The sequence below is a fragment of the Strongylocentrotus purpuratus genome, unplaced genomic scaffold, assembly GCF_000002235.5.
Source record: "Strongylocentrotus purpuratus isolate Spur 01 unplaced genomic scaffold, Spur_5.0 spur5_scaffold_14, whole genome shotgun sequence".
Classification (NCBI taxonomy): Eukaryota; Metazoa; Echinodermata; class Echinoidea; order Camarodonta; family Strongylocentrotidae; genus Strongylocentrotus; species Strongylocentrotus purpuratus.
Window position 1 is genome coordinate 35,130,480 of NW_022145599.1, and position 72,089 is coordinate 35,202,568.

Genomic DNA, 72,089 nt, shown 5'->3' on the forward strand with positions numbered 1-72,089 from the left:
AGGCTAAAGATTAAAGTACATTCAACAATTCTTCCAGCTTAGTATTATTTTCTTTGCTAACACATTCATATCTTAAAAATAATCTTAGCAACGACTTGAATTCAAAAAACAAAGTATTTGGGTAGTAAACCGAACCATTAACAATCTTCTTAACGTAACATTTATAAATTGCATATTGCGCATAATTTAAAATAATATTCAGAAGTGAATATTTCTTGTTTCCAATATCCGTTCCTACAACTTTTATCTTCTGGTCTATTTGTATTTCTATTTGGAATAGATTAAATATCAAATTACATATTATTTTCCAAAACATAGTCACATCCTTGCAATATAACATAAAATGAAAAGTTGAGTCAACTTGTCCACAAGAGTTGCATAAATTATTATTAACAATTTGCCATTTATATAAGTTTTCTTTGAGGCAATAAACCTATGAATCATCTTGAAATTAAGTTGTTTAACTTTATTATTACGAATTTGCTTTAATTTAAATAAAAATACATCGTTCCAAAAAAAGTCATTATCCAAATCTAAAAAGAAATTCCAAAAGTAAATGATATTTGGTTCTTTTGACTTATTACGTAATAACAAACGATAGTAGCCTTTCACTTTCATAACAAAAACATTCACTTTATCCCCTGTTTCTATTTCTATCATATTCGAAATATTACATTCTTGTTCAAATTCATAACTTAATCTATCCAACCAACACTGTGGAAATGCTTTCTTTAATTTTGTATATCTAAAATCAAATAAGAGCTGTTGGGCTTTCACTTTTGTATTTAGTATTGTAGAATCATTCCAAATACCATTTGTAATCAAATTATGAATTTTCATTAAAACCGGCCTCTTGCCATTCTCGATAAAACAGTATTTTGTTTTGAAAGGTAATGTTACTATTTTTCCAAATAATTTCATTTGGAATATTTCTTAGTTTAAACATATCAATGAATTTTAGTTCTGACCAAGTACAAAAGAGATCTACATAGAATTCTGGCAAATTATGTTTAGAGAATAATAAAGTAATATCCTTTATGTTACAATTGAAATGTAAACATAGTGGCAAACCCCCTATTTTGTCGGACCAGTATTTAAACATATTTTCCCAATAAGAGCCATTATCATAAAAAAAAACCCGAGATATCCATGCCAAACGAAGTGAAGATATTTTACTAGCAATATCAATCATATTCAATCCACCATTTTCAATATCAATTATAATTACATTACGTTAAATTTTATATTTTTGGCGTTCCATAAGAAACGAAATAATAGTCTGTTCAATGTCTGTGAAACATGTTTTGGTACTGGTACAACAGTTGCGGTATATACAATTTGTGACGCCGCTAACATTTTCAAAACAATTATTCTGCCATAAAACGTAAGATCCGGCTCATTTTCCACACATTTAATAGTTGTTATGTATATGAAAACGTATCTGTTCATTGTCTGTGCCATTTCTCTCCAAGATTTATTTCAATCTTTTGTCATTCTTTTCCTCTTATTATTCTGCTTTCATACAAATGACAAGGGTCGGATTGCCCGTAATAGGGCCTACTCATACAGCATTCTATGTATAACGAATGCATAAGGCATACAAGGCATATACTTGATACTTGATGAGGTAATCCCTGAAGCAGCTTTTCCAAGCTATACTGGGATGGGATGCGTTGTGACAGCAGGTGAAGGTGCAGACAACAAAAGGGTGTACAATTGCTTTATACAGTAAAATAGTGACGTGCAAGTAAAAAAAAATCATGCTGCTATATGGTTTACAGCATTCTGGAACCTACAGGAGGTTCCAACCCTCTGATGACAGGGAGGGCGGTCATCTGGAAAGCAGCAACTGTTGGGGCAGTAACTGCAGTGAATGGTAGTTGATTCCAGATGCGAATGGTGCGGGGGTAAAATGAGTACTTATAGGAATCAATTGTTGCCTCAGGAACAGAGAGCTTGAGTGTGTGGTCTCTTCTGCTGATGTATGTAGCTTTGGTTATGAGGTGAGGAAGATACATGTATTTATCGAAAGCCCCACTTTAATTGGCAAGACATTTCCTTGTCTTTCGAGCCATGCCGATAAGGCAGGGGCACAGCAAAAACAAACAATACTCCCTTTCAATGAATGCACTGTTTGTTCCATTTTCCAAAATACATGTTAAGCAATTACCAACATTTCCTCCTTTAATACTTCCGTTTTGTAGAATGGAGAAAGCTATCTTCTTAAGGTCCACTATGTGCTTGTGATATTTCAACAACAAACAGCTAAACAACTAATAGTATGACAACAGACACATGAACCAGATAACGCCTATTCCCTCTCTCTTTATCTCTTTCTATCTCCCCTTCAGTTACTATATTCTTTCCCATCTCTCTTTACCATTCATTCTCTCTCTAAAAAAAGCATATCATGATCCACTTAAACAGAATGATGAAAGATTTTAAATTACACAATCTTCTCATTTATCCATATCCAACATCAAATAAAACAATAACCCATTTTTTTTTACACAAATGTGTTCACACAAAAGTGACATATATTTATTATCCTTCAATCCTTTCCCTTCTTCATATTCATCATCTGTACGTTATAATTGCAGTTGAATAAAGTAGCTTTAATAATCAGAAAACAAGATGCGACTCATTCAAATACTTGTAAACTGAAGGTTAACATATCAAATGACATAATACAAGAGACTACAGGAAGATAAAGCTCACATTTCCCTACAAACAGTCATTTATTGATAAGAGTCTTTATTAAGTATCAAATAATAAGTTTCTCCCTCTCTTGAAAGGACCAGGATTTTTCAACTTTTAACAATATTTGCCCATCTTTTTATTGTCATTGCCCACTTTGCTTCTTGAATTGAATCAGAATAGTCTCTTCTTTCCCCTCACGTTTCAGAAATTCCCAACAAATACATCAAATGCATTGGTTTTGAAAGCTTACCAACTCTTCAACTCTTGTCGATAGTTATCAGTACCAAATGTCATGAAACTTGACTATGGAGCTGAAACTCAAAATAAATTTATTGAAAGATATATGTGCTGCACATTACCTGTTTAGAACCAGAAGAGTTTTAAAGCTTATCAACACTAGTGTGGCTAGGAGGGATTAGACCACACAGCAAGGTCACTAACAGGTGGCTATCTCATCGACTCAGCTCTCAAATAACATAAGAAATAGAGGATCATGGGGGACCAACAGGCACCGATGGGGGAAGTTTTCTATATAGAGGGAGCAAGTAGCTACAAGTAGGACAGTGGGGCTTTAACCCTACGTTAACTGGGGGGGGGGGGGTCAATTTGACCCCCCCCCCTGTAGAAATTTCGCGACTAATCCGAAACCGCGGCAGATATAAAATTTTCCTCTCATAACTTTTTACTTTCGAGTGTTACGCATCTTTTAAAACAATTTTTTTGAAAATCGGACCTACGGTTACAAGGTCGCGTGACCTTTTGTCTTTGTATGTCAGCCCGAAAATCGCTCATTTTCGTGATTTGTGTACAAAACATATGTAAAAGTCATTTTTCCTAAAAATAGATAAAACATTGGTTATTCAGTCTTGTTTAAAGTTTAGATGTTTGTTTTGGGGTCAAAATAGTTGAATTGTAGTTATAAATGAAATAAAACAACAAAAACAATAAAATACATAAGTTAAAAAAACAATAAAATACATAAGAAATTATAAAAACAAGAGATAACATAAGGAATAACCTGGCTCTTCCAATTTTTTGTGTTGTATTATTATTCCAAATGGTCTAATAAATATATGTAGTGAAAAAGAATACTTAAATATGAATAATCGATGATTTATGGGCCGAAATGTGAATTTTATGACCTTATTTGCATAAATTACCATAAATATGCAAATGAGTGAATTTTTCAAAAATTTGAAATTACCATAGTATTCTATACACTTCACTTGACATGCATGCAAATTTTCGCGGCGATCGGCGGTGAAACGGCCGAGATCTTAGGGGGGGGGGGTCAAATTGACCCCCCCCCCCCAGTAAAAACCTGGTCTGAAATAGCCCAGTTAAAATAGGGTTAACTCCCTTAAAATATATATAAGTCACTACCCTTCTGGCTCCAAACGTACAATATCATTCACAATGCACCATATCAGTAACACTCAAGAGCTTTAGAAATACATGTACATTTGTGTTCCAATAAGTTCTAGAATTGAATGACAAATCATGAACATTAAAATGACAATAAGATGTGCACTGTTTGATTCTCAGTGACGGAAATAGCGAATTGGCTCATGCTTTCTGACTTGTGGATTTCATCTCAATCACTTTCCATCTTGTACTTTCATGTGTATCCAGGCAGTAGGCTCGGCTTGAATGTTCCCTTTTTCAGGCTTTTTCTTGTTACCTTCAATACATGTCCAGTATGTGACAAGTACAAATAATAACAATTTCTGGACATGTGCAAGTATTTTTATTCAATAATTCGTAAAGAGCCATCAGTTTTTCATTCAGATACATTTTGTGAATTCTTATTCTCAGAAATCAACATAAGAGCTCATTTCTGATGATCAGCAGATGAAAATAAATCCTTATCCCCCCCAAAAAAAAAAACAAAAAACAACAACAACTCTGTAACAAACTGGTAGGACGAGCAAATAACATAGACCTTTTCAATTCGCACATGCATATACATGATTTCTCTCTAAAAACATGTTCGGCGAATCGTACCTTAATATGATATGCTGTAATTTTGTTGTTTTTAAAATTTACAGTGAATTGAAATACATGTACATGTACAGGTCTGCATGGAAAAAAAAGTCTGGCATATGTACCCATAGTACCACTGCTTTCAAAATGTATGGAGAGGAGAGGGAAGAAATAGAAGGAAGGATTTGGGGGAAGAATTAAAGAATAACAGTCAACAAAATTGCAAAGGATTCAGGTTACACTTTATGATACCTATTTCTGATATGCACCTTGAAGAAATACATCTTCATATGACATTTAAGCCTAAGTTTTGTCATGATACTCAAGAAGCTGTGTTTATAAACATGCCAAACCATTGGCAAGTCTCTAAGATTCTAAAATAAGCTCCATGTTACTGCAGTGAACAACTACAATACATGTGTATGTGGGTTTTTTCTTCAGGAATACACACTATACATTAAATTCATGAATGCAATTTTGTCTTCTCTGTACAGTAAAATGTTAAAGGACTTGTTACTTTTGGAAAAAAAGAAGATAACAATATCATGTAGGGTTGAATTTTGATAGTTTTGAAAAAGGGGACTGGAATATATAAATAGATGTTGTCTTCTTTTTTCCTGTTTCCTGCAGTCACAAATCAACCATGATTATGTACATTCAGCTATACAGTGTGTCCTATTTCCCTCCAAAGACTCCGCCCACTTCATCGTCTTCTCGTACTCCCATGCTCTGTAGAGGGCAGAAGAGACAAGGACATCAGACATTAATGGAAATGAAAATGGATGAGATAATTATAGCATGGTAATTTTGAGGAATGTAAAATATTGACCCTCTCATCAGTGTGGAGGCTAAGCCTTACGGTCAACCTCTAAAATGTAACTTGTTTATGAAAGACTCCATGGTTTCTCTGATTTGTGGAAATGCTTGTACGTGAAAAATTACAAGATATACAAGTGGAGTAAAAGACAAGAATGACCAGACAAATAGCCCCCAGGAGTATTATCGTTCAACTGTACCAGGGCTCGAATTTAGCGGTGGCCCGGTGCCAATGGCCACCTGAAACGCTGTCGGGCCACCTGAAATCACCGACTAGATGGCCCGGCTGGCCACCCAAATATTTGGACAGTAATATATAAATTATTTATCAACAACTTGTTTAACCTTTAGATCTACCCGAAACCGAGGCGACATCTATTTTTCCAAGCTTTTCCAAGCGACGCAATCCGATCTATCAAACAAGGAAATGTTTCGTTTCGCATACTAACTTTATAAAAACGATGCACGCCGTCGCGTACTGTACACACCGCCGCCGCCACCCCGGCCTGGCCGGTACATAGGCGTAGCGCTATCATAGTATGCTACCGCGTATAGGGCAGCTGTCGATATCCGCATTGCAGCACAGCTAGTACGCTTCTCAACTCTTTGTTGCGCAGTTACAAACTGCGCATGAGATTTCGGGCGGGTAAGTTAGGGTTTCCCAAATCCCAGCATTGTGATTGGTGTACTGACACTAAAAATCGTGTGCATGCAGCGGCGGGAGTTAGACTAAGTTGCTGTTCTAATAATGCGACGGAAAAGACAGTTACTGCTTTCAAAACAATAAAATAATCAATGGAATTAAATTAAGATGCTTTAACCCTATTTAGCCCGGGGGGGGGGGCTTGAGAAGCCCCCCCCTCGACATTTTTCGCGATAATTTTTTAACGCAAGAAAATCTTGCACTGAAATTTTGTGACTTTTTTCTTTCGAGTCTTGCGCAACTTTTGAAAGAAATTTTTTGAAAATCGGACCTACCATTACAAAGTCACGTGTCCTTTTGTCTTCGCATGTCAGCCCGAAAATCGCTCATTTTTGTGATTTGTGTACAAAACATATGGAAATCTCATTTTTCAAATAAAGAGGTAAAACATTGGTTATTTGGTCTTGTTTAGATTTTAGGCGTTTATTTTGGGGTCAAAATAGTTGAATTATAGTTGGAAATGAAATAAAACAACAAAAACAATAAAATACATAAGTTAAAAAAACAAAGAAATACATAAGAAATTATCAAAACAATAGATAACATAAGGAATAACCCTGGTTTTTCAAATTTTTGTGTTGTATTATTATTCCAAATGGTCTAACAAATATATGTAGTGAGAAAGAATGCTTAAATATGAATAATGTCTGATTTATGGGCAAAAATGTGAATTTAATGACCTTATTTGCATAAATTACCATAAATATGCAATTGAGTGAATTTTTCAAAAAAATTGAAATTACCATAGTATTCTATACACTTCACTTGACATGTATGCAAATTTTCACGGCGATCGGGCGTTTCACGGCCGAGATCACAGGGGGGGGGGGGGCCTGAGAAGCCCCCCCCCTGGGCTATGCAGTTTCAAAATAGCCCGGGCTAAATAGGGTTAAAAAATAAATGGATATCGTTTCAGTTGACGGTAGGTGTTTTTATCGCTCTAAAATTGAGGCTGCAAGAAAGGAATCACGCTTCGTGGTACCGATCGGGTGCGTTCAGAAACGGAAGTGGAAATAGATCTATGACCCACTGAAGACATAGCAAGAAAATGCCAAACACAAGACTAAAATGTTGATCAGACTATTGCAATTAAATCGTAATACTAAAGGCATTAATTTAATTGTCAAAATATATCCACAACATAATGGTTTACCCTTGATAGTTTGATGAAGGAAAATAAATTAAAGCTCTTGAAAGAACATCGAAGTGCCTTTCGTTCGTTCTAAAAATGCGTGTATAACGGCAAGCAGAAGTTACGAGTCAAGCTTGATATGCACGTTTACATCCCTACACCGTCATCCGACCTGATCGGAAAAATAAGCATTAAACCAATTAAAAAACATCACGTAAGACTTTAAGGGACTCCAATTCAACAAAATTACCGTAAAATAATTATTTGCTTTGACAAATAATACTATAGATATTCATAATATCTTACAGAAATAATGATATTTCATGAGCTACGTACTCGATATCGAGTTCAGCTAGCCATCATTTTGAAATGAGACGTAGTTGTCATGCAGTAGACTGTAGAGGGCAGTATGCAGAAGAGTGAGGAAAAAGCGCGGGCCTGAGATCACGTGATATTCACGTGACTATTACGTGATTTTTTTTTTCCCTCTCTAGCTAGCTGCGAGCTGCCGCATTCTGCGCTGCATACATGCATGACAACTACGTCTCATTTCAAAATGATGGCTAGCTGAACTCGATATCGAGTACGTAGCTCATGAAATATCATTATTTCTGTAAGATATTATGAATATCTATAGTATTATTTGTCAAAGCAAATAATTATTTTACGGTAATTTTGTTGAATTGGAGTCCCTTAAAGTCTTACGTGATGTTTTTTAATTGGTTTAATGCTTATTGTGCCGATCAGGTCGGATGACGGTGTAGGGATGTAAACGTGCATATCAAGCTTGACTCGTAACTTCTGCTTGCCGTTATACACGCATTTTTTAGAACGAACGAAAGGCACTTCGATGTTATTTCAAGAGCTCTAATTTATTTTCCTTCATCAAACTATCAAGGGTAAACCATTATGTTGTGGATATATTTTGACAATTAAATTAATGCCTTTAGTATTACGATTTAATTACAATAGTCTGATCAATATTAGTCATGTGTTTGGCATTTTCTTGCTCTGTCTTCAGTGGGTCATAGATCTATTTCCACTTCCGTTTCTGAACGCACTCGATCGTTACCACGAAGCGTGATTCCTTTCTTGCAGCCTCAATTTTAGAGCGATAAAAACACCTACCGTCAACTGAAACAATATCCATTTATTTCTAAAGCATATTTATTTGATTATATTGAAATATAAGTTTGTGAATTCCATATTTTTAATTCTATATTTCAAAATATCAGTGTGAAATTTAATTTTGAAAAACCTGAAACCCGAAAACAAAAACCGGGTTTCAGCTCGACGGTCGGGGCCCGGGCGGGGATCCGTTTCGACTCAGGCCTAAAGTAAATACACAATCAATTTTATATCTTCCAACAGAACTTGGAGCTCAAAGAAAAGCAGAAGTTTGGCGCCTTGTGTGCCCTGTACAATCCTAACTTAAGGGGGAGGGGGTCCTTGTGATGCATGATAGTCAAGGAGAAAGGGAGAAAAACATTGAAGTGAAGTTGAGACAGAAGTATAGAAACAAAGAGAGAGGATTTGGAATGAGAGTCTAAAGAGTCACTCACCTTTCATTATTAAATGCAGCTCATGCTGCTTTTAACACGTATAATTTATGCATTTTTTTTATTAAACATTTGCATTATTTAATAACGCATAAAAGTGGGGCCACCTGAAAATCCATTTGGCCACCCAGATCTCCTACCCAAGTGGCCCTGCTGGCCACCTCAAAAAAAAGTTAAGGGCAAGCCCTGTGTACCCTTTCAAGGATGGGCTATATCCCACTATCATACAGCCCATTAGACCGGCTCATCTTCCCTCTGAGAGTTGTCAGACGATTCACAAGACTGACACCCTATGAGACCACCCGCTCACCAGACCAACATCTTGCCAGCTGTCAGTCTCCTGGCCTTTTGGCTTACTAGGGTATCCCAACTGGGATCAGGAGTGCTTTGCCTATGGCCAGCAGCAACATCATCTTTCCTGTAGTCTATCCTTTCATTCATTTTTGAAAGATTCTGTTGTATTTTCCTCTGAGTAACCTTCTATTTTGTTGTTGTTGGTAGTGGAACTGAGTGTTGAATAATAAACACTCATACGTGTATGGGGGCAAGTCCAATGTATTTTGTTTTTATTTTGCTGACAATAGCACATGTTTTAGTATTTGTATTTTTAATGACTTTGTAATACTATTGTATTTTGTGCAGTATCCTTGTGTTAATACTTATGTAAAATTGCACTCAATTCAGCCGAAAGGCTGCCATGTACAATGTTTTTTATACCTATTTTTTTAAATAAATAAATAAATAAATTCTTGCATCATTGACAGCCCTGCCATTGCTTGGATCAGAGGAAAAAGATATCCAGGATACATGGTAACTTATGCGACACAAGAAGACAAACGTCCTTGGACTTCTCCTTAAAGAAATAGTTGTTTCATGTCTCACCTTTTGAACATATTGTGGATTAACAGCTATCTCTTGATCCATGCTCTCGAGCTTCTCATCTAGACTGATACAATGCTGCATCTGTTAGGAAAAATCGGTAATACAAAATAAAAACATGACAGAATATAATGCATTATCATGGACTTGGAAAACCACTTTACCTCAAACTCAACAATAACAGATAAAAAAGGGGAATTAATGTGAGTTTATATTGTGACAGTATTCAAAAGGAAAGTATACTGTTTTTCGTTTACTGATCTTTTTAACATTTATGATTTTTAGAGCTGTCTAGACACATAAATGAAATGTCTCGCAATTATGCTTTCTGATTCTTCACAAATGAAGTTCATTTTTACATTTTATAAAAAATGTACTTGAATCAACACTCTTCTTGAGCACTAATTATTATTAGAATTTCTTATAAGCCTTATCCTTGTAAAATAAATATAAAAATGCACAAATAATCTGCTTGTGCACCTTAAGTTCATCATGGGATATACCAAAGGCTTCAACATCATTTAACTGGTTCCAGTACACGTCTATACCCGTCTATACCCATGTTTAAAAGGGTTGCCATGGAGGTAATCAACACCCGAAATGGCTCTTTTTCTAAGCCATCAATATGCATATTGTTTTACACAAGTGCAAAATTGCACGTGTGACGTACCAGTGATGCACAAAATGCAAACATAGTGATACAAATCTGATGAAGGATATGTGTGGTGGGGAATATGAAATCTAAATGCCTTTACATGAGCATTTAACTGAGAACAACAATTCTAACCTCTTTCAATCTGTGAGAATAAGAACGCATCTATATTCTCATCAAAATTCCAATTTAAACACCTACAAATTCAATGTAAAAAATTAGAGGATTTGTTCTAAATTAAAAAGAAATTGCTCCACTTTAGGGCTATGGCTATAAAATGTTCCCTTCAGATAGGTGGAGAAAACTTGACTAACCTGTTGCTCGACATGTCTGAGTACTGCAGGATTGTCATATTTTTCTGGGTTGTCATGGAAGTGGACCATTCCATTCTGTTTGCTGATTGTTGCATGGATCTCACCATCTTCAATCTGAAATACATTAATCGAATTTGTTTATTACAATTCAAAGTACATACACATCTCTTCGTAGCACCATTAATTTCAACAAAAGAATGTACACTTCCAGTGTATTTTACACTTCAATCAAAATGACATTCGATCCCCATTATCAATTTAGACTAAAATTCAAATTTTTACTTTTATTATCTCATAGCCATTTCATCAGATGGTAATCTTTTGAAAGCCTTTCGTCAGGTACATGTACATCTTTATCTATCTTCAATTGGATCTCTAAACCAAGTTCCAATTCTAGAGTAATGCATATTGCAAGATACTCCATAACCACTCTACAAAACCTCTCAAAATGTTTTCAGTCATCAAAATAAATATGAGAAGACAAAATGAATGAAAAACTTAAAAGAATTTTATTGAGTTTTATTGAATATAGTTGAATAGTCTTGCAAATCAAATATTTTTTCCACGAGTGGTTAACTGATCAAATTATTTTAGAGGGGCAAATGTACCCTTATAGGCCCCATTATCATTTCATCACTTTGTACGCTTTTTCAATTTTTTCTTCAAATAAAACTTCGCTTTCTTACCATATTTCTGACGTACTGCTCAGCCTCTTGTGGTGCATGTAGATAAACTCTTCTTGCGATGTCACTCAGAGATAACGTTAGGAAGGTCTGAAGAGAAAGATCAATACTGACAATGAACATCCCCTACTGTACAACTCAATCTTCACATCTACTTCACTAGTATGTCGCCCTCTTGTGTGGCAATTCAACACATCCCCTTCTGTACAATAAGCCAGTTCACGGTTGCAGTCTAAGCATGAGCAGATAAAGGTCATTGCAGAACAAATTTTGAAATACACGGAGACGTAATACTGGATGCGTGCTTATGAAAGTTATGTAATCATTATTCATTTGTGCACAAGCAGTGCACTCCTTGATGAACAGGTGGAAGTATTCTTTAAAAAGGGGGAACAAAGGCTATTTATATAGCACCTCCATCACTGAGAGTGATTATTTCAAAATGAACAAAGTGGGACCTCTTCATGTTTTGAAGATCTGTGGATATTTGGGGTCATTGCAGTAATGTGCTAACCATAAACTGGTCTATTCAATCTTCACATCTACTTCACTAGTATGTCGCCCTCTTGTGTGGCAATTCAACACATACCCTTCTGTACAATTCAATCTTCACATCTACTTCACTAGTATGTCGCCCTCTTGTGTGGCAATTCAACACATCCCCTTCCGTACAATTCAATCTTCACATCTACTTCACTAGTATGTCGCCCTCTTGTGTGGCAAATCAACACATCCCCTTCTGTACAACTCATCCTCACATCTACTACACTATGTCGCCCTCTTGTGTGACAATGTTACTTAACTGCATTGCCTCCTTAAAGGGACTTGGTAACATTGTTCAGATGAGAGATAGTAGGGACTTTCAGATTCGCACAAAGACAATAGGGATTGCTACTGTCGATGTCCTTTTAATGCACTGCCTTGAATGGACGTCACACGTATCAGTCCACGCAAATCTAAAAGTCCCAATGCTAGATGTACAATTAAAGATAATCTGAAAATTTGAGTGAAAACGGACCATTATTCATGGTACAAATTGAGAAAAACTGATCTGATCGATTCCTTAATTCTCCCAACTATATTATCAGGTGGGCTGTATCTAATACAGACCACCTTATATTTTGGTTAAAATTGCCTTTATTATTTATTTATTTATCAGGTGGGCTGTATCTAATACAGACCACCTTATATTTTTGTTAAAATCGCCTTTATTATTTATTATTCATTATCAGGTGGGCTGTATATCGTACAGACCACCTTATAATTTCGTTAGAATTGCCTTTATTTATTTATTATATATTTTCTTATTTCTAACCACTTTTTTGTTGGCAAGATAACTTGGAAATGGCTCAATCAAATGCCTTGAAATTTGGCACACATATGTATAAGCATATGTACAAAGCACAATAACGTTTTCAACATTGACCTTCACTGATGACGTCATGTAGGCGCCATTTTGTAAAATTTTGCGAAAATCAACTCACGATCATATCTTCATAACCAAAAGCTATTTCTCATTCATATTTACCACGATCAAGGTCAATATCCGTCCGGTCAATTTCAGGTCAAATAACGCGCGCGTGCGCGTACGTCCGCGCGTCAATGCGCGCGCAAAATTTTGAAAAGCTCAAAATCGTCTCAAAATCATTTAGCATACGTTTTAAGCCATTTTAAGCATTTTATAAAAAATCGCGCACACGCGCGCGTTTTCACGCGTTAAACTATTGCACAAAATAGAATTCCTTTTTTTTTCTTTCATAATATTCCACATATATTTACAAACAAATTGATACCACGTTTGTCTCTTTATGACTGTTAATAACGGATTGATCGACCGTTTAACAAACATTTCCGTGCGCGCGAGCTCTTGTAATATATAGCATATATGGGCAAAAACATGCCTATACAAAATCCATTGGTGACCCCAATTTTTTTTCATATTTTAATAGAGTATGATTCAGAGATATTGTTTCATGTCTCATTTGACTCTCAATTAACTCATGACGTCATCATAATGGCCTCCGAACTCAAAATTACAATTTGCATATTATGACGTCAGCATATTTATGGAAAATTGATTGTATCTCTGTAAATATTGATCGATTTTCTTCCAAATTCTGATATGTTCTAGCTGAGACAATTTTCTACAAATTCAGTTGCTATTATAATACATTTTGACAAAGGCATCATGGCGTATTTTTGCGGTTAAAGGAGGCATGTCAATTTTTTACATTTTGCGTGTATTCTCTATGGGACATGACTTTTTCTCAAAACTCGATTCTACATTCCCATCTTTCGCGAGCAATATCTACGTCGTTTTAGCTTCGTTTACGCTGAACTTCGAGTATGTTGTAGATGAGACAAAAAGCTATCTCAAATGTACCCTTTATTTTGTCTCAATTTTTTGTTGGATCAGCCCACCTATACTTGTGCTAAACAAGTATTACAAATCTAGTCAGGTGGGCTGTATCTAATTCAGACCACCTTATATTTTTGTTAAAATTGCCTTTATTATTTATCAGGTGGGCTGTATCTAATTCAGACCACCTTATATTTTTGTTAAAATTGCCTTTATTATTTATCAGGTGGGCTGTATCTAATACAGACCACCTTATATTTTTGTTAAAATTGCCTTTATTATTATTTATCAGGTGGGCTGTATAACGTACAGACCACCTTATAATTTCGTTAGAATTGCCTTTATTTATTTATTTATTTATTATTATCAGGTGGGCTGTATAACGTACAGACCACCTTATAATTCCGTTAGAATTGCCTTTATTTATTTATTATTTATATATTTTTCTTATTTCTAACCACTTTTTTGTTGGCAAGATAACTTGGAAATGGCTCAATCAAATAATTTGAAATTTGGCACACATATGTATAGGCATATGTACAAAGCACAATAACGTTTTCAACATTGACCTTCACTGATGACGTCATCTAGGCGCCATTTTGTAAAATTTTACGAAAATCAACTCCTGATCATATCTTCATAACCAAAAGGTATTTCTGATTCATATTTATCATGATCAGGGTCAATATCCGTCCGGTCAATTTCAGGTCAAATAACGCGCGCGTGCGCGTACGTTCGCGCGTCAATGCGGGCGCAAAATTTTGAAATGCTCAAAATCGTCTCAAAATCATTTTGCATACGTTTTAGGCCATTCTAAGCATTTTTTTAAAAATCGCGCACACGCGCGCGTTTTCGCGCGTAAAACTATTAGACACCATAGAATCGCCATTTTTTTTCTTTCATAATATTCCACATATTCTTACAAACAAATTGATACCATGTTTGTCTCTTTATGACTATAAATAATTGAATAATCGACCGTTTAACATAAATTTCAATGCGCGCGAGCTCTTGTAATACATAGCATATATGGGTAAAAACATGCCTATGCAAAATCCATTATAGCTCTTTAGGATGCAAGGTGACCCCAATTTTTTTTTCATATTTTGAGCGAGTATGAATCAGAGATATGATTTCATGTCTCATTTGACCCTCAATTAACTCATGACGTCATCATAATGGCCTCCGAACTCAAAATTTCAATTTGCCTATTATGACGTCAGCATTTTTTTGGAAAATTGATTGTATCTTTCTAAAAATTGATTAATTTTCTTTAAAATTTTGATATGTTCTAGCTGAGACAATTCTCTACAAATCCAGTTGTCACAATTTTTCATTTTGACAAAGGCATCATGGCGTATTTTTGCGATTAAAGGAGGCAAGCTAGTTTTTTCACATTTTGCGTGTATTCTCTATGGGACATGACTTTTTCTCAAAACTTGATTCTACATTCCCGTCTTTCGCGAGCAATATCTACATGTACGTCGTTTTAGCTTCATTTACGCTGAACTCCGAATATGTTGTAGCTGAGACAAAAAGCTATTTCAAATGTACCCTTTATTTTGTCTCAATTTTTTGTTGGATCAGCCCACCTATACTTGTTCCAAACAAGTATTACAAATCTAGTATATTTTTCTTATTTCTAACCACTTTTTTGTTGGCAAGATAACTTGGAAATGGCTCGATCAAATGCCTTGAAATTTGGCACACATATGTATAGGCATATGTACAAAGCACAATAACGTTTTCAACATTGACCTTCACTGATGACGTCATCTAGGCGCCATTTTGTAAAATTTTACGAAAATCAACTCATGATCATATCTTCATAACCAAAAGGTATTTCTCATTCATATTTATTATGATCAAGGTCAATATCCGTCCGGTCAATTTCAGGTCAAATAACGCGCGCGTGCGCGTACGTCCGCGCATAAATGCGCGCGCAAAATTTTAAAATGCTCAAAATCATTTTGCATACGTTTTAGGCCATTCTAAGCATTTTATAAAAAATTGCTCACACGCGCATGCGCGCGCGTTTTCGCGCGTAAAACTTTTACACAACATAGAATCGCCATTTTTTTTCTTTCATAATATTCCACATATTTTTACAAACAAATTGATACCATGTTTGTCTCTTAATGACTATTAATAACGGAATGATCGACCGTTTAACATAAATTTCAGTGCGCGCGAGCTCTTGTAATACATAGCATATATGGGCAAAAACATGCCTATACAAAATCCATTGTAGCTCTTTAGGCTGCAAGGTGACCCCAATTTTGTTTTCATATTTTGATAGAAAATAAATTGGAGATATGATTTCATGTTTCATTTGACCCTCAATTAACTCATGACGTCATCATAATGACCTCCTAACTTAAAATTTCAATTTGCATATTATGATGTCAGCATATTTTTTTTAAATTGACTGTATCTCTAAGAATATTGATCAATTTTCTTCCAAATTTTGATATGTTCTACCTGAGACAATGTTCTACAAATATGGCTGCCATAAATTTTCATTTTGACAAAGGCATCAGGACGTATTTGTGCGATTAAAGGAGGCATGTCAATTTTTCACTTTTTGCGTGTATTCTCTAAGGGACATGAGTTTTTCTCAAAACTGGATTCTACATTCCCGTCTTTCGCGAACAATATCTCTGTCGTTTTAGCTTTGTTTACGCTGAACTTCGAGTATGTTGTAGCTGAGACAATACGCTATCTCAAATGTGCCCTTTATTTTGTCTTAAATTTTAGTTGGACCAGCCCACCTATACTTGTTTCAAACAAGTATTACAAATCTAGTTATTATTTATTATTTATCAGGTGGGCTGTATCTAATACAGACCACCTTATATTTTTGTTAAAATTGCCTTTATTTATCAGGTGGGCTGTATCTAATACAGACCACCTTATATTTTTGTTAAAATTGCCTTTATTTATCAGGTGGGCTGTATAACGTACAGACCACCTTATAATTTCGTTAGAATTGCCTTTATTTATTTATTATTTATTATATATTTTTCTTATTTCTAACCACTTTTTTGTTGGCAAGATAACTTGGAAATGGCTCAATCAAATAATTTGAAATTTGGCACACATATGTATAGGCATATGTACAAAGCACAATAACGTTTTCAACATTGACCTTCACTGATGACGTCATCTAGGCGCCATTTTGTAAAATTTTACGAAAATCAACTCCTGATCATATCTTCATAACCAAAAGGTATTTCTGATTCATATTTATCATGATCAGGGTCAATATCCGTCCGGTCAATTTCAGGTCAAATAACGCGCGCGTGCGCGTACGTCCGCGCGTCAATGCGCGCGCAAAATTTTGAAATGCTCAAAATCGTCTCAAAATCATTTTGCATACGTTTTAGGCCATTCTAAGCATTTTTTTAAAAATCGCGCACACGCGCATGCGCGCGCGTTTTCGCGCGTAAAACTATTAGACACCATAGAATCGCCATTTTTTTTCTTTCATAATATTCCACATATTCTTACAAACAAATTGATACCATGTTTGTCTCTTTATGACTATAAATAATTGAATAATCGACCGTTTAACATAAATTTCAATGCGCGCGAGCTCTTGTAATACATACCTTATATGGGCAAAAACATGCCTATGCAAAATCCATTATAGCTCTTTAGGATGCAAGGTGACCCCAATTTTTTTTCATATTTTAAGCGAGTATGAATCAGAGATATGATTTCATGTCTCATTTGACCCTCAATTAACTCATGACGTCACCATAATGGCCTCCGAACTCAAAATTTCAATTTGCCTATTATGACGTCAGCATTTTTTTGGAAAATTGATTGTATCTTTCTAAAAATTGATTAATTTTCTTTAAAATTTTGATATGTTCTAGCTGAGACAATTCTCTACAAATCCAGTTGTCACAATTTTTCATTTTGACAAAGGCATCATGGCGTATTTTTGCGATTAGAGGAGGCAAGCTAATTTTTTCACATTTTGCGTGTATTCTCTATGGGACATGACTTTTTCTCAAAACTTGATTTTACATTCCCGTCTTTCGCGAGCAATATCTACATGTACGTCGTTTTAGCTTCATTTACGCTGAACTCCGAATATGTTGTAGCTGAGACAAAAAGCTATTTCAAATGTACCCTTTATTTTGTCTCAATTTTTTGTTGGATCAGCCCACCTATACTTGTTCCAAACAAGTATTACAAATCTAGTTATTATTTATTATTTATTTTTCTTATTTTGACCCACTTTTTTGTTAGCATGATAACTTTGTAATGGTTCAATCAAATGCTTTTAAATTTAGCACACATTTGTATAGGCATATGGACATAACGCAGTAAGGTGTTCAACCTTGAACTTGACTGATGACGTCATCTAGGCGCCATTTTGTGAAATTTTCTGAAAATGAACTCATGATCATATCTTCATAACCCAAAGTGATTTTTTCAATCATATTTATCATGATTAAGGTCAATATCAGTCCGGTCAATATCAGGTCAGAAAACGCGCGCGTGCGCGTACGTCCGCGCGTCAGTGCGCGCGCAAATTTTTTAAATGCTCAAAATCGTCTCAAATTTATTTTGCATACGTTTCAGATCATTTTAAGCAGTTTATAAAAAATCGCGCGTACGAGCATGCGCGCGCGTTTTCGCGCGTAACACCATTACAAAACATAGAATCGCCATTTTTTTTCTTTCATGATATATCTCATATTTTTTCAAGGAATTTGATACCATGTTTATCTCTTTATGACCATTATTAACAAGATGAGCGTCAATTCAAGATAAATGTCAGTGCGCGCGAGCTCTTTTAATACATAGCATATATGGGCAAAAATATGCCTATATAAAATCCGTTATAGCTCTTTGGAATGCACCGGGATCCTCAATTTTTTTTCATATTTAGATAGAGTATGAGTCGGAGATATGATTCCATGTCTCATTTGGCCGTTAAGTGTATCGTGACATCATCACAATGGCCTTGGAACTCAAAATACGAATTTGCATATTATGACGTCAGCATATTTATGTAAAATTGATTGTATCTCTGTAAATATTGATCAATTTTCTTCAAAATTTCGATATGTTGTAGCTAAGACAATTCTCTACAAGCGCAGTAATAACTATTTTTCATTTTGATGACGTTATCATAGTAAAAATTTTGATTAAAGGCCTCATGTCAAAAACTTCATAATTTGCATGTTATGCCTATAGAAGGTGAATTTAGTTCACGTTATGAATCTACATGATATTGTTTTTTAAGAATTTGTAAGCAGTATGTCGCTTATTTTTGCTCTATTTTGTCTCAAATTTTAGTTGACCAGCCCACCTATACTTGTACCAAACAAGTATTATATGTCTAGTTATTCTTTATTTTTCTTATTTTGACCCACTTTTTTGTTAGCAAGATAACTTTGAAATGGTTCGATCAAATGCTTTGATATTTGGCACACATATGTATAGGCATATGGACAAGACACGGTAAGGTTTTCAACCTTGACCTTGACTGATGACGTCATCTAGGCACCATTTTGTGAAATTTTCTGAAAATCATCTCATGATCATATCTTCATAACCAAAAGGTATTTCTCATTCATATTTATCATGATCAAGGTCAATATCAGTCCGGTTAATTTCAGGTCAAAAAACGCAAGCGTGCGCGTACGTCCGCGCATCAGTGCGCGCGCAAAATTTCAAAATGCTCAAAACCGTCTCAAATTTTTTTTGCATACGTTTCAGGTCATTTTAAGCATTTTATAAAAAATCGCGCACACGTGCATGCGCGCGCGTTTTCGCGCGTTACACCATCACACAACATAGAATCACCATTTTTTTTTCTTTCATGATATTTCTCATATTTTTCTTGAGGAATTTGATACTATATTTATCTTTTTATGACCATTATTAACAAGATGAGCGTCAATTCAAGATAAATGTCCGTGCGCGCGAGCCCCTTTATTACATAGCATATATATACATGTATGGGCAAAAACATGCCTATACAAAATCCATTATAGCTCTTTGGAATGAACCGTGACCTTCAATGTTTTTTCATATTTAGATAGATTATGAGTCGGAAATATGATTCCATGTCTCATTTGGCCATTAAGTGTATCGTGACATCATCATAATGGCCTTGGAACTCAAAATACAAATTTGCATATTATGAAGTCAGCATATTTATGTAAAATTGATTGTATCTCTGTATATATTGATCGATTTTCTTCAAAATTTCGATATGTTGTAGCTAAGATAATTCTCTACAAGTTCAATAATAATCATTTTTCATTTTGATGACGTCATCAGAGTAAAAATTTCGATTAAAGGGCACATATCAGAAATTTTTGAAGTTGCGTGTTATGCCTATGGAAGGTGAATTTCGTTTACATCATTACATCAATGACATTGTTTTTTTAGCAGTATCTTGCTTATTTTTGCTCTATTTTGTCTCAAATTTTAGTTGACCAGCCCACCTATACTTGTTCCAAACAAGTATTATGTCTAGTTACAATTTAATTACATTGTAGCTGACTGAATGGAAATCTCACAAAGCAATAAAATGGCTCTACATTCCATTCCAGACATTTACGTGTTGACAGATTTTTTATAGCCTGTTTTATGTCTTTTTTTTCATGGAAAAACGGTTGGGAAAATTCAAAAATGGTTGGTAGAATTTACTGTTAATCACTGTTAGAGGGTGTCGTACATCGACGCCTTCAAAGAAAACCATAGATATCTTCGTGGTTTGAGAATTTTTTCAGGATTTTTTGCATGTCAGAGGGTTAGTACAGTAGAAGGAATATAGTAAGTAACATTTTATACAAAAAAAGATTTTTTTTTTCATCAACCTTCAACAATGTTACCAAGTCACTTTAAATCTTCTTATGGCTACAAAGTTCACAAATATCTATCATGTATACATGTACATGTACATGGGTAAGATTTTGTGAGACAATTGCTGAAAATATGATTCTTTTCTTACAGTGGTCATCATGGACAGTGTTCAAGGAAGTCTAAAGTTAAAATCAAGGACTGCAACTTTTCATGATACAAAAATTAATTATAGTTGAGTTTGGGCAGTATTGTCAGCTACATGTACATGTATGGCACTGAAAAAATTGAGGCTAGGTGTGCTGTTCCTCCCAGATCTCATGATAAGATACATATGAATTCATTTTATTAAGTCGATCAAGTAGATTGATTATATTTATGTTTAGCGCCATCTGGAGGCTACTAAATTTGTGTGAAGAAATGGCACCCTTTTTGATATCCAGTGGATAAAATCTGTTGATATTGGAGGCATCCTTGTGTATTATGGATGTTAGATGCACTTAAGAAGGCAGAATGAAGGTACATGTATGTAATGATGATATGTGATGAATGTTGTATATAAATGCTGTAATGATGCAATATTATATGAAGTACCTTTCATTCTTACCTAACTCCCTGTGTACGTTACATGGATGTAACTTACATTGAACAGTAGCCGTGATGGTCGGCTCACATACCAAATGTCATTGTTATGTAATGTACACTACGGCATGCGATTGAAAGGTACACGTATGCAAATATGTAAACAAAGATTTGCCTAGTTTGAGTTAATGTACAAAGATGAGTACTTGGGGTGCATAATATGAGAAAGTTGTTATATGATTTATACAAGTTTATATTGATAATTAATAGATGGTTTAGTTATAAAGATACATGCTGTAATTATGAACAGAAGTGATACAAAGGATGTATGTCAGAAGTCTGACTTAGTTCAATTAAGCTGGTAGTAACAAACAGTTATAATTGTATTTAGTTTATATGCAGTACAAGTTAATGTGTGAGATCAGGAAAAGAGCTAAAACAAAGGTTAAAACAAGGGGTTAATTAGCTGTAAGGTGCATATTATTGATAAGAGTCACCAGGTTTTCTCTAAGCATATGTATTTCATGAACAGTTGATTTATGATCCGTTCGATCTATTTTCATTTGTGCAGTTTTTACGGAGCATTTGGAGCAACGAGAGAATTGGAACAATAAAGAAACGACCAATAACAAAGTCAAAGATGCTTCCGCTACACTAGACATTATATTATACATTTTTACAATGCCTGCCTGCATTTTACACATCAAATTTCTATGTGGCTCAACATATTTGGCTTGAGTTGTTTATATCCAAAAACTGGAAGCAGATGACGATAGGAGAAAGTAACTTACTAAAGAAAATACATCTTACGTACAAAACATGTATGGTAGTTGTCTGCAAACTATCCTCCCCATAAAAATATTCATTCTACAACTCACACATCTACAAAATGTATGCTTTACTTTTGTAAGTCGCTGGATATTCTTTAGATAAAGTGACAACATCACTTGCTTTACCAAGGCCGATGTTCTGGTCCTGAAATGGGGGGGGGGGGGGGGGGGGGGGGGGGGGGTGGGGGGGGGGGGGGCGAGATATTGATACTGTAATAAAATCAAACATCTACAATCTTGAAGCTTGTTACACTGTATATAAATTTATTCTTTACAACAACAACAAATCATTTGAATCTTTTAATGGACATTTTCAACTGTTTTAGAACAAAGATGCATGTAAACACGTACATGTACACAACAATGTAAAATAAAATTGTTTATCTCCGATTATCATCAGGTAGGCCTACATGGTAGCTTTGTATTAAAGATATTCAAGATCTACATGTAGATTCTGCCTGTTTTGAAGGTATTACCTGAATAAAAGACAACACAAACAATACTCTCATATTTTGTACGATAAATAAAAGATGTCACTTACAACAATGTACTCTATTCAGCTGATCAGAATGGTTTTCTAGAGCACTGCTGACATCGGATGGGTTGTTGGTTGAGTAGTTGGCAATCTTTTGGAACAGCTGACTCGTGGCTGAGACAAAATATATAAAGAGATACATTATTTCTCAGAATCCACTACTAATCATTTGTTGAATTGTGTGTAATTTGCACAAACTATATTTTCTATTCCACTTAAAGGCGTCTGTACTAGTTTGGCTAGGAGGGATTAGACCACCCAGGGAGGTCACTGACAGGCGGCTATCTCATCAACTCAGCTCTCAATTGACATAAGAAAAAAAAGGATCATGGGGGACCAATGGTCACCGATTAGGCATTTTTTTCTATATAGAGGGAGCAAGTAGCTACATGTATAAGTAGTTCAGTGGGGTTTTAATGAAAATTACAAAAAATACATTAAAATCACTTAAATTTGCTAAAATTGCATTTATATTTGTATTTCTTGATTCTTCATATGTTTATTGTAATTCTGCTTTTGTATATTGTAAACTTGGCTTTTATTATCTGTTTAACATTGACAATTCAGCCTTCGACGTAGCTGCAAACAAATGTTTTTCATAGATCTTAATCTCTAATCTATCAAATGTATTACAATGAAGTTTTACTGATTACTAATCTTTACAGTTGAAATTAATCTTCATCCAGAGAGAGACAGACAGACAGACTAACATGAATCAAGTATTCACAATAAAAATATTTTTGCCTTAAATTTTCTTCCTACCGTAGTCAGTATCCCACCTTCTCGGTAAGCATACATGTATTCTGCTATTTTTTAAAACTTTCAGACACTGAATTTCAATACCTTTATCCATTTTATTTAATGGTTTACAGACACATAAACTTGTCTTATCATGTGGAAATCATTCATATGAAGAACCTAAGGCTCAGTAGAATTACAGCCAACTTAAAACCACTTCTTGAAAAGTGACTCTACATTTTTAGTAGAAAAGTATGGAAAATGTATTCATGCATATCGGTACATACATGTATATGATCACATACATGTAGAGTCAAAGCAATTTTCAAAGGAGAACTTTTTATCCCATTTGCAGCCAACATCAAATTCTGTAGAACTTTACAGGAATTATGAACATGTCACGTACGTCCTATCTGTGAAAATTAAACGTTAGCAGTGTCCTATTATTCAAGGAAACCCCTTTACTTCCTAGACTTAACTGTCAGACACTATTGAGTGACTGACTTAACTCTTTTTTTTCTTTCTTTGGTAATAACATACATAACATGAGCTGTACAGGTACATGAACATTTTTCTACATCAATGACCCACTTCTTGTAATGGCCAAAATTAAACTGATTGAATCTTTGGGCTGCACCAAAACCGGTAAGGCTCGTAATTTTTCCAATAAAAGACATTTTCAAGCCCTTTCGTTTTGAGGGAAGTTCTAAATTAGTCTTATCTTTCAAATGCCGTTGGACTTTAACCTTTTCATTTTTTTGGCCGGCAAATGGGACATACATGTACATGTAGTACCTTAAACACAATTATTTCAAAGAAGACAGAAAAATTAAAAAATGGATAAAAAACTGTAAGGAAAACTCAGACAATCAATAAGAAGTTATAAGTTGTTTCAATTATAAACAGTTATGAAATTCGCTATGAAGACAAACTAGCAATCAGTCAGGAGTTACATGTACATCGGAAACGTCAAAGGCCACTATTATTTAGTTGCTTTGTTTCTATATTTCCTAAATTGTTCCTTAAAAACTGTTTTTCCTCATGCCTTTGCCCAGGTTATACACATCGTATTACATGAATACACCTTTGTAGTAAGTATATTATATTTCATAATGTAAACATATAAACAAACAAATTCTATGTTTGCTCATATTCACAAATACCTACCATTCAAAATATACTTTATATAAAGTTCTCCATTTTCACGTTGCTTAATAATATATACATGTATATAATACTTAAACATGTTTCTATCAATAATGATTGGGTGTCGGCCTGAAGAAAGCAAAGAAAACGAAAAGGAAATGTATGATACACAAATATCTTATTGAACAGTTAGGGAAGGAATTATAAACTCATTAAAATTTGCCAATTTATATTAGTGAAATAGTTATTTTAATATCATTACAAATATCATAACTTTTAATGGTTGTTTGATTTTCAGCTAGCTCTTTTTGAGTTTGACTACAATCGATTTAGATACTATAATATTCTCATAAAGATACCTTTTGTCTATCAGCTTTTGAAAGCACATCAAGTTATTTTGGGGGGCATTGGTGTTGTACAATGTACATGTATGTTGTTGGATTAGTTTTTTAGGTGTGTACAACATGTATCATTCATTTATGAAAATTTCGCCAAAATCTATTTCGCATAAACCAAAATAAAAGGAAGCAGAAGAAAGAAAACCAAAATCTATGCTGCACAATTTTCCTCAATTTATGGAGATTCTCACAGGCTGTCAAATATAATGACTTATTCTCCCTCAAAGACAGTACTATTTATCACCTGCTCAATCCTATGGGCATCTGATGTTACAACAGGTGTTTTGTTCTACCAATAACAAATCCACAAGCCTTGATAACAAGCCATACATGTACTGTACAATAGGCCAGTTTCGGCGGTTACATAATGCGCGGTTACTGTAACCAAGCCCGACAAGCTTTGTCAAATCGCCATTTTGAATCTGTGCATTGTGTATTAGACTGTCGGTTCTTGCCGTTAAATTGCATTCATATCTTTCTATCAAAACTGCATGTATATATATGAATTTCTGTTTTGGCCGGAAATATCTTCCGACTTGCCATTCATCAAGCTGAGTTTCAGGCAGCTGCAATATTTTCTAAGAAAAAGAGGAGTTTCGACTACGGTATACACCCGAGAAAAGACTCGTTAAATTAGCGTCCGCAGTAGCGGACTAGCCTGCCCGTAGCCCCTGACCTACGGGGTCCGTGTCACTCGGTAGACATGACTGTATGGGGAAATTACAACGGGCAGGATTTTCGTTAAGTGAACTAGTTACATACCTCCCTTAAGTTTGACGATATTCCTGACTTTGGACCTATGACGTATTCAATTATCTAGTAGAGAATATGGCGGACCATGCATTTATGATCGTCGAAACTGAAGGCTTTTAAGAGTTTTGAAGACTTTCGATTGATATTTCCCGATGGCCATAGATTATGTGGCCTGGAGAAGCTCGAGTACAATCCCCCCTCTACATGTAGTTAGCTCTCGGCAGCTCATGATAGCGACTTGTGACTAGATTATACAGGTCAAACCGACGCAAAAAGACAGAACATACATGTACCAACTTGAACAAAAAGAAAAAATATATAAATAATAAACAAATAAAAAGTAGAAGTCTAGACTAGATCTAATAAATGTAATAACAATTTTATTTTTAAACGTTTTTTTTTTTAAATAACAATAATTTCTTCTTGAAGGTCCGGCATAATTGCAGTTTAATACTATTAACTTTTATTTTATGAAAATCAAACTTAATTCCTAATCTTATTCTAAAGTCTAAACATAAAATTATTCATCATCCTGATTCTTCTTCCTTGCCATCATAAGGTTTTTTATTATTACTTTTATTATTCCCTTTTTCCATTGCTCTATCATTCTTTTTCCTTGTTCATTGTTTTTCTTCATTTTTTCCGTTCAAAATTATTTGTTTATCATTATTCATCATTCTTATTCTAGCTCTCTGTCATCGGACGATATTATTCTATAAATATTATTTTAATGATTATTACCTTTATTGTCATTATTTCTCGTTGCTTTTGTTAATAATATTGATTCTGCGGTCAGTGCTTCCTTCTCGTTAGCCGTTTCTTGTCCGCCTTGAAATAGTCCGTATCGAGGCGTTTCACAAACATTTTTTAATCCGTAAAATTGCATTTCATTTTGAAAATGTGAATCGCGCCTACACGAACACGAACACGCGGTACGCGTGCACGCTTCTGCAAGCAGAGGTGACTGTGTGTGCGAACGCCGAGTGGAAAATAGTTCATCACTTCTTTCATTTCTACGTCCAAATTTGTACTCAGATTCAAGCTAAGGTAAATGCAAAATTGAATGGAAATTACCGATATCGGCTAGCTTATATTTTGGTGCTTCGCTTTCTGTTTCATCACTGGCTTTCAAGCCAATGTCGCTTGTATCATCGACCTCGTTTTTTTCTTCTTTTTGAGGGGGTATCGTGCGCTGCCTGTACCGGGGACTTGGCCGAACAGGTTTAGCTGCACGATGTGAATCGCTAGTTCTGTACCAGCAATGCTTTTCTATTATTCTTGCCTAAGACTCAGCGATTTTAAGATCAAATGTATGAAGAACAAAATCACATCTCAAAGATATTTAGTATTCAAGTTTGAAACTGCCTCCTTTTTCTTCTCTCTCTCTCTCTCTCAAAATAGCGAAAACAAACGATACAATCACACCTAGCGAACACAGTCGGTATGCACGCAAAGTGTAGTCTGCTACGCACCGCGAGTTCTGCTTGTCCGACCCTCCGATTACGTAATGCGATTTAAAGGTCTCTGAATACATTACGAAACTGGCCTATTGTACTTGGATGAGGGCCAAAATCCATGAAAACATTTGTGTGTGCAGAATGATGAAGGTGCAAAGTCTGTGTCAATTGTGTTGAGCACAAGAATCGTCGATTAGGATCGTGGGTAATAATTAATGAATTAAATGTATATCTTCCAAGTATGCAGCATACTCTTCCACTTTTTTGTACCCTCTACAATTAAAATGGTTCAACCCAATTTTTTTCTCCATGTTTCCAGTGAACATGATGTCTGCATATATGTGAGGAACAATTACAGTAAGTGAACAGATACCTTTAGACTGCCTAGGGATCTGTACTACAATTTTGAGGACAGAATGAATTGTTTGGATGGCGAGAAGACAACATTTGAAGTATACCGGTAAATTATTGTAATATTTATTCTTATCACAGCTATTTACTTTTATAAATGCGATGCAGATTGGATTCAAAATCATTTACATAAGTGTATTTTGCTACATGTAAATATGATTTTTATTTCTTTAAAACTTTGATCAGAATAATCTTATTTCCAAAATTTTGCATAAATAATGTGACATCTAAATAAATTTCTTCATATTTTAGTCTATATAAAACAACAGAGTACATTTTCTAAACAAAAAAAGAACAGATTTTTAGTCTGATACATGGCATTAAAAAAAGAAGAAACCCAGTTGACTTTATTAAATTAATGAAAAGAGACTATATATACTGGCAATGAAATTAAAATCATATTAAATAATAATTCATATTATGTACACACACAATCTTTTCCTTTGATACCCTGGTTTAGTTTTTAGAGTCATGCATTATTAAAAACCATTGTCTTTGAAATTTTGGGCTGAACTCCATATTGTAGTTGGTTCACTCCATTGTAGAATAAGCAGGCATGATCTTGAGGAGATGGAATTTGTCATACAGCCTGGGTGATCATCTGATAAAATTCTCACCATATTTGATATTTTTAAAGTGATCTGCGGCAGATCCTGCAGATCACCTCTTGATTTCATCAAAATCTTTCTTCTTTATTTAATTATTTCAGTAAGTTTTTTGTGGTAAGATTTTCTCAAACATGCACCATCCAACAATTTTTCTTAGTCAGGAATAGAAACCATGACGTCATGTAGGCGCCCCCCCCCCCCCCCCCCCCCCCCCCCCCCCCCCCCCCCCCCCCCCCCCCCCCGCTTGATCTTGGCCATGGAGTAATGACAAAACCACAAACTTGGCATAAACTGTAGTGTGTAGATACTGTCAAATTTTTGCCGGTAAAGCGTAGTTGCCTTTGAAAAATCACTGAAACATCGCGGTCAGGCTCCGGTTTGGCATTTTGGAGTGTGTTTGGATGTAAATGGCCCTGATAATGCATCTTGCAAAGAATCAGCCCATGAATTATCGCTACATATTGACATGTTAATGTATTTAATAACAAATCTGCATTGTTTACAATATCCATGTTCCGGTATAGGCCTAGAGGTCTACAGAGAATTTTTAATTTTGGTTGCATGCAGCAAAGTGGTATTTTACACTCCACTGTATCTGTTCACACTCCTATAAAATCATGCAAGTTATGGCACACAAAATGTATTTCTCATGGATGGCTTCTACACCACCCCATACCTGCCAACCTGAGACAAGAGAAATTAGGAGTAAATTTTTCTGGATGGACTACGACTAGGTCGCGAACCACCGAAGGATTGGGGTAGTACTAGTAGCCCGTAGTAGCCCCACACATAAACAATTTTTGTATTCTTTCTTATACTTCTGATTATGAACAGCACGAGTCTTACCCATGTTGTCCTTCAAAAATGGAGAAATCAACGAAGAAGAAGAATGTAGTAGTAGTAATCCAAAATAAATCCGAGGAAGTCAGGTAAATAACAAGCTTCCACGATCGCAGTCATCGCACAAGCATTGAAGAAAACACGCCAATGTATACAGTGTTTATGCACGGTGTATCAACTGCACATGTAATATAAATACACCTGGGCTATACGCATGCAGTTACTATGCAACAACGCTGCATGTAGTGTATTAGTACAACGTCCGCACACACTTTATCGATATAGCTTGCGCACGTGCTTCCATGTACTAGTACATGCAGTACATGGATAATGACTGCGGAACCAACGAACTCAAACCAAACTTACTTGGATTTCGATGTGCGGAACTAACGATCACGTTCAGGCTGCGCTGTGTATATCTTCTATGAGCGCGAGCGCGGATGTCGGCGTGATCTGGTTATCAGTGCTGTGTTATGCTTTAGTCTTATGCAACAGTCGTTTGTTTTAAAAAATATAAAAAATAAATTAAAATTTTTTTTTTTTTTAAATTTAATTTTTTTTTAAAAATCGGAGTTTTGAGGCATGCACTCGGAGTTTGGAGTTGGTATGAAAAAAGCGGAGGAACTCCGCCTATATCGGGGTGGTTGGCAGGTATGCCACCCCCCCCCCAAGTCCATTTAGGGTTAAAGGTAATACAAAGTTTTGGGAAATTTTGAAAATTGGGTGGATAGTGAATCTTTACAATTTGTATATACTTGAATGCCCCTGTGGATGTATTGTAAGCACTAGAAAATTAAGCCCCTAAAACACTTATGCTTTCAGTGAAAAAAATACACGGGGGCTCAGGGCGAATTAGCCCCCGAAATGCCCAAAAGAGCCCCTGAAAATCAGAAAAGAGCCCCCATAAATTTGCATAGAGTTCAATGCAAAACAAGTTTAAGAATGTTATATTCATGCGGGCAAGCTTGAAAAGTAGCCCCCGAAAAATAAATATTAATTTTTTCCCTGTATGCTTTCGAGAAAAAACTGAATATACAAATTTACGGTGCTCCCGGTGAATTTTGATAAATTTCAAATAGCACCTACAGCCGTAAAATAGTAGCTGCGACCATCAAAATTTCAGAATATGTAGATGTGATATATAATTTCCAAACGGGAATAGTTAATTGGTCGATTTTGTTCAAGAAACACTGTTTTTATAGCTTAATTAATATTTTGACCTTGAGAGGGAGCTATACAACATAACAATTTAATTATTTACAATTTCATAACTCTAGACTCGATTTCAACCGCGACAACAATCACTGAATATTGTAGGATCGCATATGCTTCCAATATGTTCATTTGAACCAAATTCATGACCCCTTACCAAAACTTTGTATTACCATTAAGGTATAAGCTAAACCATGATAAGATTTGATTTATACTGATCGACATACAGTTGTGACGAGCAACCAAGCTTTGTTGACAAAGATATCCCTCAACATATTGCGTTTTACAAGGGATTGAATCGGCTGGAATTCTGCTTAGAATTTTGAAGGCAATGGTGTTCAGAAACCTAATCAAGATATTATCAGATGAATTATTCTTTCAGATATATGTTTCATGGTGTTAAAGGTATAAACCAGTTCTGGTCTTGTGAAAGAAACGTTGTGGAATCGATCAGAAAAGGTTAATCATCTAGCATAATAGCATATAAGTATTGGTGTGTACTGCAAGGTTCTGGAATCATCAAAATGATAAGAAGTTTGGCCCAGTCTTGGTAAAGTTACAATCACTGTACACAGAAAGATGTATATGGGACTGTGCGATATCTATCCAGTCTGGATAGATATACTGAATATATCAATTAGTAGGCGGTTTCCCGGCAAAATTTGTATCGATCATCACGTATTAGACAAAACATATTCTTTCACAAGATTGGAAATAAGAGCTTCCATTTCATTTTTTGAGAGGGGGGGGGGGGGGAGGTTTCCAAAACTGGTCTTTACCTGTAAGCATAATATATTATGTATTGAGAGAAAAAAATTCAAAGATGGGTTATCTTCTTTAATTGCTCAACAGGCTTGCAGCTCGAAGATCAAACTGAAACAGCAGAGAATATCAAAGTGAGGATATTACTAGCTTGAAACAGAGCAACCCATCACATTCAACCATCTACTGTACATGTACAGTTACTCACTGTGGATGCTGCTTACCGGAAATACAGTAAGAACATAGTTGGGAAGTCAACTGGAAGTCACTGTGATAAACGTGGATAGGCTTACAGCAAGTCAGCTCATTAATGTACCTGTACCATGCACTGAAGACACCCTACGCAGAAGCGGATTTACTACTTTGAACATACAGTTAATACTTGGACCTCAACAGAGAAATAATCTTGCAAATAAAAGGAGTTTGCATCTTCCTTCGATACATTTTCCCTCTTAATTTTCCAAATCTGTACAAAAATTTAATGTTATTCTAGTCTTAAGAAGCAATAAGTCAAAATGGTTTTCCAGTCATTCTTATATTCATTGCATTTGCCATGTGTAACATGTGTAAATCTGAAGATGTTTTGAAGACTGTTATTGAAGGGAATGAGGTACAACTTAATTTTCCATATCCATGTAACAGTACAAGAGTTACCTTACAGTTTGGAATGAGAGCCCCTTTTTACACTTTGGCAGATACAGAATCTATCTTTTTACCACCTCTGCGAATACACAGATTCACTTTCAAGAATAGAAGTGAACATGATCATTGTTCACTACATGTCAGAATCAGCCCTGTAAAGAGAACTGATGCAGGAACGTACATTTTCTTTGCCTATAGAGAGGCTGGTACATATGAAAGTGCATTTAAAAGAATTGGTTTGGATGTTGATTTTCTGCCTGGTAAAGCATCATGTACACTGAATAAAGAGAACATAGTTGGGAATTGGGTAGCCCTGAATTGTATGGCTCCAGTTGGGAGTTTATCAGGTCAAATTGATTGCTATCAAAATGGGGAAAGAATGCCACCAATTACATCCCCTACTGAAACCAACAGACATTTGAAGCAAAGCATACTTGTAAAGAAAAATTACCCTGTATTTTGTTGTACTTCTACCTGGGAGCACACTAAAGATAGGTGTGATTGTAATGATTTCCAATGGGACCCTGCCAATGACAAAAACCTGAGCTCAGTCATAGATCCATGTGGTCCAACCACATCGCTGCATGATATAATAGAAACCAGTGAGACTGCTTCCAATTCCTCAAACCCAGTATCCACAGCCAGATCCACAGCAGCAACAACTATCAAGATCAATTATTCTAATGGTTCAGTGATGTGGAAATATGCTGTTTCGATACTTAGTTCTATTGTCATAATTGGTTCAGTCATTCTTGGGATTGGAGCAATGCTCAGATCAAGAAAATTAAAAGAGATATCCCTCACATATAAATGTAAATTCACATCGACACAGAATCAAAGTGTATATGCCTTTTACGAACCTGTACCCAATAAACTTGTACACAATGGCATGCTCGGCTGGCTTTCAAAATACAAAATACATGAACCGACAAATTCAGAATTTTCAAAGTGAGGTTATGGCGCAAGGAAACTCTGACTTTGGAGGTAAATATACATTGTATATTGAACATTGAATGCAATATGTACATGTACATGTACGTAAAATTAATTTTGGGTATTTGCCTTTAATATACAGTGTATATCATGGCATGCACAGTCTAATTCACTTTTTGTGAGCGTTTTCTGTGCAAAAAAGTTCATTATATTGTTCGCTCGTGCACATATTAACCGTTGCAAAGGGAGAATGGTACACATAACAGCTACGGTAGTCCCTTTTTTGTGTTATTTGCATCGCGAAATGGACATTTTTTAAAACCCAGAAACACACAAACAAAAAAATACCTGGAGAGTCTTCTATTTTCCTTAAATTTTTGCCAAGAAATGTTTTTTTTTAGCTCTTACCCTGTTTTAGAATTTAAAGTCATTTAAAGTTTTAAGACACTGTTGTTTAATTTGATTTTGTTCAGAAATGATATTTGTAGTCTTTTAAGATTTGTTGTTATTCAAAGTTACTGATAACTTTTAAGACATGTACTGTTGTTCCTGTTTCTTTGCTTTTGTTAAGAAATTATTCATGTAGCTTTTATGTTTTAGAATTTGAAGTGTTTGAAAAAATATTAACATAATTTTTAAATACCGGTATACCGGTAGTCATTTCACAACTAAAACAATATTGTAGCTTTTCCGAACTGTTCACTGTACATGTACTTGGGAGAAATGGAGAAATGCTATCATATTTCTCCAACTCTACAAGTAAGACGAATGTTTCACAGACGGGTGGTGTTCTATTAGATTATTGACATGATAGTAAATGTCACTCAAAGAATTACACCACCAAATAAAATAAATAGAAATGACCATAACAAGAAGATGTTTGTACCTTTTGCAAAAAATTATTATTACAAGAACTCGTTTTATGTAAGAACTGCCAACGATTGGAACATGCTACCAAGCAATTTAATAAATAGCCCAACTCTCTCAGATTTTACAACCTACCGGTATCTAAAATTCCATCTTCACATGTATAGGATATATTGTGTACAAAGTAATTACCGTACACAATTTCCTCTATTTCCTCTTTTTCTCTCTCATATTGTATTCATATAGTCAATTTTCCATTCATCTACTCATAATACATGTATGTCTGAAATAATACAACAGTGTACACCTTCATGCAATTTAATACTCAACTCTGATAATTTATTTGTATTAATTTGCTGTCACCACTTAAAAGTTTACATGTACACGTTATAGAATTATATGTTTTATTCATATTTACCTGCCTAACTATTCTATGTATTTTCATCTTGTTTTTATAATCATGTATCTTGTTATATATCTGATTATAATGATCATTTTTAACGGGGATGCAGCCCTGTTACAGGTTTTTCAAACCTTTTTGCTGCATCCCCAGACATATTTGGGTTTTACTGAATGTTTGAAATAAATACAATACAAAATACCATTTTTTGTTTCTATTATTATTTATGGACATTTCAATGCATCATCTTACACAAAAATTAAATTAAATTAAAAGGCAAGCACCTGGCAATTTAAACCAAATGCTGTACAATCGCTGCTAACAGCAGCATCTCAATTCAAGCAGCTGAGCAAGAAAATGTAAAAATACTGAATGGCTCATGACCGATAAGATGATAATTTCTTCAATGCTTGTTTTGTTTTGTAGAATAAAGAAAATGCCAACAATACTTTCTTCAATTCTTCTTTTGTTTTGTAGAATAAAGAAATTGCAAATGATACTTTCTTCAATGCTTTGTTTTGTAGAATAAAGGAAATGCCAATAATGCCTTCTTCAATGCTTGTTTTGTTTTGTAGAATAAAGAAGTTGCCAATAATGCTTTCTTCAATGCTTGTTTTGTTTTGTAGAATAAAGAAGTTGCCAATAATGCTTTCTTCAATGCTTGTTTTGTTTTGTAGAGTAAAGAAGTTGCCAACAATACTTTCATACTAGATTGAGCAAGAACGCCGAGAAAGCTACCTTTTTAAGGTACAAATAATGGAAGACACCTGGAATTACATTTTTCCGCCCGTTATTTCGTGACGCTTCTACCTGGGAGCACACTAAGGATAGGTGTGATTGTAATGATTTTCAATGGGACCTCGCTAAGGCTGTGCACAACAGTGTAATGAGGTACCCGAGTACACTCCCTGAAGCGAATACTTGAATATTATATTCGGACGCCATGTTTTTTTATATTTTTGTTGATTTTTTTTTGTTGTTGATTTTTTTAATTTTTTTTTGCCACCACCATACCACGGGAGCAGTATCCCAAGTCCATTTCCGAAAACTCATGCAATTTTACTTCGATTTGCAGTTGAAGGCGCCGATTTAATAATAATAATAACAGTAAACAATGCCGTTTTAAAAACCAAAGATGGCAGAATAATCCATTTTCCTCCGAGACCAAACAGAAATATGGACATTTGGTCCCAGTTTCTGAGTGGTGAGTTTGACAGTGATTGAGCTTGGAAACGTTTTTACCGATGGTACATGCTGGTGGCCGCCACTAGCTCGAGCTCCCTGGCACGGCTTAGCGTCGGCCTGGACAGTGCCAGGTGACCGGGATTTTTTTTTTTTTGCGGCCGAATTAATATTCGAGTACGAAAAATCGTACTCTAGTAGTTGTCAACAGTGTGGGTACTCGAGCATTTGACTACTCGTCGCAGCCCTAGACCTCGCCTATAACGTAAACCTTATCTCAAACTAAGACCCCATTCTCACTCACTTCCTAGACCGATCTAGGCTCTAGACTGATTTCCTATAGGAACTCAGTGTTATATTGCTTTGGCTTGTAATGTTATGAACCAGAGCAATATAACACTGAGTTCCCATAGGAAATATATTTATTCAGATGGTCATATCTCAGCCAATACTTAACCTATTCAATTGGTTTTCGACATTGGGACATTATTTTTGATGCTCTTTCGAAAAATGAAGAAAAAAATTGAGTAATTCCAAAAATAGATTTTTGATGACGCCACACTTCACCACTCTATACTACCATAGACGTAATACGGTGTGAGTCAAAAAAAAGTTTACACGTAGAAACTTGCTAATTATTTTAAAAATCAGTAACAGTAATTTTGTATACATGTACATCTTATGAAAGAGTGTTTTATCCCAAATCATTTGGTATCATTTTTGTGTGGTATGTGTTCACGCTTGGATGAACAGGAGGCAATGTTTGCAAGAGTGCAAAAATTGACTTGCGCCAAATTTGCTTTTGTAATGTTTAAATAAAACAATTGGGATTTGGGTATTACAGGTGTAAATCGGTTTTTGCAGATCCAAATAACATCCCTAACAAAATAACCGGTAATCATGCCACACATATCACATATGTATCGAATATCAACGAACATTTGTGCGCGCGCGTGTGTGCGTGTGTGACTTTGCTTCTGCAAAAAGCATATGCAATGCATTTCATCTGATACATTCAATTCATTCTCTCACTCCGCTAATCCCAACATAATACACGCTGTAGGCATCATGCACTTTAGCGCAAGTCGATTTTTGCACTCTCGTGAACAATGCCTCCTGTTCATCCAAGCATGAACACATGCCACACAAAAATGATACCAAATGATTTGAGATAAAACACTCTTTCATAAGATGTATAATTATTTACTGTTCATAGATGATTTCTTAAATAATTAGCAATTTTCTAGGGGTAAACTTTTTTTGGACTCGCACAGTATAGCATACGGTTTCTAATTGTGATATAAAACCGAGTTGAGTTGAGTTGGGTTTGAAGTTTATTATCCAAACAAATGGGACCAGAAAATAGCATTTAATGCTAATCGCGTCTGGTACCACTAACACACACCAAAAAGTATCACAGGAATGAATGAGAATGTAATGAATAAATATGAATAACAATTGAATACATAATAAGCTACAAGCTATTCTACATCTAGGATAAAACATGTTGTGATTAAATACAAAGCTTTGGTATTTTACACTAAATAAAAGATAAAGAATTATGTAACATAATATTTGCTATCAAGTATCAACAAATATATTGGTCTTACAGAATACAGTATGTTTAAGAGATTATTCATGCAAATTTGCGAGTTTCTATCTTGAAAAATACAGACTTTGTATCCCTTGAAAGTGAAAAATAGCTCTAAAATTGGGATTTGACAATAATTTTTTAAAATTTCAATACTTCAAACTTATTTTATGTTAACAACTGATGATATGTTGGCTCCGTCGGTAGAGCGTCCGCCTCACAACCGGGAGGTCGTAGGTTTGAAGTTCGAACCCCGGCCGCGTCATGCCAAAAGACGTTAAAAGACGGGAGTTGCTGCTACCTTGTTTGGCGTTCAACAATAAGGGATAGAGCAACGTCGATCTGGCGCTGCTCAGGGCTGCCGGGCTCACGATCAATTGGGCATAAAGAATTACCATTTTCGGTTTAACTTAATAAAATTTGGAGTGGACTTTAAAAGAGATTATTAATTATTGTTATTATTATACTATAAGGTATTAAAGGTAATACAAAGTTTTGGTAAATTTTGAAAATTGGCTGGATAGTGATTCTTTTCAATTTGTATATATTTGGATGCCCCTGTGGATGTATTATAAGCACCAGAAAATTTAGCCCCTAAAACACTTCTGCTTTCAAGAAAATTTGAATTAAAAAATTTACTGGTGCTCCCGGTAAATTTTGATAAATTTCAAATAGCGCCTACTGCCAAACAATGGTAGCTGCGACCATGAAAATCTCAGAATATGTAGTTGTGGTATATAATTTCCAAATGGGAATAGCCAATCGGTCGATTCTAGTCAAGAAACATTATTTTATAGCTAAATTGATATCTTGACCTTGAGAGGGAGCTATACAACATGAACAGCTTATTATTTACAATTTCATCACTTTAGACTCGATTTCAACAGCGACAACGGTTATTGAATATTGAAGGATCACATATGCTTCCAATATGTTAATTTGAACCAAATTCATGACCCCATACCAAAACTTTGTATTACCTTTAAAATTATACATTTTAAAAACTGGGAACTACAGAAGTGCAATGCCTAATATTCTATACATACAACATGTACTGTATGTCACATCACTGGTGTTACAGACTTTAAACACTGTTAAAGCTAAAGACCAGTTATGGTCATGCAATTGCATATAGTGAAAGAAATGTTGTGAAATCGATCAGAAAAGGTTGATCATCTAGCATAGATGTACTGCAAGGTTCTGGAATCATCAAAATTATAAGAAATTTGGCCAAATCTTCATGAAGTTAAAAGCACTGTACACAGAAAGATGAATATGGGACTACACACACGTGCATGACACGTGCATTTGTATCTCTCAACAGTATAAAAATATACTAATTTACCAAATATATCAATTAGTAGGCGGTTTCCCGTCAAAATGTTTATCGTCATGTAATATTCAAAACATGTTCTTAATTTCACATGATTGGTAATAAGAGCTTCCATTTCATTTTTTGAAATTGGGGCGTTTCCAATACTGGTCTTTACCTTTAACATCATAATTTTCCTCAAGTTAATTGCTTTTCTTTAGGTTTTATTAATAAACTGTATTAATTTATTGCAGAAAAATACTTTCTTTAACATTTATGGAAAAATAATAATCCATGTTTCATTTTCTTTAATATACCGGTATACATGTACACAGTACATTTTTTTTTTTTTTTTGGGGGGGGGGGGGGGGGGGGGTCAAGCATTTGAAAAATAATCGTACATGTACATGTACATGTTCAATAGTACATGTCAAGGTAATTCAACAAATGAAAGGAAAAATAAATTAATTAATTAATTTTGGAGAGACTTCAACTCACTTTCATTTTCATGCTTATTGCTACCACAAATACACTGTACATGTACTGTAGGTAATCCCTTTCTCCTAATTTGGAAATTTGGCGGATTTACAGACATTTTTAACAAACTGTACAATGTACTTTTTTATGTATGTTTTACAAGTTAATCTTAATATAGGATACTGATTATTGATTTGTATATAGGCCTACTGGAAGCCTTTGTGCTCATCAATTGTACATGTACATACACAGTATGCAACCAATGACTGTGTCTTCTAGCATGCAAGCCTATTTCATAAAATTGCTAGATAAATTGTTATCATTAAGCGTAAATGCCAATCCAAATTTTGAACAATGGCAGAAGTAATCCTTTCTACACAGATTAAATACTACTAGTGCCTTATTTCTTTTCATATTTTCAGATAAAAATCCATATTCCCCATCAATTTTAATAAAAATGTTTTAATTTGGTTGATTTGATCAACTATATATAGATGTAGAGGGCGCCCTTGTCTGTTGTGCAAGAAACATGATTTCTGACTAAACTCTTCGTAGTTTTACCCAAATCTTGCTGGAGAGAAGTTCAAGTGTATCAAACAGTGAGTAGAATTGTCACTATATTATACAAGAACAAACAAATTACTATTATGGGACCCAAAAGAAAGCTCGACTCCCCACAAAAGGCGAAATCACCTCCCCCAAAGAAGGCTAGCACCGATGATATGTCGACGGATTCGCAGGCCGCTGCATACGGCGGCGGGGACGCTTCACCCCCGCCTGTGTGGTTCGCTCAATTTTTGGAGAAGTTTTACAAGCTGGAAGAGCGGATTGAATCTTTGGTAATAAATAGATTACCGGTAGAAGAAATTTCTTTGAAAACTGAAGAAAACGAAGAAAAGATTGATGCTTGCTGTATCCAGATGGATGAGGTAGTAAGCGAAGTTAAAAAGCTGAAGGAGGAGAAGAAAGAAATTCTAATGAAATTAGATGATCTGGAAAACCGAGCCAGGTGAAGCAACCTTGTGTTGCAAGGAAAACTGTTATGAAACAGTGAGAGCATTCTTCAGTGATTTTGTTGGTGTTCCCCAGAACGATTATGCCATTGAGCGGTGTCATCGCACCCCCACCGTAATCAGAGACCAGAGAGATGGAGCAGCAATGAGGCCAAGGATCATCCACGTCGCTTTTTCAACTTATGCCTCTAAGGAAAAGGTACGCGAGGCATGTGTCGCAAAGCTTAAAGCAGTTCAGAGCAGATTCCGGGATGGGAAGGTGTTTGTCTCGAAAGACTTCTCTCGTCGTGTACTCCAGATGAGAAAAGAGAAGATGGATGCATTGAAGCAACTTAAGGACAAAGGCAAGAAGCCGTTTTTCTTGTATCCGGCGAAATTGGCATACAGGAACAAGGATGGAAAGCTTATCTTTGCAAGCTTAATCAAGGACAACATGATATTGCCATCAGCTAACTTTAATCATTGAAAATACTGCTTTTCATGCTCACTTTAATTCTTTACTTTTGACAGTTGACGTTTGTTGTCTTTTAGAAACCTGATAGTAGATATGTGTCTCTGTAAATCATCTACTATACACGTATTTACATGTACCTGATATACCCGGGGGGGGGGGGGGGGGGGGGGGGTCAAATATATATGTTTGTTACAATTCTATCAAATTTGCAAGATTTGGTGCCTCTATGCACTGTCTAATATCTCTTTGTTTTCTACTGATGTGTTGGTTGTTATTTTTGCACTTGTCAAGACTGTTTTTTTATTTGAAGTCTTGATGTTTTTGTGCATCTGCGCCCAGCGATTTTTGCCTCTAATGTTTTGGTATATTTCATTTTTATTATTGTTTTTTTTTGTATTTTATTCTATTTTGCTTATATCTTTGTGACAAGAAAATATGTTATAACTCTTTTTGTTACTGCATTCCAAACCATTATATTAACCTGTATCAATATGAAGATTATATGCTTACATGTATATACATTCCAGTATGTCCAGTGCACTGTACTCTTAACCTATTACAAAGGCTGGTACTCTCATAATGATAACTTTTCAAAAGAATGATAGTAAAAGTGAGCACCTTCAATTGTAGGGGTTTACAGGATCATGTCAAAAGAAGAAAAGTCTTTCATTATTTAAGAAACATTGAAAGTGACATTATATTTCTACAGGAAACCCACTCTGATAAGAATGATCAAAATTTTTTGGAAATTACAATGGGGTGAATTATGTTGGTTTGCAAGTTACTCTTCAAACAGTCGTGGTGTAGCAATACTTATAAGAAACTCTGTTTCAGTTAAAGTAAAGTTTTTATTTTATGATCCAAATGGTAGATTTCTAATATTAAATCTTATTCTCAATGATATGTTGGTGACCCTAGTTAATATTTATGCCCCAAATAATGATGACCCAGATTTTTTATTGGAAGTGTTTGCTGAAATTGACAAATTTGATAATTCTGCTTTAATCATTGGTGGAGATTTTAATGCAGTGATTGGGCCCTTGGATTATCAAGGCACTAGACAACGCCATTCTAATATTAGGGTTAGTAATATGCTTTCAGTTATTATTGAAGAATACAATTTAGTTGATGTTTGGCGACATTTTCACCCAACATCAAGACAATACACGAGACACCAAAAAAGTCCTCAAGTTTTATCAAGACTTGATTATATTTTAGTTTCCAGTAACTTTATAAGTAATTGTGTTAAATCTAAAATTTATCCAGGTATCCAATCTGATCATTCAGTAATATCAGTCCAATTTAAAGATAATCTTCCTTTAAGAGGGAAAGGCTATTGGAAGCTTAATTGTCACTATTTACATCATGATCCAGACTTTATCAAATTGATTAAGGAAAAAATAGTAGAGTTCAAAGAAATTCATAAAGAGTCTGACTGTAACCCTAATACTCAGTGGGATGCCCTTAAATGTGTTTTAACTGGATCTAGTATTGCATATTCTGCTAGGAAAAAAAAGGAAAGAAACAAAGAAAAAGATTTACTCATGAAAGAGATTGACAAAATAAAAATACAATTAAGCAGTGATGTTTCTAAAAATAAACCTCTTTTATTAAAACTTGAAGAGCTACAAGACCAATTAAATAAAATTTATGACTTTGAAACTAAAGGTTTGATAATAAGATCTAGGGTAAGGTGGTTAGAAGAAGGAGAGAAGAGTTCAAAATATTTTTGTAATCTTGAAAATAGAGCCTGGCAAAGGAAGACAATTAGTAGAATAACAGATCACGAAGGAAACTTAACCTCTGACCCAGATAAGATATTAAGTGAAATATACAAATTTTACAGTAAGTTGTATTCCAATCCTGACTGTCAGTATATGACAAATGAAAATGTTAATCAAGATTTGTTTAATGACTTGGATATTTTGAAATTAAGCGATGATGAAAAGAACATACTGGAAAAGCCTCTCTCAAAACAAGAAATATTTGATGTCATGAAATCCATGAATATGAATAAAACTCCCGGATTTGATGGACTTCCCATTGAATTTTATATAACCTTTTGGTCTGATATAGGTGATATGTTGATGAATTCTTTTAATTTCTCTTTACAAAACGGGATGATGTCTGTATCACAAAGAAATGGTGTTATTACTCTTCCCCCAAAGAAGGACAAAGACCACTTGTTGATTAAGAATTATCGCCCTATAACCCTTTTGACTGTTGATTATAAAATATTAGCAAAGTGTTTTGCAGATCGCATAAAACGCTTTATGCATACACTTATTCACCCAGATCAATCTGGTTTTTTAAAAGGCAGAAATATAAGTCATAATATTCGATTAATACTTGATATTATTGAATATACTCAACTAATGAAGTTCCTGGAGCTATAATATTACTTGATATTGAGAAGGCTTTTGATAGTGTTGATCATAATTTTTTGTTCCAGACATTAAAACAGTTTAATTTCGGTGATAAATTTATCGGATGGATAAAGACCCTATATTCTGAACGAAAAACATATGTAATGAACAATGGTTTTTTAACGGATCGCATCTATGCAAAGAGGTATTTTTCAAGGTTGTCCTATTTCTCCATATCTTTTTTTGTTTGTTATTGAGATTTTGGCGTTATCAGTTAGACAAAATGAACAGCTTAGGGGCATAAAAATCAATAACCAAGAAGTAAAGATTTCTTTATTCGCTGACGATTCTGTCTGCTTTGTAGATGGGTCTGAAGATTCCTTTAAAACATTGTTTGATATTTTGAATATATTTGGTAGATGTTCTAGTTGTAAGATTAATGTAGCTAAAACAGAGGCAATTTGGATCAGATCTAAGAGAGGATGTCAAGATTTTCCGTTGAGAAAACAGGGTATAACATGGAAGATCTCTCAATTTAAATCTTTGGGAGTTAATTTCTCACTGAATTTGGGTTTGATATTCGATCTTAATTATAAAGAAAAATTAAAACGAATGAAACAGACTATAAATTGCTGGCGAATGAGAAACCTTTCTTTAATTGGTAAAGTATGTGTAATTAAGTCCCTTGTTCTTCCACAATTATTATATCTTTTTTCTGTTCTTAGTATAAAAATACCTCAGAAGTTTTTTAATGAGTTAAATAGTTTGTTTTTTAAATTTATTTGGAGTGGTGGTAAAGATAGAGTTAAAAGAAAAATCTTGTACAATGATTATCTTCAGTGTGGTCTCAAAATGATTGATCCATCAGCATATGCTCTTGCTCAAAATATGACATGGGTCAAGTATTTATTTGATGAAAATTATGATTCTGTTTGGAAGACAATTGAACTATCAGCCTTGGAAAAGTTTCATAGAGATCCCCATATTCTTTGGAAATCATATGCCCCAGAATCAGTCTTACCAGGGAGGTGAGACTTTAAATGGAGATTCCGCCTCGAAAGAATTTCCCGAGGGAAAGATATTCAAGATTAACTTGGCTTAACAACAAGTAATGTAACCCTCTTCAGCCATCAAATCCATCAACAGCCGCCCTTATCAGACCACAGATGCCCTCTGGCGATCCAAATGTTACGAAGTGTTACGCAACGCGGCCTGCTTCCCTAAGCTCTCCAAACACTTGGTCGTAAAAAAAAGGCTTTGAAGCCATGCGAGTCACCGAGAAAATGACGTCATACTCATTGAAGATGTATATAGCTATAACAGACAAAAATACAAAATCGACAACTTATGGCACAAGGCAACCTGCTATTGGTTATCAAATGCTTTCGCTGTGCTCGGATAACTCTTCTGAAGACGTAGCCATCTGAACCAGCGAAATCGACCAAGGAAATCGTGAGTTAGAGTGAATGCAAGTTTCTCATCATCATCACGTTCTCTTCTAATTATTGACATTTTCTGAAAGTTTCAGAAATTTTTACATAGCTAGGAAGGTAGTCCATAAGTTTATCTCTTAAAATAACTAAATGAAACTGTGTTGTATATTTGCGCATTTGGTTTAATGAGGGTTAGAAGTTGTCAATTCATCACCACTTTTCACCCCGAGTACGGGCCGGCGACGCGAAAGCCACCGTGCTCGCTGGGCTGTACATGCTGGATGTTGTTGGTGGAAACACACATAGCTGCATTACTACCCTGGCCGTGTATTGAAAGTTGTGCTATTGATTCTCAACATTTCAAACACCACTGTACAAAACTCAACTGATTTCATTCAAAGGCAGTACAATAGTGAGGATTGATGACACCTAAAGAGCATTAAAATACAATTTGTTCAACTTTCTGATGTTAGAAAGAATAATTTAAAAATTAAAATTGTGAGTCTACTGTCAAACTTGCCGATCAACCGCATCGGGATGATTATGTGCATTTGTACTGTATGTTGTGAGTGTATTGACTATTCATGTATTCAAATGCTGCCTATTTACATGGAGCGGCCTACGCATTCACGATGAAACCATTTGACCGTACATTCTGGTTCGCTGCAACGAATAAGATTTTCCGTTGATGGAATTTCACACGTGCATAACTTGTATTGGTCTCCAACTTCCCATACACCAGGCTCAAGAATCAAATCTTCCTCAAAATCAGTCAGAAAGTCTAAATCGTCGCCTACCAAATACTCTTCCCTACTGTACGCCGCCATTTTTGTCGATAGCAGCCGATGTGTATTTCCAACAATGCATTTCGTGAGCCCTATGTCACTCAGTTTCGGGAGTGAGATTTACGAGCTGTGCGGTCCGGGTGGGGGATTAACAGGATTATGATAGGGGGAAACTAGATGGAACTTCAACTGCGCGCAGTCGAAAATGATGCCTCCGTCATAGAGCAATTTTACAAACCAAAACAGAAGAAATTTTTCAAATTCAAGTTCAATTGTAATCCATTAAGAGGTTCTCAGAATATCGTGATTACAAGCAATTTCTCATATACATATATGACCCTTTGATCTTTGACCTGATGACCCTAAAATCTACTCAGTTCATTGGCTCTGCAAGATGTCCTGAGTTAAATAGTAATCCATCTGTCAGTTCTAATGAGAATGCGTTCACAAGTTATTTTTGGATACATAATGAGCCCATGACCTTTGACCTCATGACCCATGAATCTACTCAGTTCATTGGCTCTGCAAGATACATACATGATCGAAATTTGGCAGGAATCCATCGATCTGTTCTAATGAGAATGCGATCACAAGCTATTTTTGCATACATAATGAGCCCTGTGACCTTTGACCTTTGACCTCGTGACCCCAAAATCTATTCAGTTCATCGGCTCTGCAAGATACATACATGACCAAAGTTTGGCAGGAATCCATCGATCGGTTCTTGAGATAATGCGATCACGAGCTCTTTTTGCATACCTAATGAGCCCTGTGACCTGTGACCTTTGACCTTGTGACCCCAAAATCTAATCAGTTCATCGGCTCTGCAAGATACATACAAGACCAAAGTTTGGCAGGAATCCATCAATCGGTTCTTCAGATAACGCGATCACGGGCTGTTTTTGCATACATAATGAGCCCTGTGACCTTTGACCTTTGACCTCGTGACCCCAAAATCTAATCAGTTCATCGGCTCTGCAAGTAACATACATGACCAAAGTTTGGCAGGAATCCATCAATCGGTTCTTCAGATAACGCGATCACGAGAACGGGACGTACGGACGGACGGACGGACAACCCGAAAACATAATGCCTCCGGCTACTTCGTAACGGAGGCATAAAAAGACTCTCGGTGCAACGGACTGCTTCAAAGGGCCCTCTTAGATGCGGAATCCATTTAACTCACATGCCCTGGTCTTACAATCTTTGAGTAACTCTCAAGTGGCGGATTCTTTACGTACCTGGTATATCTATAGAGAACATGCAACTTTAGAAACTTATGATTGTAAATATTCTGAGATTGGGGCTTGTCAATTATTGTGGTTTAATAGATTAATTCGTTCGAAATCCAAAAATCATTTTTATTATGAAACCTGGTTTGATAAGAACATCTTGGTGATTTCTGATCTGTTGAACCCTCCCTTCCCTGGTTATAAATTATTTGAAGAATTGATATTAGATTTTGGCATTTCTCAGACAGATAGAACAAAATTCAATTTTTTAATGAGAAATATTCCCAGTGAATGGTTAGAAACAGTATGTTGGTATAATTTGGATATTCATGATTCCTTGGTTACTGAATTAAAAGCTGCAAAAAAAGTTCCCAAGCATGCTTATAGAATAATAAACGTTTCCTATCCGCTTGACAAGAGATATGAATACTGGAATAGTAAAATAACAGTCCCGGATGATATTATTTGGGAAGAGGTACACAAAGCTAATTTCACTTGTACAATTGAAACTAGATTGCGTTCTTTCTATTTTAAAATTTTCAATAATACTATAGCTTTAAATGCCTTTTTGTATAAAATTAAAAGAAAAGATTCACCAAATTGCGTATTTTGTGATAACCAGGAGGAATCAATTACTCATTTGTTTTGTGATTGTGAAAAAGTTACCCCGATATGGACATATTTGTTAAACATAATAAAACTAGATGGAATTTTGACTGTGCGCAGTCGAAAATGATGCCTCCGCCATAGAGCAATTTAAACAAGTTTGGAGTTTAAATCTCCAGTGGTTCTTGAGATATCATGATAACAATCTCAATGTATGGAATTTCATAAGTTGACCTCTGTGACCCTTGACCTTTGACCTATGTGCTCCAAAATCTAATCAGATTGTCTTCCTATGGTGATACACACTATCATTAAGTTTGAAGTTTAAATCTCCAGTGGTTCTTGAGATATTATGATATGGTGATACATACTATCATTAAGTTTGAAGTGAAAATTCTCCAGTGGTTCTTGAGATATCGTGATAACGATCTCAATGTATGGAATTTCATAAGTTGACCTCTGTGACCCTTGACCTTTAACCTACGTGCTCCAAAATCTAATCAGATTGTCTTCCTATGGTGATACACACTATCATTAAGTTTGAAGTTTAAATCTCCAGTGGTTCTTGAGATATTATGATAACAATCTCAATGTATGGAATTTCAAAAGTTGACCTCTGTGACCCTTGACCTTTGACCTACGTGCTCCAAAATCTAATCAGATCGTCTTCCTATGGTGATACATACTATCCTTAAGTTTTAAGTTTTTACATCTCCAGTGGTTCTTGAGATATCATGATAACAATCTCAATGTATGGAATTTCATAAGTTGACCTCTATGACCCTTGACCTTTAACCTACGTGCTCCAAAATGTAATCAGATTGTTTTCCTATAGTGATACACACTATCACTAAGTTTGAAGTTTAAATCTCCAGTGGTTCTTGAGATATCATGATAACAATCTCAATGTATGGAATTTCATAAGTTGACCTCTGTGACCCTTGACCTTTGACATACGTGCTCCAAAATCTAATCAGATCGTCTTCCTATGGTGATACATACTATCCTTAAGTTTGAAGTTTAAATCTCAAATGGTTCTTGAGATATCCCGCTAACAAACTCAATACAAGGAATTTCATAAGTTGACCTCTGTGACCTGTGACCTTTGAGCTACGTACTCCAAAATCTAATCAGATCGTCTTCCTATGGTGATAAATACTATTCCCGAGTCTTAAGTTTAAATCTTAAATGGTTCTTGAGATATTGTGATAACGGTCAAACAGGACGGTCGTACGGACGTACGGACGGACAACCCGAAAACATGATGCCTCCGGCACCACCTTCGGTGGCGGAGGCATAAAAACATATTAATAATTTTAACCTTACCAATTTTAAAAAACTTTTTGGCTTTTCATCAGACAGATTCATTACATATCTCTTGTTAGTGGCAAAATACTATATTTATATTTGCAAATTTAAGGGGGATTTACCAAGTGTTGATCTTTTTAAGAGTTTTATAAAGAAACAAAAAGATATTGAATATTTTTCAGCGAAAAAAAGGAACAAGCTTGTTTCGCATTTTAAGAAATGGCGATTTGACTTATGATACTCATGTTGATTTAACTTTTGTTCCTGTGCCCCCTCACTCCCCTTTATGCACTGGAGTTCAAACTATGATGTGTACAGTGTATTTTTTTTTACTGTAATGGTTTTTTTTTATAACTTTCTTGTCCTTTCATTATAGTTAGTTGTTCTTATACATATTGGTTTTTTGTTTGTTTAATTATTACCAATGACTTGTAAATATGTAATTTTTATATGATTGAAAATTTAAAAAACACACAAATATAAAAAAAACTATATATAGATGTACATGTGTGGTGTATGAATGAGGTTAAAGTCCGTATGTGAGTATTTCATGAAACCGGAAAAGTACTGTACGTCTAAAGTGTAGTGTACCATGGCACTGGTTTTTGGAACGTACCAAATGTGTCACCCAAGAGGATAGAAAGGAATTTTGGTTACATAATACTTCAAACTGGTATTTTAAGGATCAGTACTATTTATTTTATTGATAAATGCAAATTTTGGAGCTCATATCTATCTCCATATTTATTCACCAGATTTTAATACTATGAGTTCTTACAATTTAGTTGTGAACTGTAGCATCTACATGTAATTGTGATATAAAACTCATTTACTATTACTGTAACTGCATCAACATATATGTTGGTCTTACAAAATATGTTGCAGAGATTATTCATACAAATTTTTGAGTTTCTATCTTGAAAAATACAGATTTTGTATCCCTTGAAAGTGAAAAATAGCTCCAAATTTGAGATTTGACAATAACTTTTTAAATTTCAATACTTCAACTTATTTTATGTTAACAACTGATGATATAAGGTAAATACATTTTAATAACTGGGGACTACAGTAGTGTAATGCCGAATATTTCATATGTCACGTCACTGGTGTTACAGACTTTAAACGCTGTTAACATCATAACTTTCCTCAAGTTAATTGCTTTCCTTAAGGTATTAATGGTAAGTTACATTAATTGTTAGTAGAAAATACTACCTTACATTTATGAACAAAATAAATCTTGTGCAGTTTTAATCAGTTTACCGCATACATGTACATTTTGTTTCTATCGAATACATGTACTCAATTGTTCACAGCAAGTACATGTACTTGTACCGTAGATAAAAATGCTTTAACGGTATGTGATCTAGCAAAGTGAGATACGTATGAAGCCAATAGCAATTGCAGTCATCAAATATCCTTAGAAAATTCACCTACAGACATACAACTCTTTCTTTCATGTTATGGAAAACATTGTACAATGTATGCTATGGTTTGTTCTTTACCAGTAGTCAATCAGATCATCATTTTTTACAAACTCCACTCTATAATTGTTTAATCAGTTTGCTTATTTCATTAAACTACAGTGTGTTATTCAACAATGCACATACAGTTAGCAACACAAAAAAAAAAATTAATATAAAATTATTAAAAAGTATCCCCGGCCATTTAAAGTTGAGTTCTGGTCATGCGATTGCAATGTGAAAGAAAATGTGGAATCGATCAGAAAAATTTGATCATGTCACAGTAGCATAGAAGTATTAGTGTGTACTGCAAGGTTCTGGAATCATCAAAATGATAAGAAATTTGGCCCAGTCTTGGTAAAGTAATAAGCACTGTACACAGGAAGGGACTACCATCAGGCCTCATTTTTAAAGCTGTTATTTGGCATATTTGTATGTTTTACGTTTTATAACTGCCGTATTTGCCGGCGTAAAGGCCGCACCCCCGCATAGGCCGCACCCCCGATTTTGACATTTAAAAAAAAAAAAAAAAAAAATTTACTCTTTCGCCGCATAGGCCGCACCCCGACTTTTTGATATTTTCTCTTCCAAAAATACTGCGGCCTATACGCCGGCAAATACGGTAGTAGAAACAATCATCCTTTACCGCTATTTGTATTAAGAGGCTGTTTCAAAAGACAAAAATTCAAAATGCTCTTTGATAAATATTTATGTATTAATTTATTTACATACTTGTTGACCAATTGATGGATGGATGGACGGATTAATTGGTTGTTTGATCTTTACTCTTCTTGTGCCGATATCACAGGTCACAAAAAGTATAGGGAAAACCATGGACCATGGTTAAACATGTATTAGATTGCTCATTGCTCCAACAGGCACTGTACATTGTACATGTACGAAACATGTATAGTTAATAACAACATATTCAGAACAGTATGTAAATCGAGAATTCTACTAGTACATGTAATGTAGTTACAGATCTGTAACATAATTTTGTGTAGGATCTTTTCTCAGTTTGATGATAACAATAATTAATGAATAAGCAAGAGAAAAAAAGGACAAGCAGTATGAAAGCCCACACATACAGGTGTACATGTATTTCACACTACCGGTAGATTATTATTGTATGCATGAATTTGAGAAAGATACAATATAATATAGGATCATTAGAAAAGTAGTAATGCCCTTTTTTTTAAAGTACAGTACATTTTTTTTCTTCATTGGGGGGGGGGGGGGGGGGATCGGAGTCAAGCATTTGAAAAGTAATTAGTACATGTCAAGGTACATGTAATTCCATAAATGAAAGGAAAAATAAATGAATTAATCAATTTTGGAGAGGCTTCATCTCCCTTTCATTTTCATGCTTATTGCTAGGTACCACAAATACACTGTACATGTACTGTAGGTAATCCCTTCTCTCCTAATTTGGAAATTTGGCGGATTTACAGACATTTTTAACAAACTGTACAATGTACTTTTTTATGTATGTTTTACAAGTTAATCTTAATATAGGATACTGATTATTGATTTGTATATAGGCCTACTGGAAGCCTTTGTGCTCATCAATCGAACATGTACATACACAGTATGCAACCAATGACTGTGTCTTCTAGCATGCAAGCCTATTTCATAAAATTGCTAGATAAATTGTTATCATTAAGAGTAAATGCCAATCCAAATTTTGAACAATGGCAGAAGTAATCCTTTCTACACAGATTAAATACTACTAGTGCCTTATTTCTTTTCATATTTTCAGATAAAAATCCATATTCCCCATCAATTTTAATAAAAATGTTTTAATTTGGTTGATTTGATCAACTACATAGATGTACATGTGTGGTGTATGAATGAGGTTAAAGTCCATACAAACCGGCAAAGTACTGTACGTCTAAAGTGTAGTGTACTATGGCACTGGTTTTTGGAACGTACCAAATGTGTCACCCAAGAGGATAGAAAGGAATTTTGGTTACATAATACTTCAAACTGGTATTTTAAGGATCAGGACTATTTATTTTATTGATAAATGCAAATTTTGGAGCTCATATCTATCTCCATATTTATTCACCAGATTTTAATACTATGAGTTCTTACAATTTAGTTGTGAACTGTAGCATCTACATGTAATTGTGATATAAAACTCATTTACTATTACTGTAACTGCATCAACATATATGTTGGTCTTACAAAATATGTTGCAGAGATTATTCATACAAATTTTTGAGTTTCTATCTTGAAAAATACAGATTTTGTATCCCTTGAAAGTGAAAAATAGCTCCAAATTTGAGATTTGACAATAACTTTTTAAATTTCAATACTTCAACTTATTTTATGTTAACAACTGATGATATAAGGTAAATACATTTTAAAAACTGGGGACTACAGTAGTGTAATGCCGAATATTTCATATGTCACGTCACTGGTGTTACAGACTTTAAACGCTGTTAACATCATAACTTTCCTCAAGTTAATTGCTTTCCTTAAGGTATTAATGGTAAGTTACATTAATTGTTAGTAGAAAATACTACCTAACATTTATGAACAAAATAAATCTTGTGCAGTTTTAATCAGTTTACCGCATACATGTACATTTAGTTTGTTTCTATCGAATACATGTACTCAATTGTTCACAGCAAGTACTTGTACCGTAGATAAAAATGCTTTAACTGTATGTGATCTAGCAAAGTGAGATATGTATGAAGCCAATAGCAATTGCAGTCATCAAATATCCTTAGAAAATTCACCTACAGACATACAACTCTTTCTTTCATGTTATGAAAAACATTGTACAATGTATGCTATGGTTTGTTCTTTACCAGTAGTCAATCAGATCATCATTTTTTACAAACTCCACTCTATAATTGTTTAATCAGTTTGCTTATTTCATTAAACTACAGTGTGTTATTCAACAATGCACATACAGTTAGCAAACACAAAAAAAAAATTAATATAAAATTATTAAAAAGTATCCCGGCCATTAAAGTTGAGTTCTGGTCATGCGATTGCAATGTGAAAGAAAATGTGGAATCGATCAGAAAAATTTGATCATGTCACAGTAGCATAGAAGTATTAGTGTGTACTGCAAGGTTCTGGAATCATCAAAATGATAAGAAATTTGGCCCAGTCTTGGTAAAGTAATTTTTAAAGCTGTTATTTGGCATATTTGTATGTTTTACGTTTTATAACTACCGTATTTGCCGGCGTAAAGGCCGCACCCCCGCATAGGCCGCACCCCCGATTTTGACATTTAAAAAAAAAAAAAAAAAATTTACTCTTTCGCCGCATAGGCCGCACCCCGACTTTTTGATATTTTCTCTTCCAAAAATACTGCGGCCTATACGCCGGCAAATACGGTAGTAGAAACAATCATCCTTTACCGCTATTTGTATTAAGAGGCTGTTTCAAAAGACAAAAATTCAAAATGCTCTTTGATAAATATTTATGTATTAATTTATTTACATACTCGTTGACCAATTGATGGATGGATGGACGGATTAATTGGTTGTTTGATCTTTACTCTTCTTGTGCCGATATCACAGGTCACAAAAAGTATAGGGAAAACCATGGACCATGGTTAAACATGTATTAGATTGCTCATTGCTCCAACAGGCACTGTACATTGTACATGTACGAAACATGTATAGTTAATAACAACATATTCAGAACAGTATGTAAATCGAGAATTCTACTAGTACATGTAATGTAGTTACAGATCTGTGTAACATAATTTTGTGTAGGATCTTTTCTCAGTTTGATGATAACAATAATTAATGAATAAGCAAGAGAAAAAAAGGACAAGCAGTATGAAAGCCCACACATACAGGTGTACATGTATTTCACACTACCGGTAGATTATTATTGTATGCATGAATTTGAGAAAGATACAATATAATATAGGATCATTAGAAAAGTAGTAATGCCCTTTTCTTTTAAATATGTAGAGTACATTTTTTTTCTTCATGGGGGGGGGGGGGATCGGGGTCAAGCATTTGAAAAGTAATTAGTACATGTCAAGGTACATGTAATTCCATAAATGAAAGGAAAAATAAATGAATTAATCAATTTTGGAGAGGCTTCATCTCCCTTTCATTTTCATGCTTATTGCTACCACAAATACACTGTACATGTACTGTAGGTAATCCCTTTTCTCCTAATTTGGAAATTTGGCGGATTTACAGACATTTTTAACAAACTGTACAATGTACTTTTTTATGTATGTTTTACAAGTTAATCTTAATATAGGATACTGATTATTGATTTGTATATAGGCCTACTGGAAGCCTTTGTGCTCATCAATCGAACATGTACATACACAGTATGCAACCAATGACTGTGTCTTCTAGCATGCAAGCCTATTTCATAAAATTGCTAGATAAATTGTTATCATTAAGCGTAAATGCCAATCCAAATTTTGAACAATGGCAGAAGTAATCCTTTCTACACAGATTAAATACTACTAGTGCCTTATTTCTTTTCATATTTTCAGATAAAAATCCATATTCCCCATCAATTTTAATAAAAATGTTTTAATTTGGTTGATTTGATCAACTACATTGTATATATAGATGTACGTGTGTGGTGTATGAATGAGGTTAAAGTCCATACAAACCGGCAAAGTACTGTACGTCTAAAGTGTAGTGTACCATGGCACTGGTTTTTGGAAATTACCAAATGTGTCACCCAAGAGGATAGAAAGGAATTTTGGTTACATAATACTTCAAACTGGTATTTTAAGGATCAGGACTATTTATTTTATTGATAAATGCAAATTTTGGAGCTCATATCTATCTCCATATTTATTCACCAGATTTTAATACTATGAGTTCTTACAATTTAGTTGTGAACTGTAGCATCTACATGTAATTGTGATATAAAACTCATTTACTATTACTGTAACTGCATCAACATATATGTTGGTCTTACAAAATATGTTGCAGAGATTATTCATACAAATTTTTGAGTTTCTATCTTGAAAAATACAGATTTTGTATCCCTTGAAAGTGAAAAATAGCTCCAAATTTGAGATTTGACAATAACTTTTAAATTTCAATACTTCAACTTATTTTATGTTAACAACTGATGATATAAGGTAAATACATTTTAAAAACTGGGGACTACAGTAGTGTAATGCCGAATATTTCATATGTCACGTCACTGGTGTTACAGACTTTAAACGCTGTTAACATCATAACTTTCCTCAAGTTAATTGCTTTCCTTAAGGTATTAATGGTAAGTTACATTAATTGTTAGTAGAAAATACTACCTAACATTTATGAACAAAATAAATCTTGTGCAGTTTTAATCAGTTTACCGCATACATGTACATTTAGTTTGTTTCTATCGAATACATGTACTCAATTGTTTACAGCAAGTACTTGTACCGTAGATAAAAATGCTTTAACGGTATGTGATCTAGCAAAGTGAGATACGTATGAAGCCAATAGCAATTGCAGTCATCAAATATCCTTAGAAAATTCACCTACAGACATACAACTCTTTCTTTCATGTTATGAAAAACATTGTACAATGTATGCTATGGTTTGTTCTTTACCAGTAGTCAATCAGATCATCATTTTTTACAAACTCCACTCTATATTGTTACATTAATTGTTAGTAGAAAATACTACCCAACATTTATGAACAAAATAAATCTTGTGCAGTTTTAATCAGTTTACCGCATACATGTACATTTAGTTTGTTTCTATCGAATACATGTACTCAATTGTTCACAGCAAGTACTTGTACCGTAGATAAAAATGCTTTAACGGTATGTGATCTAGCAAAGTGAGATACGTATGAAGCCAATAGCAATTGCAGTCATCAAATATCCTTAGAAAATTCACCTACAGACATACAACTCTTTCTTTCATGTTATGGAAAACATTGTACAATGTATGCTATGGTTTGTTCTTTACCAGTAGTCAATCAGATCATCATTTTTTACAAACTCCACTCTATAATTGTTTAATCAGTTTGCTTATTTCATTAAACTACAGTGTGTTATTCAACAATGCACATACAGTTAGCAACACAAAAAAAAAATTAATATAAAATTATTAAAAAGTATCCCCGGCCATTTAAAGTTGAGTTCTGGTCATGCGATTGCAATGTGAAAGAAAATGTGGAATCGATCAGAAAAATTTGATCATGTCACAGTAGCATAGAAGTATTAGTGTGTACTGCAAGGTTCTGGAATCATCAAAATGATAAGAAATTTGGCCCAGTCTTGGTAAAGTAATAAGCACTGTACACAGGAAGGGACTACCATCAGGCCTCATTTTTAAAGCTGTTATTTGGCATATTTGTATGTTTTACGTTTTATAACTACCGTATTTGCCGGCGTAAAGGCCGCACCCCCGCATAGGCCGCACCCCCGATTTTGACATTTAAAAAAAAAAAAAAAAAAAATTTACTCTTTCGCCGCATAGGCCGCACCCCGACTTTTTGATATTTTCTCTTCCAAAAATACTGCGGCCTATACGCCGGCAAATACGGTAGTAGAAACAATCATCCTTTACCGCTATTTGTATTAAGAGGCTGTTTCAAAAGACAAAAATTCAAAATGCTCTTTGATAAATATTTATGTATTAATTTATTTACATACTTGTTGACCAATTGATGGATGGATGGACGGATTAATTGGTTGTTTGATCTTTACTCTTCTTGTGCCGATATCACAGGTCACAAAAAGTATAGGGAAAACCATGGACCATGGTTAAACATGTATTAGATTGCTCATTGCTCCAACAGGCACTGTACATTGTACATGTACGAAACATGTATAGTTAATAACAACATAGTCAGAACAGTATGTAAATCGAGAATTCTACTAGTACATGTAATGTAGTTACAGATCTGTGTAACATAATTTTGTGTAGGATCTTTTCTCAGTTTGATGATAACAATAATTAATGAATAAGCAAGAGAAAAAAAGGACAAGCAGTATGAAAGCCCACACATACAGGTGTACATGTATTTCACACTACCGGTAGATTATTATTGTATGCATGAATTTGAGAAAGATACAATATAATATAGGATCATTAGAAAAGTAGTAATGCCCTTTTCTTTTAAATATGTACAGTACATTTTTTTTCTTCATGGGGGGGGGGGGGGATCGGGGTCAAGCATTTGAAAAGTAATTAGTACATGTCAAGGTACATGTAATTCCATAAATGAAAGGAAAAATAAATGAATTAATCAATTTTGGAGAGGCTTCATCTCCCTTTCATTTTCATGCTTATTGCTACCACAAATACACTGTACATGTACTGTAGGTAATCCCTTTTCTCCTAATTTGGAAATTTGGCGGATTTACAGACATTTTTAACAAACTGTACAATGTACTTTTTTATGTATGTTTTACAAGTTAATCTTAATATAGGATACTGATTATTGATTTGTATATAGGCCTACTGGAAGCCTTTGTGCTCATCAATCGAACATGTACATACACAGTATGCAACCAATGACTGTGTCTTCTAGCATGCAAGCCTATTTCATAAAATTGCTAGATAAATTGTTATCATTAAGCGTAAATGCCAATCCAAATTTTGAACAATGGCAGAAGTAATCCTTTCTACACAGATTAAATACTACTAGTGCCTTATTTCTTTTCATATTTTCAGATAAAAATCCATATTCCCCATCAATTTTAATAAAAATGTTTTAATTTGGTTGATTTGATCAACTACATTGTATATATAGATGTACATGTGTGGTGTATGAATGAGGTTAAAGTCCATACAAACCGGCAAAGTACTGTACGTCTAAAGTGTAGTGTACCATGGCACTGGTTTTTGGAAATTACCAAATGTGTCACCCAAGAGGATAGAAAGGAATTTTGGTTACATAATACTTCAAACTGGTATTTTAAGGATCAGGACTATTTATTTTATTGATAAATGCAAATTTTGGAGCTCATATCTATCTCCATATTTATTCACCAGATTTTAATACTATGAGTTCTTACAATTTAGTTGTGAACTGTAGCATCTACATGTAATTGTGATATAAAACTCATTTACTATTACTGTAACTGCATCAACATATATGTTGGTCTTACAAAATATGTTGCAGAGATTAAATTCATACAAATTTTTGAGTTTCTATCTTGAAAAATACAGATTTTGTATCCCTTGAAAGTGAAAAATAGCTCCAAATTTGAGATTTGACAATAACTTTTTAAATTTCAATACTTCAACTTATTTTATGTTAACAACTGATGATATAAGGTAAATACATTTTAAAAACTGGGGACTACAGTAGTGTAATGCCGAATATTTCATATGTCACGTCACTGGTGTTACAGACTTTAAACGCTGTTAACATCATAACTTTCCTCAAGTTAATTGCTTTCCTTAAGGTATTAATGGTAAGTTACATTAATTGTTAGTAGAAAATACTACCTAACATTTATGAACAAAATAAATCTTGTGCAGTTTTAATCAGTTTACCGCATACATGTACATTTAGTTTGTTTCTATCGAATACATGTACTCAATTGTTCACAGCAAGTACTTGTACCGTAGATAAAAATGCTTTAACGGTATGTGATCTAGCAAAGTGAGATACGTATGAAGCCAATAGCAATTGCAGTCATCAAATATCCTTAGAAAATTCACCTACAGACATACAACTCTTTCTTTCATGTTATGGAAAACATTGTACAATGTATGCTATGGTTTGTTCTTTACCAGTAGTCAATCAGATCATCATTTTTTACAAACTCCACTCTATAATTGTTTAATCAGTTTGCTTATTTCATTAAACTACAGTGTGTTATTCAACAATGCACATACAGTTAGCAACACAAAAAAAAAATTAATATAAAATTATTAAAAAGTATCCCCGGCCATTTAAAGTTGAGTTCTGGTCATGCGATTGCAATGTGAAAGAAAATGTGGAATCGATCAGAAAAATTTGATCATGTCACAGTAGCATAGAAGTATTAGTGTGTACTGCAAGGTTCTGGAATCATCAAAATGATAAGAAATTTGGCCCAGTCTTGGTAAAGTAATTTTTAAAGCTGTTATTTGGCATATTTGTATGTTTTACGTTTTATAACTACCGTATTTGCCGGCGTAAAGGCCGCACCCCCGCATAGGCCGCACCCCCGATTTTGACATTTAAAAAAAAAAAAAAAAAAAATTTACTCTTTCGCCGCATAGGCCGCACCCCGACTTTTTGATATTTTCTCTTCCAAAAATACTGCGGCCTATACGCCGGCAAATACGGTAGTAGAAACAATCATCCTTTACCGCTATTTGTATTAAGAGGCTGTTTCAAAAGACAAAAATTCAAAATGCTCTTTGATAAATATTTATGTATTAATTTATTTACATACTTGTTGACCAATTGATGGATGGATGGACGGATTAATTGGTTGTTTGATCTTTACTCTTCTTGTGCCGATATCACAGGTCACAAAAAGTATAGGGAAAACCATGGACCATGGTTAAACATGTATTAGATTGCTCATTGCTCCAACAGGCACTGTACATTGTACATGTACGAAACATGTATAGTTAATAACAACATAGTCAGAACAGTATGTAAATCGAGAATTCTACTAGTACATGTAATGTAGTTACAGATCTGTGTAACATAATTTTGTGTAGGATCTTTTCTCAGTTTGATGATAACAATAATTAATGAATAAGCAAGAGAAAAAAAGGACAAGCAGTATGAAAGCCCACACATACAGGTGTACATGTATTTCACACTACCGGTAGATTATTATTGTATGCATGAATTTGAGAAAGATACAATATAATATAGGATCATTAGAAAAGTAGTAATGCCCTTTTCTTTTAAATATGTACAGTACATTTTTTTTCTTCATGGGGGGGGGGGGGGGGGATCGGGGTCAAGCATTTGAAAAGTAATTAGTACATGTCAAGGTACATGTAATTCCATAAATGAAAGGAAAAATAAATGAATTAATCAATTTTGGAGAGGCTTCATCTCCCTTTCATTTTCATGCTTATTGCTACCACAAATACACTGTACATGTACTGTAGGTAATCCCTTTTCTCCTAATTTGGAAATTTGGCGGATTTACAGACATTTTTAACAAACTGTACAATGTACTTTTTTATGTATGTTTTACAAGTTAATCTTAATATAGGATACTGATTATTGATTTGTATATAGGCCTACTGGAAGCCTTTGTGCTCATCAATCGAACATGTACATACACAGTATGCAACCAATGACTGTGTCTTCTAGCATGCAAGCCTATTTCATAAAATTGCTAGATAAATTGTTATCATTAAGCGTAAATGCCAATCCAAATTTTGAACAATGGCAGAAGTAATCCTTTCTACACAGATTAAATACTACTAGTGCCTTATTTCTTTTCATATTTTCAGATAAAAATCCATATTCCCCATCAATTTTAATAAAAATGTTTTAATTTGGTTGATTTGATCAACTACATTGTATATATAGATGTACATGTGTGGTGTATGAATGAGGTTAAAGTCCATACAAACCGGCAAAGTACTGTACGTCTAAAGTGTAGTGTACCATGGCACTGGTTTTTGGAAATTACCAAATGTGTCACCCAAGAGGATAGAAAGGAATTTTGGTTACATAATACTTCAAACTGGTATTTTAAGGATCAGGACTATTTATTTTATTGATAAATGCAAATTTTGGAGCTCATATCTATCTCCATATTTATTCACCAGATTTTAATACTATGAGTTCTTACAATTTAGTTGTGAACTGTAGCATCTACATGTAATTGTGATATAAAACTCATTTACTATTACTGTAACTGCATCAACATATATGTTGGTCTTACAAAATATGTTGCAGAGATTAAATTCATACAAATTTTTGAGTTTCTATCTTGAAAAATACAGATTTTGTATCCCTTGAAAGTGAAAAATAGCTCCAAATTTGAGATTTGACAATAACTTTTTAAATTTCAATACTTCAACTTATTTTATGTTAACAACTGATGATATAAGGTAAATACATTTTAAAAACTGGGGACTACAGTAGTGTAATGCCGAATATTTCATATGTCACGTCACTGGTGTTACAGACTTTAAACGCTGTTAACATCATAACTTTCCTCAAGTTAATTGCTTTCCTTAAGGTATTAATGGTAAGTTACATTAATTGTTAGTAGAAAATACTACCTAACATTTATGAACAAAATAAATCTTGTGCAGTTTTAATCAGTTTACCGCATACATGTACATTTAGTTTGTTTCTATCGAATACATGTACTCAATTGTTCACAGCAAGTACTTGTACCGTAGATAAAAATGCTTTAACGGTATGTGATCTAGCAAAGTGAGATACGTATGAAGCCAATAGCAATTGCAGTCATCAAATATCCTTAGAAAATTCACCTACAGACATACAACTCTTTCTTTCATGTTATGGAAAACATTGTACAATGTATGCTATGGTTTGTTCTTTACCAGTAGTCAATCAGATCATCATTTTTTACAAACTCCACTCTATAATTGTTTAATCAGTTTGCTTATTTCATTAAACTACAGTGTGTTATTCAACAATGCACATACAGTTAGCAACACAAAAAAAAAATTAATATAAAATTATTAAAAAGTATCCCCGGCCATTTAAAGTTGAGTTCTGGTCATGCGATTGCAATGTGAAAGAAAATGTGGAATCGATCAGAAAAATTTGATCATGTCACAGTAGCATAGAAGTATTAGTGTGTACTGCAAGGTTCTGGAATCATCAAAATGATAAGAAATTTGGCCCAGTCTTGGTAAAGTAATAAGCACTGTACACAGGAAGGGACTACCATCAGGCCTCATTTTTAAAGCTGTTATTTGGCATATTTGTATGTTTTACGTTTTATAACTACCGTATTTGCCGGCGTAAAGGCCGCACCCCCGCATAGGCCGCACCCCCGATTTTGACATTTAAAAAAAAAAAAAAAAAAAATTTACTCTTTCGCCGCATAGGCCGCACCCCGACTTTTTGATATTTTCTCTTCCAAAAATACTGCGGCCTATACGCCGGCAAATACGGTAGTAGAAACAATCATCCTTTACCGCTATTTGTATTAAGAGGCTGTTTCAAAAGACAAAAATTCAAAATGCTCTTTGATAAATATTTATGTATTAATTTATTTACATACTTGTTGACCAATTGATGGATGGATGGACGGATTAATTGGTTGTTTGATCTTTACTCTTCTTGTGCCGATATCACAGGTCACAAAAAGTATAGGGAAAACCATGGACAATGGTTAAACATGTATTAGATTGCTCATTGCTCCAACAGGCACTGTACATTGTACATGTACGAAACATGTATAGTTAATAACAACATAGTCAGAACAGTATGTAAATCGAGAATTCTACTAGTACATGTAATGTAGTTACAGATCTGTGTAACATAATTTTGTGTAGGATCTTTTCTCAGTTTGATGATAACAATAATTAATGAATAAGCAAGAGAAAAAAAGGACAAGCAGTATGAAAGCCCACACATACAGGTGTACATGTATTTCACACTACCGGTAGATTATTATTGTATGCATGAATTTGAGAAAGATACAATATAATATAGGATCATTAGAAAAGTAGTAATGCCCTTTTCTTTTAAATATGTACAGTACATTTTTTTCTTCATTTGGGGGGGGGGGGGGATCGGGGTCAAGCATTTGAAAAGTAATTAGTACATGTCAAGGTACATGTAATTCCATAAATGAAAGGAAAAATAAATGAATTAATCAATTTTGGAGAGGCTTCATCTCCCTTTCATTTTCATGCTTATTGCTAGGTACCACAAATACACTGTACATGTACTGTAGGTAATCCCTTTTCTCCTAATTTGGAAATTTGGCGGATTTACAGACATTTTTAACAAACTGTACAATGTACTTTTTTATGTATGTTTTACAAGTTAATCTTAATATAGGATACTGATTATTGATTTGTATATAGGCCTACTGGAAGCCTTTGTGCTCATCAATCGAACATGTACATACACAGTATGCAACCAATGACTGTGTCTTCTAGCATGCAAGCCTATTTCATAAAATTGCTAGATAAATTGTTATCATTAAGCGTAAATGCCAATCCAAATTTTGAACAATGGCAGAAGTAATCCTTTCTACACAGATTAAATACTACTAGTGCCTTATTTCTTTTCATATTTTCAGATAAAAATCCATATTCCCCATCAATTTTAATAAAAATGTTTTAATTTGGTTGATTTGATCAACTACATTGTATATATAGATGTACATGTGTGGTGTATGAATGAGGTTAAAGTCCATACAAACCGGCAAAGTACTGTACGTCTAAAGTGTAGTGTACCATGGCACTGGTTTTTGGAAATTACCAAATGTGTCACCCAAGAGGATAGAAAGGAATTTTGGTTACATAATACTTCAAACTGGTATTTTAAGGATCAGGACTATTTATTTTATTGATAAATGCAAATTTTGGAGCTCATATCTATCTCCATATTTATTCACCAGATTTTAATACTATGAGTTCTTACAATTTAGTTGTGAACTGTAGCATCTACATGTAATTGTGATATAAAACTCATTTACTATTACTGTAACTGCATCAACATATATGTTGGTCTTACAAAATATGTTGCAGAGATTAAATTCATACAAATTTTTGAGTTTCTATCTTGAAAAATACAGATTTTGTATCCCTTGAAAGTGAAAAATAGCTCCAAATTTGAGATTTGACAATAACTTTTTAAATTTCAATACTTCAACTTATTTTATGTTAACAACTGATGATATAAGGTAAATACATTTTAAAAACTGGGGACTACAGTAGTGTAATGCCGAATATTTCATATGTCACGTCACTGGTGTTACAGACTTTAAACGCTGTTAACATCATAACTTTCCTCAAGTTAATTGCTTTCCTTAAGGTATTAATGGTAAGTTACATTAATTGTTAGTAGAAAATACTACCTAACATTTATGAACAAAATAAATCTTGTGCAGTTTTAATCAGTTTACCGCATACATGTACATTTAGTTTGTTTCTATCGAATACATGTACTCAATTGTTCACAGCAAGTACTTGTACCGTAGATAAAAATGCTTTAACGGTATGTGATCTAGCAAAGTGAGATACGTATGAAGCCAATAGCAATTGCAGTCATCAAATATCCTTAGAAAATTCACCTACAGACATACAACTCTTTCTTTCATGTTATGAAAAACATTGTACAATGTATGCTATGGTTTGTTCTTTACCAGTAGTCAATCAGATCATCATTTTTTACAAACTCCACTCTATAATTGTTTAATCAGTTTGCTTATTTCATTAAACTACAGTGTGTTATTCAACAATGCACATACAGTTAGCAACACAAAAAAAAAATTAATATAAAATTATTAAAAAGTATCCCCGGCCATTTAAAGTTGAGTTCTGGTCATGCGATTGCAATGTGAAAGAAAATGTGGAATCGATCAGAAAAATTTGATCATGTCACAGTAGCATAGAAGTATTAGTGTGTACTGCAAGGTTCTGGAATCATCAAAATGATAAGAAATTTGGCCCAGTCTTGGTAAAGTAATAAGCACTGTACACAGGAAGGGACTACCATCAGGCCTCATTTTTAAAGCTGTTATTTGGCATATTTGTATGTTTTACGTTTTATAACTACCGTATTTGCCGGCGTAAAGGCCGCACCCCCGCATAGGCCGCACCCCCGATTTTGACATTTAAAAAAAAAAAAAAAAAAATTTACTCTTTCGCCGCATAGGCCGCACCCCGACTTTTTGATATTTTCTCTTCCAAAAATACTGCGGCCTATACGCCGGCAAATACGGTAGTAGAAACAATCATCCTTTACCGCTATTTGTATTAAGAGGCTGTTTCAAAAGACAAAAATTCAAAATGCTCTTTGATAAATATTTATGTATTAATTTATTTACATACTTGTTGACCAATTGATGGATGGATGGACGGATTAATTGGTTGTTTGATCTTTACTCTTCTTGTGCCGATATCACAGGTCACAAAAAGTATAGGGAAAACCATGGACCATGGTTAAACATGTATTAGATTGCTCATTGCTCCAACAGGCACTGTACATTGTACATGTACGAAACATGTATAGTTAATAACAACATAGTCAGAACAGTATGTAAATCGAGAATTCTACTAGTACATGTAATGTAGTTACAGATCTGTGTAACATAATTTTGTGTAGGATCTTTTCTCAGTTTGATGATAACAATAATTAATGAATAAGCAAGAGAAAAAAAGGACAAGCAGTATGAAAGCCCACACATACAGGTGTACATGTATTTCACACTACCGGTAGATTATTATTGTATGCATGAATTTGAGAAAGATACAATATAATATAGGATCATTAGAAAAGTAGTAATGCCCTTTTCTTTTAAATATGTACAGTACATTTTTTTTCTTCATTGGGGGGGGGGGGGGGGATCGGGGTCAAGCATTTGAAAAGTAATTAGTACATGTCAAGGTACATGTAATTCCATAAATGAAAGGAAAAATAAATGAATTAATCAATTTTGGAGAGGCTTCATCTCCCTTTCATTTTCATGCTTATTGCTACCACAAATACACTGTACATGTACTGTAGGTAATCCCTTTTCTCCTAATTTGGAAATTTGGCGGATTTACAGACATTTTTAACAAACTGTACAATGTACTTTTTTATGTATGTTTTACAAGTTAATCTTAATATAGGATACTGATTATTGATTTGTATATAGGCCTACTGGAAGCCTTTGTGCTCATCAATCGAACATGTACATACACAGTATGCAACCAATGACTGTGTCTTCTAGCATGCAAGCCTATTTCATAAAATTGCTAGATAAATTGTTATCATTAAGCGTAAATGCCAATCCAAATTTTGAACAATGGCAGAAGTAATCCTTTCTACACAGATTAAATACTACTAGTGCCTTATTTCTTTTCATATTTTCAGATAAAAATCCATATTCCCCATCAATTTTAATAAAAATGTTTTAATTTGGTTGATTTGATCAACTACATTGTATATATAGATGTACATGTGTGGTGTATGAATGAGGTTAAAGTCCATACAAACCGGCAAAGTACTGTACGTCTAAAGTGTAGTGTACCATGGCACTGGTTTTTGGAAATTACCAAATGTGTCACCCAAGAGGATAGAAAGGAATTTTGGTTACATAATACTTCAAACTGGTATTTTAAGGATCAGGACTATTTATTTTATTGATAAATGCAAATTTTGGAGCTCATATCTATCTCCATATTTATTCACCAGATTTTAATACTATGAGTTCTTACAATTTAGTTGTGAACTGTAGCATCTACATGTAATTGTGATATAAAACTCATTTACTATTACTGTAACTGCATCAACATATATGTTGGTCTTACAAAATATGTTGCAGAGATTAAATTCATACAAATTTTTGAGTTTCTATCTTGAAAAATACAGATTTTGTATCCCTTGAAAGTGAAAAATAGCTCCAAATTTGAGATTTGACAATAACTTTTTAAATTTCAATACTTCAACTTATTTTATGTTAACAACTGATGATATAAGGTAAATACATTTTAAAAACTGGGGACTACAGTAGTGTAATGCCGAATATTTCATATGTCACGTCACTGGTGTTACAGACTTTAAACGCTGTTAACATCATAACTTTCCTCAAGTTAATTGCTTTCCTTAAGGTATTAATGGTAAGTTACATTAATTGTTAGTAGAAAATACTACCTAACATTTATGAACAAAATAAATCTTGTGCAGTTTTAATCAGTTTACCGCATACATGTACATTTAGTTTGTTTCTATCGAATACATGTACTCAATTGTTCACAGCAAGTACTTGTACCGTAGATAAAAATGCTTTAACGGTATGTGATCTAGCAAAGTGAGATACGTATGAAGCCAATAGCAATTGCAGTCATCAAATATCCTTAGAAAATTCACCTACAGACATACAACTCTTTCTTTCATGTTATGAAAAACATTGTACAATGTATGCTATGGTTTGTTCTTTACCAGTAGTCAATCAGATCATCATTTTTTACAAACTCCACTCTATAATTGTTTAATCAGTTTGCTTATTTCATTAAACTACAGTGTGTTATTCAACAATGCACATACAGTTAGCAACACAAAAAAAAAATTAATATAAAATTATTAAAAAGTATCCCCGGCCATTTAAAGTTGAGTTCTGGTCATGCGATTGCAATGTGAAAGAAAATGTGGAATCGATCAGAAAAATTTGATCATGTCACAGTAGCATAGAAGTATTAGTGTGTACTGCAAGGTTCTGGAATCATCAAAATGATAAGAAATTTGGCCCAGTCTTGGTAAAGTAATAAGCACTGTACACAGGAAGGGACTACCATCAGGCCTCATTTTTAAAGCTGTTATTTGGCATATTTGTATGTTTTACGTTTTATAACTACCGTATTTGCCGGCGTAAAGGCCGCACCCCCGCATAGGCCGCACCCCCGATTTTGACATTTAAAAAAAAAAAAAAAAAAATTTACTCTTTCGCCGCATAGGCCGCACCCCGACTTTTTGATATTTTCTCTTCCAAAAATACTGCGGCCTATACGCCGGCAAATACGGTAGTAGAAACAATCATCCTTTACCGCTATTTGTATTAAGAGGCTGTTTCAAAAGACAAAAATTCAAAATGCTCTTTGATAAATATTTATGTATTAATTTATTTACATACTTGTTGACCAATTGATGGATGGATGGACGGATTAATTGGTTGTTTGATCTTTACTCTTCTTGTGCCGATATCACAGGTCACAAAAAGTATAGGGAAAACCATGGACAATGGTTAAACATGTATTAGATTGCTCATTGCTCCAACAGGCACTGTACATTGTACATGTACGAAACATGTATAGTTAATAACAACATAGTCAGAACAGTATGTAAATCGAGAATTCTACTAGTACATGTAATGTAGTTACAGATCTGTGTAACATAATTTTGTGTAGGATCTTTTCTCAGTTTGATGATAACAATAATTAATGAATAAGCAAGAGAAAAAAAGGACAAGCAGTATGAAAGCCCACACATACAGGTGTACATGTATTTCACACTACCGGTAGATTATTATTGTATGCATGAATTTGAGAAAGATACAATATAATATAGGATCATTAGAAAAGTAGTAATGCCCTTTTCTTTTAAATATGTACAGTACATTTTTTTTCTTCATTTGGGGGGGGGGGGGGGGATCGGGGTCAAGCATTTGAAAAGTAATTAGTACATGTCAAGGTACATGTAATTCCATAAATGAAAGGAAAAATAAATGAATTAATCAATTTTGGAGAGGCTTCATCTCCCTTTCATTTTCATGCTTATTGCTAGGTACCACAAATACACTGTACATGTACTGTAGGTAATCCCTTTTCTCCTAATTTGGAAATTTGGCGGATTTACAGACATTTTTAACAAACTGTACAATGTACTTTTTTATGTATGTTTTACAAGTTAATCTTAATATAGGATACTGATTATTGATTTGTATATAGGCCTACTGGAAGCCTTTGTGCTCATCAATCGAACATGTACATACACAGTATGCAACCAATGACTGTGTCTTCTAGCATGCAAGCCTATTTCATAAAATTGCTAGATAAATTGTTATCATTAAGCGTAAATGCCAATCCAAATTTTGAACAATGGCAGAAGTAATCCTTTCTACACAGATTAAATACTACTAGTGCCTTATTTCTTTTCATATTTTCAGATAAAAATCCATATTCCCCATCAATTTTAATAAAAATGTTTTAATTTGGTTGATTTGATCAACTACATTGTATATATAGATGTACATGTGTGGTGTATGAATGAGGTTAAAGTCCATACAAACCGGCAAAGTACTGTACGTCTAAAGTGTAGTGTACCATGGCACTGGTTTTTGGAAATTACCAAATGTGTCACCCAAGAGGATAGAAAGGAATTTTGGTTACATAATACTTCAAACTGGTATTTTAAGGATCAGGACTATTTATTTTATTGATAAATGCAAATTTTGGAGCTCATATCTATCTCCATATTTATTCACCAGATTTTAATACTATGAGTTCTTACAATTTAGTTGTGAACTGTAGCATCTACATGTAATTGTGATATAAAACTCATTTACTATTACTGTAACTGCATCAACATATATGTTGGTCTTACAAAATATGTTGCAGAGATTAAATTCATACAAATTTTTGAGTTTCTATCTTGAAAAATACAGATTTTGTATCCCTTGAAAGTGAAAAATAGCTCCAAATTTGAGATTTGACAATAACTTTTTAAATTTCAATACTTCAACTTATTTTATGTTAACAACTGATGATATAAGGTAAATACATTTTAAAAACTGGGGACTACAGTAGTGTAATGCCGAATATTTCATATGTCACGTCACTGGTGTTACAGACTTTAAACGCTGTTAACATCATAACTTTCCTCAAGTTAATTGCTTTCCTTAAGGTATTAATGGTAAGTTACATTAATTGTTAGTAGAAAATACTACCTAACATTTATGAACAAAATAAATCTTGTGCAGTTTTAATCAGTTTACCGCATACATGTACATTTAGTTTGTTTCTATCGAATACATGTACTCAATTGTTCACAGCAAGTACTTGTACCGTAGATAAAAATGCTTTAACGGTATGTGATCTAGCAAAGTGAGATACGTATGAAGCCAATAGCAATTGCAGTCATCAAATATCCTTAGAAAATTCACCTACAGACATACAACTCTTTCTTTCATGTTATGAAAACATTGTACAATGTATGCTATGGTTTGTTCTTTACCAGTAGTCAATCAGATCATCATTTTTTACAAACTCCACTCTATAATTGTTTAATCAGTTTGCTTATTTCATTAAACTACAGTGTGTTATTCAACAATGCACATACAGTTAGCAACACAAAAAAAAAATTAATATAAAATTATTAAAAAGTATCCCCGGCCATTTAAAGTTGAGTTCTGGTCATGCGATTGCAATGTGAAAGAAAATGTGGAATCGATCAGAAAAATTTGATCATGTCACAGTAGCATAGAAGTATTAGTGTGTACTGCAAGGTTCTGGAATCATCAAAATGATAAGAAATTTGGCCCAGTCTTGGTAAAGTAATAAGCACTGTACACAGGAAGGGACTACCATCAGGCCTCATTTTTAAAGCTGTTATTTGGCATATTTGTATGTTTTACGTTTTATAACTACCGTATTTGCCGGCGTAAAGGCCGCACCCCCGCATAGGCCGCACCCCCGATTTTGACATTTAAAAAAAAAAAAAAAAAAAATTTACTCTTTCGCCGCATAGGCCGCACCCCGACTTTTTGATATTTTCTCTTCCAAAAATACTGCGGCCTATACGCCGGCAAATACGGTAGTAGAAACAATCATCCTTTACCGCTATTTGTATTAAGAGGCTGTTTCAAAAGACAAAAATTCAAAATGCTCTTTGATAAATATTTATGTATTAATTTATTTACATACTTGTTGACCAATTGATGGATGGATGGACGGATTAATTGGTTGTTTGATCTTTACTCTTCTTGTGCCGATATCACAGGTCACAAAAAGTATAGGGAAAACCATGGACAATGGTTAAACATGTATTAGATTGCTCATTGCTCCAACAGGCACTGTACATTGTACATGTACGAAACATGTATAGTTAATAACAACATAGTCAGAACAGTATGTAAATCGAGAATTCTACTAGTACATGTAATGTAGTTACAGATCTGTGTAACATAATTTTGTGTAGGATCTTTTCTCAGTTTGATGATAACAATAATTAATGAATAAGCAAGAGAAAAAAAGGACAAGCAGTATGAAAGCCCACACATACAGGTGTACATGTATTTCACACTACCGGTAGATTATTATTGTATGCATGAATTTGAGAAAGATACAATATAATATAGGATCATTAGAAAAGTAGTAATGCCCTTTTCTTTTAAATATGTACAGTACATTTTTTTTCTTCATTTGGGGGGGGGGGGGGGGATCGGGGTCAAGCATTTGAAAAGTAATTAGTACATGTCAAGGTACATGTAATTCCATAAATGAAAGGAAAAATAAATGAATTAATCAATTTTGGAGAGGCTTCATCTCCCTTTCATTTTCATGCTTATTGCTAGGTACCACAAATACACTGTACATGTACTGTAGGTAATCCCTTTTCTCCTAATTTGGAAATTTGGCGGATTTACAGACATTTTTAACAAACTGTACAATGTACTTTTTTATGTATGTTTTACAAGTTAATCTTAATATAGGATACTGATTATTGATTTGTATATAGGCCTACTGGAAGCCTTTGTGCTCATCAATCGAACATGTACATACACAGTATGCAACCAATGACTGTGTCTTCTAGCATGCAAGCCTATTTCATAAAATTGCTAGATAAATTGTTATCATTAAGCGTAAATGCCAATCCAAATTTTGAACAATGGCAGAAGTAATCCTTTCTACACAGATTAAATACTACTAGTGCCTTATTTCTTTTCATATTTTCAGATAAAAATCCATATTCCCCATCAATTTTAATAAAAATGTTTTAATTTGGTTGATTTGATCAACTACATTGTATATATAGATGTACATGTGTGGTGTATGAATGAGGTTAAAGTCCATACAAACCGGCAAAGTACTGTACGTCTAAAGTGTAGTGTACCATGGCACTGGTTTTTGGAAATTACCAAATGTGTCACCCAAGAGGATAGAAAGGAATTTTGGTTACATAATACTTCAAACTGGTATTTTAAGGATCAGGACTATTTATTTTATTGATAAATGCAAATTTTGGAGCTCATATCTATCTCCATATTTATTCACCAGATTTTAATACTATGAGTTCTTACAATTTAGTTGTGAACTGTAGCATCTACATGTAATTGTGATATAAAACTCATTTACTATTACTGTAACTGCATCAACATATATGTTGGTCTTACAAAATATGTTGCAGAGATTATTCATACAAATTTTTGAGTTTCTATCTTGAAAAATACAGATTTTGTATCCCTTGAAAGTGAAAAATAGCTCCAAATTTGAGATTTGACAATAACTTTTTAAATTTCAATACTTCAACTTATTTTATGTTAACAACTGATGATATAAGGTAAATACATTTTAAAAACTGGGGACTACAGTAGTGTAATGCCGAATATTTCATATGTCACGTCACTGGTGTTACAGACTTTAAACGCTGTTAACATCATAACTTTCCTCAAGTTAATTGCTTTCCTTAAGGTATTAATGGTAAGTTACATTAATTGTTAGTAGAAAATACTACCTAACATTTATGAACAAAATAAATCTTGTGCAGTTTTAATCAGTTTACCGCATACATGTACATTTAGTTTGTTTCTATCGAATACATGTACTCAATTGTTCACAGCAAGTACTTGTACCGTAGATAAAAATGCTTTAACGGTATGTGATCTAGCAAAGTGAGATACGTATGAAGCCAATAGCAATTGCAGTCATCAAATATCCTTAGAAAATTCACCTACAGACATACAACTCTTTCTTTCATGTTATGGAAAACATTGTACAATGTATGCTATGGTTTGTTCTTTACCAGTAGTCAATCAGATCATCATTTTTTACAAACTCCACTCTATAATTGTTTAATCAGTTTGCTTATTTCATTAAACTACAGTGTGTTATTCAACAATGCACATACAGTTAGCAACACAAAAAAAAAATTAATATAAAATTATTAAAAAGTATCCCCGGCCATTTAAAGTTGAGTTCTGGTCATGCGATTGCAATGTGAAAGAAAATGTGGAATCGATCAGAAAAATTTGATCATGTCACAGTAGCATAGAAGTATTAGTGTGTACTGCAAGGTTCTGGAATCATCAAAATGATAAGAAATTTGGCCCAGTCTTGGTAAAGTAATAAGCACTGTACACAGGAAGACTACCATCAATTTTTAAAGCTGTTATTTGGCATATTTGTATGTTTTACGTTTTATAACTACCGTATTTGCCGGCGTAAAGGCCGCACCCCCGCATAGGCCGCACCCCCGATTTTGACATTTAAAAAAAAAAAAAAAAAAATTTACTCTTTCGCCGCATAGGCCGCACCCCGACTTTTTGATATTTTCTCTTCCAAAAATACTGCGGCCTATACGCCG

General features: G+C 34.2%; 1 protein-coding gene across 1 annotated transcript; it reads right to left on the reverse strand.

Annotated features, from left to right (window-relative positions):
* Positions 1-4,626: 4,626 nt before the first annotated feature.
* Positions 4,627-22,113, reverse strand: LOC588733 (COP9 signalosome complex subunit 3). The gene is made up of 5 exons (XM_030984830.1): positions 22,096-22,113; positions 11,425-11,511; positions 10,739-10,852; positions 9,776-9,856; positions 4,627-5,412 (listed from the first exon to the last, which is right to left on the reverse strand). Exons 2-5 carry the CDS (start codon positions 11,425-11,427, stop codon positions 5,359-5,361), a joined length of 252 nt encoding a protein of 83 aa, XP_030840690.1. The 5' UTR covers positions 11,428-11,511; positions 22,096-22,113; the 3' UTR covers positions 4,627-5,358.
* Positions 22,114-72,089: the final 49,976 nt, after the last annotated feature.

What these genes read in the sequence shown, in the direction of transcription:
- LOC588733 (XM_030984830.1), bottom strand. An exon ending in TCAGACATGTCGAGCAACAG is followed by an intron (nt 9,857 to 10,738) that starts GTTAGTCAAGTT and finishes TTTTCCTAACAG; the next exon opens with ATGCAGCATTGTATCAGTCT. An exon ending in ATCCACAATATGTTCAAAAG is followed by an intron (nt 5,413 to 9,775) that starts GTGAGACATGAA and finishes TGCCCTCTACAG; the next exon opens with AGCATGGGAGTACGAGAAGA.